At 51.6% G+C, this 69,246-nt stretch overlaps 3 protein-coding genes, 1 long non-coding RNA gene and 1 other non-coding gene across 7 annotated transcripts in view; 3 read left to right on the top strand and 2 right to left on the bottom strand.

Annotated features, from left to right (window-relative positions):
• Positions 1 to 11,828: 11,828 nt before the first annotated feature.
• On the top strand, positions 11,829 to 19,852 carry LOC136387862 (uncharacterized). The gene is made up of 4 exons (XR_010748175.1): positions 11,829 to 11,997; positions 14,197 to 14,256; positions 17,064 to 17,126; positions 19,765 to 19,852. It is a non-coding gene; the product is annotated as an uncharacterized lncRNA (long non-coding RNA).
• Positions 19,853 to 37,130: 17,278 nt separating this feature from the next.
• On the top strand, positions 37,131 to 51,726 carry TRIM40 (tripartite motif containing 40). 3 transcript variants are annotated; one of them, XM_066359958.1, is made up of 7 exons: positions 37,131 to 37,357; positions 37,570 to 38,134; positions 48,331 to 48,411; positions 49,771 to 49,980; positions 50,646 to 50,668; positions 50,836 to 50,996; positions 51,379 to 51,726. In XM_066359958.1, exons 2-6 carry the CDS (start codon positions 37,790 to 37,792, stop codon positions 50,993 to 50,995), a joined length of 819 nt encoding a protein of 272 aa, XP_066216055.1. In that variant the 5' UTR covers positions 37,131 to 37,357; positions 37,570 to 37,789; the 3' UTR covers position 50,996; positions 51,379 to 51,726. The 3 variants fall into 3 exon arrangements, with proteins under 3 accessions (XP_066216055.1, XP_066216054.1, XP_066216056.1); XM_066359957.1 differs by lacking the exon at positions 51,379 to 51,726 and having other exon boundaries at positions 50,836 to 51,019; XM_066359959.1 differs by lacking the exons at positions 48,331 to 48,411; positions 51,379 to 51,726 and having other exon boundaries at positions 50,836 to 51,019.
• Positions 46,506 to 46,581, bottom strand: TRNAN-AUU (transfer RNA asparagine (anticodon AUU)). Its single transcript has one exon. It is a non-coding gene; the product is annotated as a tRNA-Asn (tRNA).
• A 1,720-nt stretch (positions 51,727 to 53,446) lies between the features above and the next one.
• Positions 53,447 to 64,151, bottom strand: TRIM10 (tripartite motif containing 10). Its single transcript, XM_066359950.1, has 8 exons — positions 63,604 to 64,151; positions 61,384 to 61,479; positions 60,568 to 60,798; positions 59,457 to 59,479; positions 59,047 to 59,162; positions 56,462 to 56,494; positions 53,664 to 55,446; positions 53,447 to 53,585 (listed from the first exon to the last, which is right to left on the bottom strand). Exons 1-7 carry the CDS (start codon positions 64,030 to 64,032, stop codon positions 54,929 to 54,931), a joined length of 1,446 nt encoding a protein of 481 aa, XP_066216047.1. The 5' UTR covers positions 64,033 to 64,151; the 3' UTR covers positions 53,447 to 53,585; positions 53,664 to 54,928.
• Positions 64,152 to 66,862: 2,711 nt separating this feature from the next.
• Positions 66,863 to 69,246, top strand: part of TRIM15 (tripartite motif containing 15) — a 6,548-nt gene continuing 4,164 nt past the window's right edge. The window contains exons 1-2 of the mRNA XM_066360327.1: positions 66,863 to 67,539; positions 68,938 to 69,033. Coding sequence (XP_066216424.1) covers positions 67,171 to 67,539; positions 68,938 to 69,033 — 465 coding nt within the window. The 5' untranslated portion in view covers positions 66,863 to 67,170. The remainder of the gene's footprint in view (positions 67,540 to 68,937; positions 69,034 to 69,246) is intronic.

Below are 69,246 nucleotides of genomic sequence, written 5' to 3'. Positions count from 1 at the left end.
GGCTGGGGCCGTGGCTCTGGGCGAGCTGGACCCCCGTGGAGAGAGGAGAAGGGCGCGCTCCCGGGGGGTGTGGCCGGCAGGGCTGGGGCCAGGGCTCTGGGCGAGCTGGACCCCCGTGGAGAGAGGAGAAGGCCGCGCTCCCGGGGGGTGTGGCCCGCAGGGCTGGGGCCATGGCTCTGGGCGAGCTGGACCCCCGTGGAGAGAGGAGAAGGGCGCGCTCCCGGGGGGTGTGGCCGGCAGGGCTGGGGCCGTGGCTCTGGGCGAGCTGGACCCCCGTGGAGAGAGGAGAAGGGCGCAGGCGAGGGGTCGCGGGAGGGGCAGGGGGGAGAGCAGGGCCCACCACCTGAGAGGAAAGAGAAGAGGGGGCGGAACACCACGAATGACCAGGGACCCACGTGGGGAGGAGACAGACTTGGGAGGACATTTCTGTCAGAACTGAAGGAAAGCCCGAGATGAGTTTGGAGAAGGGGGTGAGCATGCTTTTCTGCATTTGAGAACATCTTCGTATTTTAATTTATTTCATTCTTTGAAGTAGAAATCCTGACCCCGTTTTACAGGTCCAGCGAGCAGCGTGTGTGTGTGTGTGTGTGTGTGTCCCAGGACAGAAGAGGGTGTGAAGGACGAATGGAGAGCAGTGTTACAATCGTGACCTGTTTAAAGCGCTGCCCAGCTGTGGCCGGTTGAGGCGGGATCTCATCACCACAGTGTTACAGGGCGACGAGGGTGTCGCTCCCTGACGGTGGCCGATAGGAACTTCGGTGAAGTGAAGAAACAGCCACCGCGCATTCCGGAGTGCCGAGAGCACGCAGTGTTTCCACACGCATGACGCAACGGAGGCAGCAGCTGAGAAGAACGAGGAAGACCCATGGGGACGGACGTAAGCTCTCTAAGACCAGTGGTTAAAAGAAAAAGTAAGCTCACAGTGTTTTGCGCGAGAAGCTGTAATCCATATGAAAGAAAGTGACAGCCTGAGCGCCCCTCCCCCCCAAGGCCCATGTGAGAAGCAATCAATGAACAACGAAGGTGCTGCAACTATGAGTGGATGCTTCTCATCCCTCTCCCTTCCTGTCTGTCTGTCTGTCTCTCTCTCTCTCTCTCTCTTAGCGAGAGTGAGAGAGAGAGACAGAGAGAGAGAGAGAGAGAAGAAGGAAGCAGGGAAGAGTTTGGCGGAGGGGACAGGGAGTCCAGAGCCCGCGAGCCAGAGACAGTGAGGCGTGTCTGAGCCCGGACGAGGGTTCTGTCCGCTGAGCGCCCTGCCGTGTGCCTGGGGCAGCTGCTGACAGGGACCGGGAGCCTGCCATGCCGAGGGCTTATCGTCAACTCTGTTCTCCTACGTGCGTCTCAGAACGTTTCAAGTGGGAAGGAACACGCTGGGAGGGCTGGGGAGCCGGGGTCCGCCCACGGGCCGCGGCGATGAGAGGAGGGGAGGGCTGTGTGGAAGGGGCTCAGGGGTTGGTGGGGAGCACGTCTCCACGTGGCTGCCGGGGGAGGGGAAGGGGACACAGATCGTGGATGGCTTCTCAGGATTGTGACGGAAGTTATACCCGCCTACGAAAAGTCACATCGTCAGATGAGCCGGTGAGGGATGTGAGTGGGCCCACCCCCGTCTCCACCACTTCTGACTCTTGTCGCTGACTTGCTTTTAGGTGTTTGTCTCCATTATCTGTGAACACCAGGGTGATATTAGTACCGCAGGCTCTTTCAATTTCGGGGCACTGTGTAATAGTTTGCTTTTATGTAAGCAACTTATCTTCAAATAGACAGCCTCATCCTCCTGACCATCCTCCCTTTATAGGTATTTCATGAATACACTCACACACACAAACACACATACCACATATATATTTCCCTATGTACATAAATATGTACTTAAATGCACAGGAAAAATGTTCCTGAAAACCACATCAAACTAAGACTCAGGGAGGCACCAGCGGAAGGAGAGTTTCATTCTACGTGTCAGGTTTAAATTCCTTACAAATGAATGTCTACACGAAGTACTTGTGTAATAAAAAACAAAGTAACAAAACTAATCCACACAAAATACCAAAAGGTAAGTATCATTCTCCACAGTTTACAGATGGGAAAATGGAAGCCCAGAGACTTGAGGAGTTTGTTCAAGGTTGTGTTTTTTTTGTTTTTGTTTTTTACAGCAGAGAAGCACAGCTGGTTACACACACACACACACACACACACACACACACAACCCTGATTGGAACCTAAAGGAGGAGAAGGGACAAGCAGAGGGACAGGACAAAAGGAAGTGAGAAGAATGCCAGGCATTGGGGGTGGGGTGGGGGCATGAGGAGCGTTGAACCGGGCAGGGGAGGGCTGCCACTTTTGGTAGAAAGGGGTAAAGAAGGCAGAAGGCAGTGCCACTGGAGCTGTTGATTTGAGGGAAGTTTAAGGGCGCCGTGGAAGAAGGGGACTCAGTCATAGTCCGAAGCACCGGAGTGGAGGAGGAAAGGTCATGGCCTCACGTCCTTAGAGAGCATCCCGGGAGCTCAGGCACCTGCACAGTCACTGCTTCCCAGATACCGATGGCCCGAGCCAGACTACCACCCTGAGAGGCGGGGAGCAGAGATAACAAGGCCCTTGAAGTCCAGGAGGCTTAACTCATCTGGTCTGAGGCCACTGTCACAAAAAACCAACACACAATTCATACCTAACAGGTTCTCCTCAGGGCCCAAATGAGTTAAGTGTGGGAGTCACTGAGAGGTTGCGATACCGGCAGGATGACTCACAAAAACAGTCGGGTCAAGAAAGCCGGCGGCAGTCTCTGCCCTGAGAGAACAGAGATGCCCGGAAGGAGCCGGCGTGGAGAGGTCACAGCCAAGGCCACCCAGGACAGCTGGCTCCTCCCTAATCACAGCTCAGCACCCGTGCTCGGGGCACCTGTCCCCTCCCGTGGCCACGAGGCTGCTGACTGCTAGGGCCGAAAGCGTCAGCCCTCTAACCTGGGATTACGCCCTGAGGTTGAGGACTCGACCCTGGAGATGAGCTCGAGACTTGCTCTGTTTGAAAAGTGATTTCTATACAGATGTATTGATACACATATTCCCCAACCCCCACTTAAACACTGAGAAATTAAAAAAAGAAGAAGAAGAAGAAGAAAGAAAGAGCAGCCTGGGACATTCAGAAGGCTGACCTGACACTCAACATCCAAACCACGTCATTCTCCTACTGGGCTCAGAGAGAACCTTACAGAACACCAGCCTCAGACAAGTGTATTCTGAGGCCATGATAAAAGGAGCCAAAGTGAGTCTAGTTCATAATTCTGTGTGAACACAGGCAAAAACAAGGACATTGGCCTTGGCAGGTTGGCTCAGTGGTGGAGCGTTGGCCTGGCGTGTGGATGTCCCAGGTTTGATTCCCGGTCAGGGCACACAGGAGAAGCAACCATCTGCTTCCCTTCTCCCCCTTTCCCCTCCCACAGCCATGGCTCGATTGGTTCCAGCATCAGTCGTGGGCACTGAAGATGGCTCCATGGAGTCTACGCCTCAGGTGCTGAAAATAGTTTGGTTGTGAACATGGCCCCAGATGGGCAGAGCATCGGCCCTGGATGGGGTCACTGGAGGAATCCTGGTCAGGGCACATGTGGGAGTCTGTCTATCTCCCCTCCTCTCACTTAAAATTTTTTTTACGAAAAGGTCGCTCTTCTGCCACTCACAGAATATCAAACATCTTTTCTCTTTGCCGAAAGGATGACTGCTAGTTTAAAACAAAAGAACAATCACAGCTTTATTCCCATTCTATTTCTCCCCTCCCTATAGATAGGATTAATGGAGATATCCCATCACAGAATTTTCTCTGCTTTCTGACATTATTCAATTTAGAGCAAATCCTTATTTTCTTAGCCCCTCCCCCAAACACCCAACCAAACCCCGATCTTATCATAGGTTATAGGTATTTTTCCCCAGCTTACTGAGAGGGCCACAGCTCCCTGCAGTGTACGCATCTACTCTCGTTGCAAAGAGTAATAGACCCGACTTGTTTGTTTGCCTTTCATTCTCACCCTCTGGGATTCACACTGAGAGTCCGGAAACGGGTTGAGTGGGAAAAGGTGTGACAAAGGCAGGAGGTGCTCTCAGAAGGGACGGAGCCAGGCACACATTCACTCAACAAATATTTATGGGGCACCCACATGTGCCGTAAACTGCTCTAGGTATCAAGGACAATAGACAAATAAAGTCGGGCCCGTGATTATCGGGAAGCTCCCAGTCAGCAGCAGAAGTGGGCGAGATACCTGGACAGACTGCTGTGACTCAGGGAGATAAGTGCAGTGACTGGGGCGTGCCCTGGGGACTGTCCCCTCTTACACCCGTGCCCTGTCCCCTGGGGACTGTCCCCTCTACACCCGTGCCCTGTCCCCTGGGGAACTGTCCCCTCTTACACCCGGGTCCTGTCCCCTGGGGACTGTCCCCTCTACACCCGGGTCCTGTCCCCTGGGGACAGTTCCCTCTTACACCCCGGTCCTGTCGTAAGGGAGGGAGGGATCCGGAAAGGCTTTCTGGGAAAGAGGGTTGCTTGAGGCCCTGCAGGGTTGAGGACGATCCCAGGAGAATGGATAAGAGCAGGTCAGGGAGATGATGAGTGGAGAATTTTACCTGCCATTTGATCCTATTAGCATAAAAGGTAGGAGGCAGGTTAGAGGGGAGGGGAGGCTGGAGACACTAACGAATCGTGATACACCAGGGGTCAGGAACCTTTTTGGCTGAGAGAGCCATGAACGCCATATATATATATATATATATATATATATATATATATTTTTTTTTTTTTTTTTTTTTTTTTGTATTTTTCTGAAGCTGGAAATGGGGAGAGACAGTCAGACAGACTCCCGCATGCACCCGACCGGGATCCACCCGGCATGCCCACCAGGGGGTGACGCTCTGCCCACCAGGGGGCAATGCTCTGCCCCTCCGAGGCATTGCTCTGCTGCAACCAGAGCCACTCTAGCGCCTGGGACAGAGGCCAAGGAGCCATCCCCAGCGCCCGGGCCATCTTTGCTCCAATGGAGCCTTGGCTGCAGGAGGGGAAGAGAGAGACAGAGAGGAAGGAGGGGGGGGTGGAGAAGCAAATGGGCGCTTCTCCTATGTGCCCTGGCTGGGAATCGAACCCGGGTCCCCCGCACACCAGGCCGACGCTCTACCGCTGAGCCAACCGGCCAGGGCAACGCCACATATTTTAAAATGTAATTACGTGAGAGCCATACAATGAACGACCCATGTACATTATGCATTATCCAATAAAAATTTGTTGTTGTCCCAGAGGACAGCTGTGATTGGCTCCAGCCACCCACAACCATGACCATGAGCAGTAGGAAGTGAATGGATCATAATACATGACAATGTTTTATATTTTTAACATTATTATTATTATTATTATTATTATTAAAGATTTGTCTGCGAGCCAGATGCAGCCATCAAAAGAGCCACATCTGACTTGCGAGCCATAGGTCTCCGACCCCTGGGATACACAGTCTGGGTTTTATCCTTTAGTGAAAGTAATCATCGTTATAAGCCTATTGAAAGTTCAATAAATCCTGCCTGACCAGGTGATGCCACAGTGGATAGAGCATCGCCTGGGAAGCTGAGGACCCAGGTTTGAAACCCAAGGTTGCCAGTTTGAGTGGGGGACCACCAGCTTGAGCGTGGGATCATAGACATGACCTTACGGTTCCTGGCTTGATGTCTCATCTCTCTCCCTTCCCATCTGTCTGTCTCTCTCTCATTAAAAAAAAAAAAAAAAAAGGAAGTTCACTAAATCCTGACTTGATTATATTGTGTTTTTAACTTTTTTATTTTTAAATTAGAGTTCACATTCAATATTTATATTAGCTTCAGGTGTACATCACATGGTTAGGCATTGATATAATTTTATTTATTTATTTATTTATTTTTTTTATTTTTATGAAGTTGGAAACCGGGAGGCAGTCAGACAAACTCCTTCATGCGCCCGACCGGGATCCACACGGCACGCCCACCAGGGGGCGATGCTCTGCCCATCTGGGGGTCGCTCTGTTGCAACCAGAGCCATTCTAGCACCTGAGGCAGAGGCCATGGAGCCATCCCCAGAGCCCAGGCCAACTTTGCTCCAATGGAGCCTGGACTGTGGGAGGGGAAGAGAGAGACAGAGAGGAAGGAGAGGGGGAGGGGTGGAGAAGCAGATGGGAGCTTCTCCTGTGTGCCCTGGCTGGGAATCGAACCAGGGACTTTTGCACGCCAGGCTGACACTCTACCACTGAGCCAACCGGCCAGGGCCAACATTGATATAATTTATGATGTGATTACCTCAATAAATCTAGTACCCACCTGGCACCATACATAGTTATTATGATAGGATTGATCACTGGGGAACAAAATTTTTGTTGCATCCACAAAAACACTTGTTCTTACCTAAATCAAATGTGCTGATCTCAAATTTGACATTAGTTTTTCTCTGTAAGCTACACTTTTTTTGCAATTCAAGATTTTAGGTTTTTATCTTATTGTAATATTTTCAACATTTAGGTTAACATAATGAAGTAGAATGTCTTCTTAGGCATCATCTTTGTGAAATATAATAATTTATATAATGCAGTAAATACACTAGTACACTAAAAGATATGATTGCATCAGAATTTGTCTACAATTTTGAAACAGAACATATTAAAACACTTATTTTAATCATAAAATTTGTGCAAAATTGCCTGACCAGGCAGTGGCGCAGTGGATAGAGCATCAGACTGGGATGCAGAGGACCCGGGTTCGAGACCCCGAGGTCACCAGCTTGAGCACAGGCTCATTTGGTTTGAGCAAAAAGCCCACCAGCTTGAACCCAAGATCGCTGGCTTTAGCAAGGGGTCACTCGGTCTGCTGAAGGCCCGTGGTCAAGACACATATGAGAAAGCAATCAATGAACAACTAAGGTGTTGCAACGCGCAATGAAAAACTAATGATTGATGCTTCTCATCTCTCTCTGTTCCTGTCTGTCTATCCCTCTCTCTGACTCACTCTCTGTCTCTGTAAAAAATAAATAAAATATAAAAAAATTTAAAAAAATTTGTGCAAAACTTAAATTCTATTCCAGCAAAAATGTGCGTTTGTAGCTCTTGCGTTTGTGTACTTGTTGAGGACAATCTCGTTTGATGCTCTAGCAGTAGTCTGCTCATCACTAATCATGAGCTCCAAGGTTTTGGGGAAACTTATCAAGGTGATTGTTCAGGAAGTGAATCTAAACGCTCATGTTACATCCAGTGTCGCGGAAAGCCAACAGCATCCTTTGAACCAGAAGTTCATAGTTTTCTGCTTTTTTGTTGCCAAGGAAGTGCTTTGTAACTGCCACAAAAGACTGCCATGCTGCTTTCTCCTCCTTATTCATCTTCCTGGAAAATTCTTTGTCATGTATGAGGGTTCGAATTTGAGGTCCATCAAATACACCTGCTTTTATCTTCTTGAAAGACAAGGCAGGAAAAGCAGAAATAATATGTTGAAAGCATTTGCTTTCTCTATTCAAAGCCTGAACAAACTGCTTCATTAAGCCAAGTTTGATGTGAAGTGGGGGGAAAATGATCCTGTTTGATTAACTACAGGTTCATTCACAATATTTTGCACCCCTACTTCCAGAGCTTCACGTTTTGGCCACTCTTCCTGTGTCCAGTGTTTCTCCTGAGCTCTGCTGTCCCACAAACACAGAAAACATGGATACTTCGTAAAACCTCTCTGTTGTCCTAGCAGGAAATTTACCATTTTAAGATCCACACAAATGATCCAGTTATGCTCCTCATACTTCAGAAAGTCAAGGACAATTTTTATGTCATTATAATCTTCTCGCAGATGAGTTGAATAACCAATTGGAACTGCTGCATAAACATTACCGTTGTGTAGGAGAACACATTTCAGGCTCTGTTTAGAGCTGTCAAGAAATAGCCGCCATTCTGTTGGACTGTAAGTGGTAACACCTAGCTGGCTGAGAAGACTACTGATATCATGACAGTAAACAAAGTGTTTGTCTTTGGAAAAAAAGTCCACAAAAATTTGTTCACACTTCCTGAAATAACATACTTTAGCTGACTGGTGAAATACATTCTTTTCTTGAAGCTGCTTTCTTTGAGAGGCCCAAATCTCTTACTAAGTCATTCAATTTGGGTTGGCTAAACTGCTGAGGGGTTAATGACTGCTTGGCATCAGAAGAAGACCCTTCAGACTCTACAACCATTTCCTCATGCATCTTATCAAAATACACTTGATCACCATGTTCACTTTCTTCATTCTTAGAAGAAATAAAACCATTGAAAACTGGAACAGGGAGTGTCTCTGAGTGTGGGATAGGTCGTATTCCTGAAGGAATATTAGGATATGCAATCATATGCGTTTTTTTCTTGCTGATACCCTTTGTATGGATCAGACAGAAATAACAGTCATTGCTGTGGTCCTTAGGTTCACGCCAAACCATGGGAATACCAAAAGGCATTCTTTTGCATTTTCCTTTTGTCCAGTCACGAAGCATTTCCTCACAATTATGACACACAATATGAGGAGCCCAATTCTTGTCTTGATCACCAAGGGGAACTTGAAAATAGGCAATATATGCACGTCTCACAAATGATGAAATACTGTGCCTTTGACGTAAAAGTGTGTAACAGCCACATATACAGTGTGTCCGTAAAGTCATGGTGCACTTTTGACCGGTGACAGGAAAGCAACAAAAGACGATAGAAATGTGAAATCTGCACCAAATAAAAGGAAAACCCTCCCAGTTTCTGTAGGATGATGTGGCAGCATGCGCAGATGATGACATAACACCGTGTATACAGTGGAGTAGCCCACGGCCATGCCAGTCGAGATGTGGACCGTACAGAGGAAAGTTCAGTGTGTTCTGTGGCTCACTAAATTCGAATCCGTGACCAAAGTTCAACGTGAATATCAGTGCGTTTATAACAAAGTGCCACCACATAGGAATAACATGACTCGGTGGGATAAGCAGTTGAAGGAAACAGGCAGTTTGGTGGAGAAACCCCGTTCTGGTAGGCCATCAGTCAGTGACGAGTCTGTAGAGGCTATACGGGATAACTACCTAAGGAGCCCTAAAAAAATCTGTGCGTGAGCCCACATTGAACTGCACCGAATAGGTATGAAACTGGGAGAGTTTTCCTTTTATTTGGTACAGATTTCACATTTCTGTCATCTGTTGTTGCTTTCCTGTGACCAGTCAAAAGTGCACCATGACTTTACAGACACACTGTATACAGAAGGTGTCAAGACTATTCTTACATTTACATCTACTCAAAGAAGCCATGATTCAATCTTAAAACAAAACAAGAGGGTGTTTTTTTATCAGATAATAAAATAATATTTTACATTTAAAAACATCTACAATTATGTAAAAGTGATATTTGAAAAACATTAATTGCCTTGTGGTTATGTTCAATCCAAGAGTCGTTGCCCTTTAACTCCAATTTAAAAACCAATGCATGCCATTAACTATAACAAAAAGAAATTAAAATTGCATAAAAACTAGAGCATGCACCAAAAAACGGATTCCAGATTTGGAATCAGCAGTGCAGAAGTATATAGAAACAGTTCTAAAACCTCATGCAACAGAAAATGAGAAAAAAACTTGTTCCCCAGTGTTATATTCCCTGTGCTGCACTTGACATCCCCATGACGACTCTATGTGTACATCGTAATCCCCTCACCTTTTCCACCCAACCTCCACCCCCTCCCAACAGTCTGTTCTCTGTATCTATGAGTCTGTTTGTGTTTTGTTTGTTTGTTTTGTTCATTAGACTCCACATAGTATAAGTGAAATCAGTTGGTGTTTGCCTTTCATTGACTGACTTGTTTCACATAGTGTACCTCCGGTCCAGATGGTAAGATTTCATCCTTTTTTTATGGTCAAGTACTACTCCATTGTATAATTGTACTGCTTCTGCTTTATCCAATTGTCTGTCGCTTCCTTTTTTTTTTTTTTTTTTTTTTTTACAGAGACAGAGAGTCAAAGAGAGGGATAGACAGGGACAGACAGACAGGAACAAAGAGATGAGAAGCATCAATCATTAGTTTTTCGTTGCGCATTGTGACACCTTAGTTGTTCATTGATTGCTTTCTCATATGTGCCTTGTCTGCAGGCCTTCAGCAGACCGAGTGACCCCTTGCTCGAGCCAGTGACCTTGGGTCCAAGCTGGTGAGCTTTTGCTCAAACCAGATGAGCCTGCACTCAAGCTGGTGACCTCGGGGTCTCGAACCTGGGTTCTTCCGCATCCCAGTCTGACACTCTATCCACTGCGCCACCGCCTGGTCAGGCTGCTTCCATTTCTTTCTTTCTTTCTTTCTTTCTTTCTTTCTTTCTTTCTTTCTTTCTTTCTTTCTTTCTTTCTTTCTTTCTTTCTTTCTTTCTCTCTCTCTCTCTCTCTCTCTCTCTCTCTCTCTTTCTTTCTTTCTTTCTTGCTTCCATTTCTTAACCACTGGTAATAATTCTGCAGTGAACGTAGCAGTGCATATCTATTTTTGAATTAGGTTTTTGTTTTTCTCCCACTATAGTCATAGAAGTGGAATAGCAGGGCCCTCAGGCAGTTCTAGTTTTGTTTGAAGACCCTCTGTTCTGTCTTCCAGACGGGCTGCATTCATTTGCATTCCCACCAATAGTGCACAGGGTCCCTTTTCTCTGCACCCTCTTCAACACTTGTTCTTGTTGAGTTATTGATGACAGCCGTTCTGACCGGTATGAGGTGATTGATATCTCCCTGTGGTTTTTTTTTTTTTTTTTTGCATTTTCTGAAGCTGGAAACAGGGAGAGACAGTCAGACAGACTCCCGCATGCGCCCGACCGGGATCCACCCGGCACGCCCACCAGGGGCGACGCTCTGCCCATCCTGGGCGTCACCATGTCGCGACCAGAGCCACTCTAGCGCCTGAGGCAGAGGCAAAGGAGCCATCCCCAGCGCCCGGGCCATCTTTGCTCCAATGGAGCCTTGGCTGCGGGAGGGGAAGAGAGAGACAGAGAGGAAGGCGCGGCGGAGGGGTGGAGAAGCAAATGGGCGCTTCTCCTGTGTGCCCTGGCCGGGAATCGAATCCAGGACTTCCAAGTGCCAGGCCGATGCTGTACCACTGAGCCAACCGGCCAGGGCGCCATTGGGTACCATTGGTTTTTTGATAGGAATTGCACTGTATCTATAGATTGCTTTGGGTGGTATGGCTATTTTAATGGTGTTAATTCTTCCTATTTGGGAAGCTTCCACTTATTTGTATCTTTTTAAATTTCTTTCTTCAGTGTCTATTGAATAATTATTAGAATATAGTTCTTCTATATTCTTGTTGAAATTTATTGCTAGATATTTTTTATGCAATTGTAAATGGGATTTTTTTTTAAGTTTTCATATCTGATAGCTCATTATTGATGTGTAAAAATGCAACTTATTTCTGGATATTTATTTTATATCCTGCTACATTTCTGAATTCAGTTATCAACTCTAAAAAATTTTTGTTGCAGTCCTTAGGGTTCTTATTTATTATAACCACACTGTGATATATTTTATGGGATTGTATATTTTCAGGATGGCTTCCTATGTTCTGTGCGTTAGAAACAAAACCAAACCCTGAGTTTGAGCATCCGTGTCCTATCTGGAACGTGGGGATGTAATGATACCCTAATGCAAGAAGAGGTGGCGAGGAGTAATTGAAATAATGCCCATAAAATTATTTCGTAAACAAGTTGTTATTAGTACTATTATAACCCTGTGGAGGAGCAGGAAGCCGGGACGGAGAGTGGAAATCTCCGCCTTGGGCAGTAGTAACGTGATTTCCCGGTCACATCACCCCGCGAATGGCCAACTCCTGTCTTCAGGCTCACCAGCTTCTCTGAAAAGTTCAGCAGTGCTCCCCCCAGGGACAGAAGCGGGAGCGTCACAGTTCAAAACGTTGAGGGCCGGGTGGGAAGACCTCCCCAGACACCATGCCACAAAGTAACCCTTCCTCCCTTCGCTGGGAACTGCGAAAAGGGTGGGAGAGTGAAACCGGGGTGAGTAAGAAGCTCTTTCAACCCTCAAGGAGCTCGCAGTCCTGCGGTCAGTGCTGCGCGGGGCTCAGGGACCCTGGGAGCGCGCACACTTCCGGCGGGAGGAACTGCAACCCCGGCTGGGGAAGGCGTCCTGGGGGAGGTGAGGTGCAGCTTGGTCTGCCAAAGAGGAGAGATAGAGAGAGAGAGAGAGAGAGAGAGAGAGAGGAAGGGACGGTTCCAACTTAGCACACATTTACTAATCCACTGCCCCCCATTCTCAGCTCCGTGCTCAGGGTCAGGGGCTAGGAGAGGGAGAAAGCAAACATGAATGAAATCGACCTGCGCCCTGGCTGGAGAGCTCGGTTGGTTAGAGCATCGTCCTGAAGCACAGAGGTTGCCAGTTCGATCCCCGGTCAGGGCACAGAGAGAAACAGATGGATGTTTCTGTTTCTCTCTCGCTCCTTTCCTTTCTCTAAAAAAAAATCGATTGAAAAAAAAAAAAAAAAGGAATAGACCTCATTCAGCGAGAGTGGGGGAGGACCCCTTTTTCTAGTAAGGGACCCCCTTTTCTAGTAAGGGTGGGTGGGTATGTTGCAGGTCCTGGCCCGCGTGTCCCCCGGTCCATGGCTGGCACCGGACAGACGGGTGAGGGCTGCTTGATGTAATCGGCGGCGTCTCGCGCGCGACCGGGGAAACTGGACGGGGGAGCCCGGCCCAGGGCTGACTGCCCGCTCCGGGAATCCGCGCTCCGGGCGTTGGCGCAGCCCCGCCCGGCACCTGCGCCCGCCCTCCCGCCGCGAAACACGCGCCGCAGCCGCCGCCGCCGTCGGGGGCGACTCCCCCACGCCCTCCTGCAATCCCGCCTTCTCGCCACTAGTGTTGCAAGTGAAGATGCGAGGGGGGAGGATGCATCTGGTCCTGAGACGGTTTTCTGAGGATGAGGAAATAGAAAAGGAAGATGGGTAAATTATTTTTTTCAGTGTCAATTTTTTTTATTATGGAAAATTTCAAACATACATAAAGTAGAGAAAGTAATATGACAAAATCTTGTGCACCCACTGATGACCAATTTTGTTTTGTCCACTCATCCCCCTCCATTTTCCAGTTATTTTTAAAGCAAATCCAAGACATCATATTTTGTTGGTAAAAACATCAGTATGTAAAAAAAAGTATTTTTTTTTTTTTTTGGAGAATTTTAAACAGTTTATTTGAGCCAAACTGACAAACACACAGTCAGGAAGCAAGACGCTCCAGAGAATAACTGTTGTTTTGCAATTTCTTTTATGCATTTGAAATTAAAGAGGGGATTAATAAATACTCTTTTTTGTTTGTTTGTTTTTGTTTTTTGTTTTTTTCTGAAGCTGGAAACGGGGAGAGACAGTCAGACTCCCGCATGCGCCCGACCGGGATCCACCCGGCACGCCCACCAGGGGGCCATGCTCTGCCCCTCCGGGGCCGGTAGCTCTGCTGCGACCAGAGCCACTCTAGCGCCTGGGGCAGAGGCCAGGGAGCCATCCCCAGCGCCCGGGCCATCTTTGCTCCAATGGAGCCTTGGCTGCGGGAGGGGAAGAGAGAGACAGAGAGGAAGGAGGGGGGTGGGGGTGGAGAAGCAAATGGGCGCTTCTCCTATGTGCCCTGGCCCGGAATCGAACCCGGGTCCCCCGCACGCCAGGCCGACGCTCTACCACTGAGCCAAATGGCCAGGGCCAATAAATACTCTTTTTTTTAAAGTACAATTATAATGCCTGACCAGGCGGTGGCACAGTGGATAGAGCATCGGAATGGGATGCGGGGGACCCAGGTTCGAGACCCCGAGGTCGCCAGCTTGAGCGCGGGCTCATGTGGTTTGTGCAAAGCTCACCAGCTTGGACCCAAGGTCCCTGGCTCAAGCAAGGGGTTACTCGGTCTGCTAAAGGCCCACTGTCAAGGCACATATGAGAGAGCAATCAATGAACAACTAAAGTGTCACAACGAAAAACTGATGATTAATGCTTCTCATCTCTCCGTTCCTGTCTGTCTGTTCCTATCTATCCCTCTCTCGGACTCTCTCTCTGTCTCTGTAAAAAAAAAAAACAAAAAAAAAGTACAATCATCACATCTTTGAAACAATTCTTTAATTTGTTGATTAGAGAGAGGAAGAAAAAGAGAGAGAGAAATGTCAATTTATTGTTCCACTTGTTTATTCATTCACTGGTTGATTCTTGTATGTGCTTTGACCAGACTGAACTCACAAGTTGCCTATGAAGACGACGCTCTAACCAACAGAGCTACCAGACCAGGGTAAAGTGCACAATTCTTTAATATAAATGTACAATGTTCAAACTTATGTTTCATATTTTAAAACAATAGATTACAGTTGATTTGTTCAGACCAGGTTGCAAACAAATTCATCAGTGCATTTGGTTGATAGGTCCTTTAAATCTTTTTGTTGTTGTTGTTGTTTTGTTTTTTGTTTTTGTTTTTTTGTTTTTACAGAGAGAGTCAGAGAGAGGGATAGACAGGGACAGACAGACAGGAACGGAGAGATGAGAAGCATCAATCATTAGTTTTTTGTTGTGCAGTGACACCTTAGTTGTTCATTGATTGCTTTCTCATATGTGCCTTGACTGCGGGCCTTCAGCAGACCGAGTAACCCCTTGCTCGAGCCAGCGACCTTGGGTCCAAGTTGGTGAGCTTTTGCTCAAACCAGATGAGCCTTCGCTCAAGCTGGCGCCCTCGAGGTCTCGAACCTGGGTCCTCCGCGTCCCAGTCCGACGCTCTATCCACTGCGCCACCGCATAGTCAGGCCTTTAAATACCTTTTAATCAATAGGTTCCCTTTCTCAAACACCACCAATTTTATTCTGGCAATTTATTCCGTGACCAAACTGGCCTCTTGTCCTGTGAATTTTCCCAGACTGGGGTTTGCTGACAGTGCGTCCGCAGTGGTGTTAAAATAATCCTGACAGATCAAGAGCCCTGATGGGTTTTAGGGTCACTATGTATATATTTGGCAAGTATTCATCAAGTCGCACTTCCTGTTGTATTGCACTGGGAGGCACATAATGTTGGATGTCTCTCTTGCTGTGATGCTAGGATTGGCCAGTGTTCTCAGGTGTAGTCAGTTTAATCCAACACTGCAAGATTCCCCATCAGCATGTCACATGTTTCTAGCAGTTTCTGATGATTACTGCTGAGGCCCATTATTTCATTAGGTATTACCAAAAATATATACATATATATTCTTTCAACCTTGCTTCACTTAATAGCTGGAGTTAGTAATAAAGAGCTAGGATAGTTAGTAATAAAGAGCCATTTGGTTATCCTAGATATGTTTGTACAAGGATGGTAGCATAAATACTAAGACTTTCTCTTTATTTATCAGTTTTCAGAAAGTTGAGTCGGTTCCTAGCATCCTTCAAAAAAGACCAATAAGTTTATTTTTTAGTTATTAAAATAAACTAGCAAATTTTTTTTTACTGATTTGATGTGTTTCAGTCAGTTGCAGTTATTGTCTTTATTGATGCTAACATTATTCCATCTTTGACATTTCAACTTACCTCCTGAGTCTTTTTTTTTTTTTTTTTACAGAGAGAGAGTCAGAGAGAGGGATAGATAGGGACAGACAGACAGGAACAGAGAGATGAGAAGCATCAATCATTAGTTTATCAATCATCAGTTTTTCATTGCGACACCTTAGTTGTTCATTGATTGCTGGTGAGCCTCGTTCAAACCAGATGAGCCTGCGCTCAAGCTGGCGACCTCGGGGTCTCGAACCTGGGTCCTCCACATCCCAGTCCGACACTCTATCCACCGTGCCACTGCCTGGTCAGGCTTCCGAGTCATTTTTTGACGAGACTCTAGTAGCTTTCTCACAATCTAGTGTGCCAAGATGTTCCAGGGTCATCTTATATAGTTCTTCTTCCAGACCTAGAACTAGCCAGTTGTGCAAGGGGCCATTTTTCTTTCACTGGGAAATAATATTTGGAGTCACCATCAAGGTGTGAGCAGTGCTCATTCTATGCATCTAGTTAAGGTCATTATTTTCTGGCCTTCTTTGTGAACAGTGTTAAGTAATACATTTTATTATTACTTTTTTAAGCGAGAGGAAGGGAGATAGTGAGACAGACTACTGCATGCGACCCAACTGGGATCCACCAGCAAGCCCCTTCTGGGGCCCATGCTAGAATCCACCAAGCTGTCTTCAGCGCCCAGGCCGGCACTTAGGGTCACTCGAACCAATCGAGCCACTGGCTGCAGGAGCGGAAGAGGGCCACAAGGTGATATCTGCATGCCGGGCCAACAGTCTGTCTACTGAAGCCCAGCCAGGGCCCTGTTTTATTATTTTAAAGAGAAAATACATCATGATTTTATACTGCTTTCCCAATTCAAATTTAGGACTACTATTTTTACCTCTGTTCTTTCATGTCATATTCTTACAAGAAAACTTAAAGGTAGCTTTTTCTTTGAGGTTGAAAATCTTTCTTTTTAATTTTTTAATTTATTTTTTGTATTTTTCTGAAGTGGGAAATGGGGAGGCAGAGAGACTCCCGCATGCGCCCGACCGGGATCCACCCGGCATGCCCACCAGGGGACGATGCTCTGCCCATCTGGGGCATTGCTCCGTTGCAACCAGGGCCATTCTATCACCTGAGGCGGAGACCATGGAGCCATCCTCAGTGCCCGGGCCAACTTTGCTCCAATGGAGCCTTGACTGCGGGAGGAGAGAGAAATAGAGAGAAAGGAGAGGGGGAATGGGAGCTTCTCCTGTGTGCCCGGCCGGGAATTGAACCCGGGACTTACACATACTGGTCTGATGCTCTACCACTGAGCCAACTGGCCAGGGATGAGATTGAAAATCTTGTAACATTACAATTACTTATTTGCTACTCCTACCATGTATGTGTATATATGTATAGGTACAAACATATAATAGATTCAGAATGCCCTGACTGGTTGGCTCAATGGTAGAGCATCAGACAGGCGTATGGATGTCCCAGGTTCGATTCCTGGTCAGGGCTCACAGGAGAAGCACCCATCTGCTTCTCCACCCCTCCCCCTCTCCCTTCTCTCTCTCTCTCTTTCTCTTTCTTTCTTCCTCTCCTGCAGCCATGGCTCCATTGGAGAGAGTTGGCCCCGGTGCTGAAGATGAGCTGGCCTCCACCTCAGGCAGTAAGAAGAGCTTGGTTGTGGACCAACGGAGCAACGCCCCGATGGGCAAAGCATCGCCCTTTAGGGGGCTTCCTGGGTGCATCCTGGTTGGGGCGCATGCTGGAGTCTGTCTCTCTGCCTCCCCTCCTCTCACTAAATAATAATAATAAAAAAGATTCAGAATAACAACAGTATTATTACCAAGATGACAACTGAGAAATTTGTTTTATTTGCAATTGTTTATGTCATTAGTATATACTCCACTACGGATATATGTAGTCAATTACTGTGTCTTAAAGCCACTTAAAATTACTCCTCTTCTCTCAAAGAAACTTTGTTTGGTAATGGTGTAAAACATTTACATGGTTCCCAATGTGCAAAACAAGGTGCATGCAGAAAAGACTAGTTTCTAATTCCTTCTACCCAGTTTTTCTTGCCCCCACTGGTGTTTTGTTAGGTTTTGGTTTATCCTTCCACTTAAAAAACAAATACTAGCAATCAAATATGTATATTTACATTCCCCGTTTCTTAGGTAAAATGTAGCATGCTATGTGCACAGTTCCCATTTCCCCCCACTTAACAATATATAGGTCATCCTATAATAATACATAAACAGTCTTCATTTGCAGTGAACTGATTGAGTTTTCTGAAGATACAATGTCTAGCATCATTTTCTTCAGATCTCCAGAGAGGAAGATGTCAGGCGGGATCAAGGCCACATTTAGGGTCATGGCGGCTTCTGGAAACGAAGTGGAGGAGGAGAAAGGGGCAGTTGTCCAGTTCCATCTGCATTTCCACCAGTATACAGCTTGATGCTTGCCTACCTTCTCAGCGCGTGTTTTGCAACCATCACCGGTTGACTTGCTTATTTCCAGTCTAGTCCTATTACAAACGGTGCTGCGATGGAGCCCGTGCGAGTCTTTTTCTGTATCTGAGGTTTTCTTCTAGAAAACCTAGGTGTATTGGGAGCTATGGGGTTGAGAGAAAGAAGGAACATTTAAAGCAGGGCCAGAGACGTCAGGCCTGGCTCAGGGACTTCGTAGCTTCAACCCTCGCAGGCACAGCGCCTGGGAGCAGACAGCGAGAGAGGCAAAGGAACAGCTCCGAGGACTCAGGGTGATCTGCGTGCTGGACAGCAGAAGCCACACAAAGGGGAGGATTTGCCCGGGGAAGGAGGTGTGGAAGGTGTCGATGGGGTTGCTCGTGGTGACGTTATAGAAGAAGACCTCCTACACCCGTGGTCCACGGGGATGCGTACTTCCCTTGGCCTAGCGCCTCGAAACCGCAGCCACGTGGCGCAGCACCCAGAAGCTGATCAAGGGCTCCATCCGCAGGGTGCCAATCAGGCGTGCCGGCTTGGAGGCCCCGCCCATCAAAGACCCCACCCACCTCGGACCCCGCCCACCACATGGCCACGCCCCTCATAGTTCGGCCCCCACTCCCGGTAGGCCAGCACTTGGGAGAAGGACGTCCAGCGTCAGTGCCTTTTTTTCTTTTCCTCTTTTAAAAAAAATTCTTTTTAGAAAGACAGAGGGAGGAAGGAAGAGAGAGAGTGTGGGTCAAATAAATTTGTAAATATGATATATGTTTGCTCGCTTATAGTTTACATTGGGTGTGGGAGACAGGCTGTAAGCAGGCAGGGTCCTCATAGCCTAAGGCTTAAGCCTTTCCCACCCTTTTAATACTAAGATCTTCTCAACACTAAGCTTTTCCCCACACCCTTGACTGTTGCATGATGTGGGGTGGTGCACTCTCCTGAGGAATCCCATTATGCCTCAGATAAGTGACTTTGTATCAGAGACTTCCTTATTTGTATATTGGCTTAAAGGCTTTAATTTCTACATTATAAAATAAGGAAGACCAGGGGCTTTCTCTCTCCTTTCTTGCTATTAGCATTGCAGAGGAGAAGCAGACAAGATGGTGGAGTCCTGAAGGAGAAGCCAGTCTGTGCAGAGTTTAGCAGAGAGAAGGAGATGGGGAACAGAGGTGAATAAGGCTGGTGAGCTAGAAACCTTTGATTCTAGGAAACTCAGATGAGTCAGTGGCTTTGGGAGCCCTGAATGGAAAGGGAAGTGTTTTCTCACTGTGTGTATTTCTTGCCCGCCAGGTGCAAGCTAGAATTAAAGCTAATGGCCCACCAGTTCTTGGCTCCGTTGTTTCATTACCATCTGTCTGAATCTAATACGAACCTGCACAGGCCAGGCGGCTGTGATGGCTTAACAGGGGGCTAGACGTTCTCAACTCGAGTAATATTCTGAAGGGAAGCCCCTCCGAGACAGGGATGAGTGGAGAGTGGCCCTGCAGAGGGCGTGGTCAGCACCAGCCGGGCCCCAGCGCCCACCTTGTACAGGAGTTTGGACGTGGTCATAGCTCACTGGGCTGGAAGGGCTTGATTAGTGGTAGCCGCATGCAGTCTTTGCTGCTGAAGACTCGACATGGGGTCCTCCCGGGCCTCCCTGCTCTCTAAGCCACGCCCTCTGGCTGCAATGTGAGTCAGTTTCCCCTTGCTGGCTGTGCGTGGTTGGGAGAGGTGGGAACGCAGGGGAGGGGGGAGAGGAGTGAAGACGGGCAAGTGGACTGTGTGACCCAGGCTGTCCTTACCTGTCTCTAGACCCCACGCCGGGCTGAACAGCTGCTTCTGTTTGTTTGTTTGTTTCAGTGGAATGGCGGTGTCAGCTACAGAGACTTCCTTTATCCACCGAGGGGAAGGAGCACTACAGCCACATCAAGAAGACGACAAAAGTGGGCGGAGCGCTGGGCGCCCGGCCGTCTTTCCCTCTCTGGGCTCAAGAACACGCGGCGAACCTTCTCCAGGTCTTCACCGCTAAGGAAACAGGAACCCGATGGAAACAGTTCTGTGTAGCAACCAATCGGCCTGCGATCAGGCTCAGTTTGGGCCTTTCCTGGCTGCAGCCTAAGCATCTGACCACCAAGGTGGACAGAGTGTACGGGAATTGGGAGGGAGGAAAGCTGGGTGTGTGTATGCTGAGCCCTGTAGGATGAATGAATGAACAGGCAACATGCACTTGGGATGCTCCATCCTACCTGCACAGACAACTGAGATGTCCCGGAAGAGAAGGAGAAACAGCCGGAACTCAGCATTTGGCCGATAGATGGGAACCAGTGAGGAAGAGCGCACCCTGCTGGCGGTGAATTTTGTTTCAGGGGACAGGAGAGGAACTGGAATGGATTTACAAGATCTTTCTTGAAAGAAGGAAATGGATTCCTGGGCTGGTGAGAATGGGAGATAGATTTGGAATGGATCTCAGTTGATTATACTCATCAGCTAGATCGGCATGGTCTAACGTGGTAGCTGCCAGCCACACGTGGCTGCTGAACTTTTACTTATTTTTAAAAATTTTATTTAGAAATGAAATTTAAAGGGGTGACATTGATCAATAAGAGTACACAGGCTTCATGTAAACATCTCTCTATAGCATTTAAACGGTTGATTGTGTTGTGTGCCCATCACCCAAAGTCAAATCATTCTCAGTCGCCATATATTTGTCCCTCTTTACTCCTCCCCCCCAAACCCCGTCCCTCAGGTGACCACTGCACTTAGTCTATGTCCACGAGTCTCAGTTTTATATCCCACTTATATGTGAAATCATATAGTTCTTAGCTTTTCTGACTTACTTATTTCACTCAGTATAATGTTCTTAAGGTCCATCCATGTTGTTGTAAATGGCAATGTGTCATCATTTCTTATGCTGAGTGGTGTTCCAATGTATATATGGACCATATCTTTTTTTTTTTTTTTTTTGTATTTTTCTGAAGCTGGAAACCGGGAGGCAGTCAGACAGACTCCCGCATGCGCCCGACCGGGATCCACCCGGCATGCCCACCAGGGGGCGATGCTCCACCCATCCGGGGCGTCGCTCTGTTGTGACCAGAGCCACTCTAGCGCCTGATGCAAAGGCCAAGGAGCCATCCCCAGCGCCCGGGCCATCTTTTTGCTCCAATGGAGCCTCGGCTGCGGGAGGGGAAGAGAGAGACAGAGAGGAAGGAGAGGGGGAGGGGTGGAGAAGCAGATGGGCACTTCTCCTATGTGCCCTGGCCGGGAATCAAACCTGGGACTCCTGCACACCAGGCCGACGCTCTACCACTGAGCCAACCGGCCAGGGCCATGGCCCACATCTTCTTTATCAAGTCATCTATCAAGGGACACTTTGGTTGTTTCCATGTCTTGGCCACTGTGAATAATGCTGTGATGAACATGGGGGTGCATGCGTATTTGTGTACCAATGTTGTCAAGTTTTTTGAGTAGAGGAATTGCTGGGTCATATGGTAGTTCTATTCGTAGCTTTTTGAGGAACCACCATACTTTCTTCCATAGGCTGTACCAGTCTATATTCCCACCAGCAGTGAATGAGGGTTCCTTTTTCTCCACAGCCTCTCCAACTCTCCAACATTTGTTATTAACTATCTTGTTGACAACAGCCAATCTAACAGGTGAGAGGTGGTGTCTCATTGTAGGGTGTTTTTTTTTTTTTTTTTTTGTTGTTGTGTTTGTATTTTTCCGAAGTTGGAAACGGGGAGGCAGTCAGACAGACTCCCACATGCGCCAGACCGGGATCCACCCGGCATGCCCACCAGGGGGCGATGCTCTGCCCATCTTGGGGCGTTGCTCTGCCGCAATCAGAGCCATTCTAGTGCCTGAGGCAGAGGCCACAGAGCCATCCTCAGCGCCCGGGCAAACTTTGCTCCAGTGGAGCCTTGGCTGCGGGAGGGGAAGAGAGAGACAGAGAGGAAGGAGAGGGGGAGGGGTGGAGAAGCAGATGGGCGCTTCTCCTGTGTGCCCTGGCCAGGAATCGAACTCAGGACTCCTGCACGCCAGGCCAACGCTCTACCACTGAGCCAACGGGCCAGGGCCTCATTGTAGTTTTGATTTGCATTTCTCTAATAGCTATTAAAGATGAGCATCTTTTCATATATCTGTTGGCCTTTTGTATGTCTTCTTGGGAGAAGTGTCTGTTCAGGTCCTCTCCCCATTTTTTAATTGAACTGTTTGCTTGTTTGTTGCTGAGCTTTGTGAGTTCTTTCTATATTTTGGATATTAATTCCTTGTTAGAGCTGTTGTTTGTGAATATGAACTCTCATTTTGTTGGCTGCCTTTTTGTTTTGTTTTCTTTTACTGAGCAGAAGCTTTTTAGTATGATTTAGTTCCATTCATTTATTTTTGCCTTTATTTCTCTTGCCTTTTGGATCAAATTCATAAAGTACCTATGTTTTCTTCTACGCAATTTATTGTTTCAGATTTTATATTTAGGTCTTTGATCCATTGTGAATTAATTTTTGTGCAAGGGGACAACTGTAGTTAAGTTTCATTCTTTTACATGTGGCTTTTTAATTTTCCCAGCACCATTTATTTTCCCTAGTTGCCTTGAGGAGTCTTTCTTTTCTTTCTCTCTTTTTTTTTAATTTAAGATACACATGTGAAAGAGAGACAGACAGACAGACAAAGGGAGAAAGAGAGATGAGAAGCATCAACTCATAGTTGCAGCATCTTAGTTGTTCATTGATTGCTTTCTCATAGGTTCCTTGACCTGGGGTCTCCAGCTGAGCCAGTGACCCCTTGCTCAAGCCAGCGACCTTGGACTTTGAGCTAGCAACCATGGGGTCATGTCTATGATCCCATGCTCAAGCCTGCGACCTCAGGCTCAAGCCGATGAGCCTGCACTCAAGCCAGTTACCTCTGGGTTTCAGACCTGGGTTCTCAGCATCCCAGATAGGTGCTCTATCCACTGTGCCACCACTGGTCAGGCTAGAATTCTTAATGAATAGAAGATTTGAACAATATAACCAACTTGATACTTTTTCATGAATTCTATGCCTAGTATTCATTTTGTGAACTGATCATTCACAAAAACTCAATATATACTAGAGTATTAAGTAGTTCTCATCAAATTTTAAAGTACTTTTATCATGCAGATCATGATAAATACATAATTTATCACTATAATTTAAATAAAAATTACCAACTACAGCAAAAAAAAAAAAGAGAGAGATAAAACTCAAACTTGTGTTTAGAAACTAAAATGTGCTTTAAAATAACATGTGGAAATTGTGGACTATTCAGAAGTGACTGACAAAAGTAATACTCTGTTTACTGAGATACAAGTTTATAGTTTACTATGCAGTTACTAAAAAACAAAAAAATACTGACTATAAATAAGCTAGGACTTCAAAATAAGAAGCTGCAAGAAAACAGAAAAAGGTAAACTCTTAGAAACTAAAAGAGAGGAAACAAAAATAGGAGTAGAAATTAGTCAAGTTTTAAAAAACACAGTATGGTCTGATCTGCGGTGGTGCAGTGTCGACCTGGAATGCTGAGGTCGCCGGTTCAAATCCCTGGGCTTGCCCAGTCAAGGCACATATGAGAAGTAACTACAAATTGATGTTCCTGATTCTTCCCCACCTTGTCTTTCTCACTCTCTCTCTCTATTCTTTCTAAAATGAATAAATAGCCTGACCTGTGATGGTGCAGTGGATAAAGCCTTGACCTGGAAATGCTGAGGTCGCCGGTTCGAAACCCTGGGCTTGCCTGGTCAAGGCACATATGGGAGTTGATGCTTCCTGCTCCTTCCCCTTCTCTTTCTCTCTCTAAAATGAATAAATAAAGTCTTAAAAATAAAGTGAATAAATAAAAACTTAAAAAAAACACGCATACAATAGAGATGACCAATAATGCCAAAATCTTGTTCTTGGAAATATTAGTAGTAACTACTCATACTAATATTTGGGCATAACTTTGATAAGACACCATGAAAAAGAGAAGACGGCCTGACCAGGTGGTGGCGCAGTGGATAGAGTGTGGACCTGGGACGCTGAGGACTTAGTTTCAAACCTCCTGAGGTTGTTGGCTTGAGTGTGGGCTCATCAGCTTGAGTGCCAGCTCATCAGCTTGAGTGCCGGATGGTGTGGGATCATAGACATGACCCCATGGTCACTGGCTTGAAGCCCAAAATTTCTGGCTTGAGCTCAAGGTCACTGCCTTGAGCAAGGGGCCACTGGCTCAGCTGGAGTCCCCGGGGGCAAAGCACGTATGAGAAGCAAGCCATGAACAACTAAAGTAACACAACTACAGGCTGATGTTTCTCCTCTCTCTCCCTTTCTGTCTGTCTCTGTTTCTCTCTAAAAAAGAAAAAAAAAGCAACCAATGGTGGTAATCTTGTGATATTGCCCCGCCTTCAGCTGACGTGGTATTTTCTGTTTTGCTGTGTGTGTTCTCATAGCACCTATTCTACCAGGAGCCACAGAAAGGCTGTGGAGAGGGGGTGGGAAACCCCGTGCTGGTGAGGGGTTTCCTGCCAAGCGCAGGTGCTCTGCACGTGGGGTACCACGGCCACGACAGGCGGGGAACGGCCGGAGCGCGGACTTCCGGCCGCACACGCTAGGCTGACCCCCAACTCCGCTCTCCACCTGTCAGTCCCTCGTGGGTCCTCCCAGCAGGGGCGCCCAAACCTGCTCTCCTCTCTGGGGCTTCCCGATGGAAAGCGGCCCCTGAGGCCCACCTGCCTCGCACCTGCCTCGCACCCGCATGGCACCCGCATCGCACCTGCCTCGCACCCGGTGGCACCCTCACCGCCCCGAGCTCTCCTGGGCGAGTCTGCGAGGATCCTGAGGATTGACACTCACCATGTTGGGCTCTCTTCAAGAAAAAGCTTACAGAATTAGAAATATAAACTTAGGAACCAGAGTGACTATTTACTCGCAATGACAACTGTCAACATAAGAAGCGTCTAAACTTGTAAGAATGTTTATGAGTTATTTGAGTCAAACTTTCAACACATGCTGGGAAGCAAAAACCTCCAGGGATTGAGAAAATCCTCCGGAAAATGGCCGTTTCACCATTTATTTCATGCATCAGAATTAAAGGGGAAGACGGAAGGGGAGTTACATGATATCCATTAATGATTGATTAAGGAGGGGGGAGAGAGCCAAGTGGGCGGGGCGCCGAATCTTTGGGATTGGATAAAAAGCAAAATGTAGACGGACGTTTTTTTTTACATAATCAGGTGTAGGGTAGTTAACAGTTAAATTAACATAATAATAACAATGAGGGGGTTTAGTGGTTTCTGCTCTGGTGGGGTGACTGCACCCTTGGGGACAGGAAAAGAAGGTTACAAAGGTGTGTTATCAGGTACATTATTGTAGATGCAAGAAGATGACAGACAGGCTCAGTTGAGGTAAGCATGGGTCTTTGTTACAGAAGAATACCGCCCAGGACAAGACTTTTCTTAGGTGAGAATGAATAATTTGGTATTTTCTCTAGCAGAGCTAACACAAAATTTTTTTTAATTAAAAGTTTAAAAACATTAATTTCAGTTTCACAATTATTATTGCATTTCAAGTTTTCTTGGGCAGTGACTAAACTTACATAACCCTTTGCACTGCTAAAAATCATTGATGTGTTTTGTTGGGCAGATAAAATATATTATGCTCACTTTGTTAAAGATGGCGCTGCCCACGTGGAAGCCTGTCACCCAGGTAATCATATTAGTTGCCCTTCTTGCTTGGGATGGGCGTGATTATATTAATGTGTGTTGGGGGCGGAGCTGTGGGCAGGCAGGATCCTTGTAGCCTGGGGCTTGGTTTTAGGACTAAGCCTTTCCCACCCTTTTTGATGTGGGGTAGTGCACTCTCATGAGGAATCCCATTATGCCTCAGATAAGTGACTTTGTATCAGAGATTTCCTTGTTTGTATATTGGATTAAAGGTTTGATTTTCTACACTATAAAATGGGGCAGACCGGTAGCTTGCTCTCTCTTGGTTCCTGAGATTAGCATTAGAGAGGAGAGCAGAGAAAGGCCACATGGAGGAGAGGAGAAGCAGCCAAGATGGCGGAGTGTTGAGGGAGAAGCCAGTTTGTGCAGTTTATGTAGAGAGAAGGAGATGGGGAACAGAGGTGAATAAGGCTGGTGAGGTAGAAACCTTTGATTCTAGGAAACTCGGATGAGTCAGTGGCTTTGGGAGCCCTGAATGGGAAGGGAAGTGTTTTCCCACTGTGTGTATTTCTTGCCCGCCGGGTGCAAGCTAGGATTAAAGATGATGGCCCACCAGTTCTTGGCTCCATTGTTTCATTATAGTCTGTCTGAATCTAATGCGAACCTGCATGGGCCAGGCGGCTGTGATGGTGGCCGTGCCTACTGGCTTTACATGTTTGTTAATTTCTTTCTTTCTTTTTTTTTTTTTTTTTTTTTTGTATTTTTCTGAAGCTGGAAACAGGGAGAGACAGTCAGACAGACTCCTGCATGCGCCTGACCGGGATCCACCTGGCACGCCCACCAGGGGGGACGATCTGCCCACCAGGGGGCGATGCTCTGCCCCTCTGGGGCGTTGCTCTGTTGCATCCAGAGCCACTCTAGCGCCTGGGGCAGAGGCCAAGGAGCCATCCCCAGCGCCCGGGCCATCTTTGCTCCAATGGAGCCTTGGCTGCGGGAGGGGAAGAGAGAGACAGAGAGGAAGGAGAGGGGGAGGGGTGGAGAAGCAGATGGGTGCTTCTCCTGTGTGCCCTGGCTGGGAATCGAACCCGGGACTTCTGCACGCCAGGCCGATGCTCTACCACTGAGCCAACCGGCCAGGGCCTACATGTTTGTTAATTTCTTGTTGTGAAAGTGTACTATGCGTTCTTTGTAGATGCCAGTATTTCCTGCCAAATCAACAAGAGATTTTAAAAAATTTCACTGTGTTTATAGTTTCAATTTTTTGTTCATCAATAGATTATCAAAAAATCCCTGAGTCTATTCTTGATTTCTACTTAACATTTAACATTTATCTCTTCCCTCCAGTTATTGATTTTGGATTGATCCTGTCAATGTAAGACACTTCCGAACCTGTAAGAATTTCTCAGACTGTGCACAGTTGCTGGGAAGCAAAGTCTCAATGGGTTGAGAAAGCGCTCGGGAAAATGGCGGCTTGACCGTTTAACTGTATCCATTAGAATCAAAGGGGGAGACAGAAGGGGTTTACCTGGAATCCACTGGTGACAGATTAGAGAGGCGGGAGGGAATAGGGGACATCTCTGGGATTGGATACAAAGTAAAAATGTGTTTGCTCAAACCTCTTACACAGGCAGAAATAAGATCGTTAACAGTCAGCCACCGACAGGATAATAACAATGAGGGGGGTTGTTGGTTCGGCTCTGCTGGGAAGCCGGCCCTGAGGCAGTGGGGAAGAGGATGACCCTTACATTTCAAAGGCATGTTATCAGGTACATGATTGTTGATGCAAAAGACAACAGGCAGGCTCAGATTAAAGGCAGCACTGGCTTTTGTTAGAGAAAAATACCTCCCTGGGGCATGACTACCTACCCCCAGGAACTGCTTTTAGCTACAAAGTTTCCATTTCCGACCATCCCTCTGGTTTCTTTAGGTCCCTGAGTCTCTAAGGTCACCAGGCAGGCTTTCTCTGAGCTTGTCAGGGTCAGCATGTGTCCTCTTTTTCGTCCACACTCTGAAATTTTTTTTCTCCAATTCACTTTTCAATTTTGTATAGAAATGTATAAATTACTTTATGGTGTACAGTAAATTTATATGTTATAATGTTCAATGTATTCCTGCAGGTGAGAACTTTCATTTTGACTAGAGATTGATGAGATGGAACCCCACACACATAATTATTTACTGCATTTATATAAATTATTATATTTTCATAAAGATGATGCCCAAGAAGAAATTCTACTTCATTATGTTAAACTAAACGTTGAAAATTTTACAATAAGATGAAAACCTAAAATCTTGAATTGCAAAAAAATGTAGCTTACAGAGAAAAACTAATGTCAGATTTGAGATCAGCACACTCCACTTAGGTAAGAACAAGTGTTTCTGTGGATGCAACAAAGATTTTGTTCCCCAGTGTAATTGTCTACATCTGAGGGTTGGGAGGATTTATTGACTCCACTGGCCTCAGACTTCTGGTGCTTCATGTCACATGGACGTGTCCTCTGACCCTGCATTTAATTTCTGATGTCAGGAGGGTTGTTTCAATGGGTGATAGAGTGGTGTTGAAAAACATTTCTATGCCCAGACACCTAGCAATAACTGTGAAGCCATATTCTAGTAAATTCAAACAGTGTAAGCCCAGCTTAATTTCTTCTGCTTGACCAGGCAGTGGTGCAGTGTCGAACTGGGACACACACACAAAAATAAAATAAATAAATAAATAAAAATCTTTTTTGTGACAGAGAGAGGGACAGATGGGGACAGACAGACAGGAAGGGAGAGAGATGAGAAGCATCAACTCTTCATGGTGGCACCTTAGTTGTTCATTGATTGCTTTCTCATATGTGCCCTGACCAGGGGGCTACAGCAGAGCAAGTGGCCCCTTGCTCAAGCCAGCGACTCTGTGCTCAAGCCAGTGACCTTGGGATTTTGAACCTGCGTCCTCCTTGTCCCAGTCTGACACTTTATCCACTGTGCCACCGCCTGGTCAAACGAAAGAAATTTCTTCTTAGCTAGATCTCTGCCCAATATGCCACCTGATGCAAGGGAAAGTGTGACAGAGAGGGACGTAGTCAGCCATCCGGGATGACCGGGAAGAGACAGTCATCTTTTGGAGGGCAGTTGAGATCTTGTTCTCGCACTATTCTTCATTCGTTTCAGATAGACTCATAAAGTTCAAAAGATATATATGTCACTTTTGTATATTTTACAGAAGAGCGTGACTATGTGAACACGCAGCCTGGGCCCATTCCAAAGCCTTGGGGGGGGTCAGTGCGAGTGAGGAGCTGCAAGGTCAGCCTCGCCTTGTATGCTCCACTGCAGCGAGGTGGCCTCCCTGTCCCCTCTCAACGAGGGCGCCCTGGCCTTGTACGCCCCACTGCAGCGAGGTGGCCTCCCTGTCCCCTCTCAACGAGGGCGCCCTCACCTTGTACGCCCAGCACTGCAGGGAGGTGGCCGCCCCTGTCCCCTCTCAACGAGGGCGCCCTGGCCTTGTACGCCCAGCACTGCAGGGAGGTGGCCGCCCCTGTCCCCTCTCAACGAGGGCGCCCTGGCCTTGTACGCTCCACTGCAGGGAGGTGGCCGCCCCTGTCCCCTCTCAACGAGGGCGCCCTCACCTTGTACGCCCAGCACTGCAGGGAGGTGGCCGCCCCTGTCCCCTCTCAACGAGGGCGCCCTGGCCTTGTACGCTCCACTGCAGCGAGGCGGCCGCCCCTGTCCCCTCTCAACGAGGGCGCCCTGGCCTTGTATGCCCCACTGCAGGGAGGTGGCCGCCCCTGTCCCCTCTCAACGAGGGCGCCCTGGCCTTGTACGCCCAGCACTGCAGCGAGGTGGCCGCCCCTGTCCCTTCTCAACGAGGGCGCCCTGGCCTTGTACGCCCAGCACTGCAGCGAGGTGGCCGCCCCTGTCCCTTCTCAACGAGGGCGCCCTGGCCTTGTGCGCCCAGCGCTGCAGTGAGGTGGCCGCCCCTGTGGTCTCTCAACGAGGGCGCCCTGGCCTTGTACGCCCAGCACTGCAGTGAGGTGGCCGCCCCTGTTCCCTCTCAACGAGGGCGCCCTCACCTTGTACGCCCAGCGCTGCAGCGAGGTGGCCTCCCTGTCCCTTCTCAACGAGGGCGCCCTCGCCTTGTACGCCCCACTGCAGGGAGGTGGCCGCCCCTGTCCCCTCTCAACGAGGGCGCCCTGGCCTTGTACACCCAGCGCTGCAGCGAGGTGGCCTCCCTGTCCCCTCTCAACGAGGGTGCCCTCACCTTGTACGCCCCAATGCAGAGAGGTGGCCGCCCCTGTCCCCTCTCAAAGAGGGTGCCCTCACTCTCTACCTCACCTGACATCCCTCTCTGCACTTGCTGAGTTTCTCTTTTCTTTAGTTTTCTCCACACCTCAGTGAGTGTGGAGTTTAATTAAGTTCATACATTCCCCTGTTACAAGGAAGTGGCTAATCGTGTGCAGCCCTAACCTTTTGTTCCAACAGGTGTGTCCAACCAAGTGACTGACAGAGAGTCAGCCACCCGTACACACGGCATTCAGGGAGGACTCGGCCCTCCCCACACCCGACGACCAGCGTGCCCGCACAGGTCCACCCGGCCGGGCTCCTCAGGGGCGGCTGCCCTGTCAGGGCTCAGAGCAAGGCTCTCCAGCCACCTGGTGAGCAGCCCACGGCCTCCGTGCACTTCACGCTGTCTCCTCCACGCCGTGGGTGGAATCCCGGAGCGTCCCACCCAGAGCTTGTTCGTGTCGCCCGCCCAGGGGCTCTGCTGAGTTCTCCGCGTCTCCCAAGCCTCAGACCTGGGGTCCCTGCTCTCCTGACTGTGTTTCTCTGAGAACCGCGTCACCAGACATAGAGCGGAGCATCACCATTCCTGTGATTTCTTGGAAACCTCTAACACGAGTGGTTGTACATAACACGCCTGCCGCCCAACTGCCTCCTGAAGGTGCAGGATAGACGGTGTTTGCTGGGTACAGCCGGAAAGAAGTCACCGGGGATCAAAACTGATCAAAAAGAATATTTATTTGAGGTGGATTTGAGCCGCGGGAGGTTGTATCTTTTTTTTTGTATTTTTTTTTTTTTTTTTTTTTTTTTGGTATTTTTCTGAAGCTGGAAACGAGGAGGCAGTCAGACAGACTCCCGCATGCGCCCGACCGGGATCCACCCGGCACGCCCACCAGGGGGCGATGCTCTGCCCCTCTGGGGCGTCGCTCTGTTGCGACCAGAGCCATTCTAGCGTCTGGGGCAGAGGCCAAGGAGCCATCCTCAGCGCCCAGGCCATCTTTTGCTCCAATGGAGCCTCGGCTGCGGGAGGGGAAGAGAGAGACAGAGAGGAAGGAGAGGGGGAGGGGTGGAGAAGCAGATGGGCGCTTCTCCTGTGTGCCCTGGCCGGGAATCGAACCTGGGACTTCCACATGCCGGGCCAATGCTCTACCACTGAGCCAACTGGCCAGGGCAATGCAGGAGGTTGTATCTTAATAAGGTGACCAACTCTTTTACACTGAAAGGGAGGACAAAAATAAAGTGAAGAAACCAATATCGTCAATAAAAGAAACATTTTATGCATTGCAACCATGATACACTAGAATATGATGCATGCATAAGGAAAACATTTGCAAAATTTTATATTTTAATTATGCTTACGTGCCTATTCTTGTTTAATAATAATTGTAAGAAAAAAAGTACTCATTCAGATACAAATACGTCACATCCCACGCCATGGATCAACTCTGAATTGATTGAATACGGACATGTACAGATTAGTCTTCCAATATCAGAAAGGAGGACATGGAGGAGGACACTTCTGGAGGGAGGACGGAACTTACAAGATCAGGACTGTCCTTCCTAGAGGAGGACGATTGGCGCCTTAGTCTGAAGGACGACAACCTCCCGGAGCAGAGGTCGGGGAGAGGTCACCCCCCCCCCCGGGGGGGACTGTCCACGCAGGCGGCTGGCATCTGGTCCGGCCTGTCCGTCGGGCGGTCACCGTGCCCTCGGGGGTGGAAGATTCCTCTCCGCCGGCGGCCGGGACTTACAGACACCACCGGGACTCCTGTGCGCTTGGCTGTGTGTCCAACCGGACTGAACGGGCCTGGGCTCAGTGAGGCTCCCGTGACTTCGTCAGGATCGGTTATTCGTGATCTGAACCCACACGGGCAGCTACGGGGACCGCTTTCGGCTCAGGCCCGGCAGCGCCGGGTGTCGGAGCAGAGGACGGTCTCCTCGCGCCCAGTCCCAGCAGGGAGCTGAGGTCCATACTGGACAGTCGGCCCTCAGAAGTGTCGCGGGACAGTTTACCCGCAAACTCTCTTCCCCGCACCCACCGCCCCGCTGCGTCCTGCTGCTCCCAGGCCCGTCCAGCGGGGGCACTCAGCCGGCTCGCACCGGTTCTGCAGAACCGGTACCTAACTTTTTGTTGATTTCGGTGAACCGGTTGCGGAAATGGCACCGTCATCAGGGTTCTCTCTAAGGCGGGCGCCTGGGCAGCCGCCCCACGTGGACATCACACATTGACATTCCTGACTCTTTTTCTTTTCTTTCTTTCTTTTTTTTTTCTTCTGTATTTTTCTGAAGCTGGAAATGGGGAGAGACAGTCAGACAGACTCCCGCATGCGCCCGACCGGGATCCACCCGGCACGCCCACCAGGGGGCGATGCTCTGCCCCTCCGGGGCATCGCTCTGCTGCGACCAGAGCCACTCTAGCGCCTGGGGCAGAGGCCACAGAGCCATCCCCAGCGCCCGGGCCATCTTTGCTCCAATGGAGCCTTGGCTGCGGGAGGGGAAGAGAGAGACAGAGAGGAAGGAGGGGGGGGTGGAGAAGCAGATGGGCGCTTCTCCTGTGTGCCCTGGCTGGGAATCGAACCCGGGACTTCTGCACACCAGGCCGACGCTCTACCACTGAGCCAACCAGCCAGGGCCTCCTGACTCTTTCTTAACGTTCATCTGCACAACAGCGTGTTCTAAGCACCTGTAGGAATGTTCATTCCGTCCACAGGTGGAAAAAATTGCAAGTAAGGATGCCAATCAAGAAGTAATATGGAAACATCTAAAATAACAGTTTTATTGTTGTTGTTTTTGTCAGGTATTATTTAATACTTTTATTAATATTTTACAGCTCTTTCTTATAATCTAGTTTTGTGTACCCCCTTTATTGTTCTTACTTAAATATTAAATGTATGAAATAATAAACGACCTCTGGTATATTGTTTTTTTTTAATACTTAAAACGGTCATTAGGGCCTGACTGGGTGGTGGCGCAGTGAATAGAGCATCGAACTGGGATGCGGAGGACCCAGGTTCGAGATCCCAAGGTTGCCAGCTTGAGCGCCAGCTCATCTGGTTTGAGCAAAGCTCACCAGCTTGAGCCCAAGGTCACTGGCTTGAGCAAGGGGTTACTCGGTCTGCTGTAGCCCCCCGGTCAAGGCACATATGGGAAAGCAATCAATGAACAACTAAGGAGCCGCAATAAAGAATTGATGTTTATCATCTCTCTCCCTTCCTGTCTGTCTATCTCTCTGTCTCTGTCACAAAAAACAAATAAACACAAATGATCATTAGGGCAGAGAACCGGTTGTTAAGTTATTTGAATCTCACTAGGCCCTGTCTCTCCTGGGATATACTCTCTTCATCCTAACTAAGGTGACCAATCGTCCTCCTTTAGGGAGGACTGTCCTTCTTTTGTAAGTTCCATCCTCCCTCGAAAAGTGTCCTCCTCCATGTCCTCCTTTTTGATATTGGAAGACTAATCTGTAAACGTCGGTATTCAATCAATGCAGAGTCAATCCATTCTGTATGATGTGACGCATTTGTATCTAAATGAGTACTTTTTATTATTAAAAATTAATAGCATAATTACAATATAAAATATTGCAAATGTTTTTATTATGCATTTATCATATTAGTGTATTATTGTTGCTATGAGTAAAATGTTTCTCTTATTTACGATATTGTTTTCTTCAATTTATTCTTATCCTCCTTTTCATTGTATAAAAGTTGGTCACCTTATTTATTTATTTTTTACAGAGACAGAGAGAGAGTCAGAGAGAGGGATAGACAGGGACAGAGAGAGATGAGAAGCATCAATTATTAGTTTTTCGTTGGGACACATTAGCTGTTCATTGATTGCTTTCTCATATGTGCCTTGACCGCGGGCCTTCAGCAGATCGAGTGACCCCTTGCTCGAGCCAGCGACCTTGGGTCCAAGCTGGTGAGCCTTGCTCAAACCAGATGAGCCCACGCTCAAGCTGGCGACCTCTGGGTCTGGAACCTGGGTCTTCCGCATCCCAGTCTGACGCTCTATCCATTGTGCCACCACCTGGTCAAGCTGGTCACCTTATCTTAACACAGTTTTATCCTTTCCTTCCCCCTGCCCGCGCTCCCAAATCTAAACATTTCTTTACTAACTTTCCACAGCCAGATACGTCTTGCTCTGAGGAATTACAAGTCTGTTTTTTGCATATGTGCTGGGCAACGGAGCCCTACACGGCTATTTTTAAAGATAGCATTTTTCCGTGCAATGTCCCAATGCCCTGGGGTCAGGGCTGCATTCCTCCTTCCAGAAAGGCGAAGAGAACAGCACCACCTACTGCCCGTGGAGAGACAGCTGCCAAACGCAGCCCTGAAGGGCCCTCTCCACAGCCTGTTCTGGGGCGCGGTGGCAGGTTAACTCAGGTAAGAATAACTGTAGAAGATACATTGAATCTGAGGAGGTGACATCTAAGGTGACAGAGGACTTTAACCTTGGTGAGGAGATCAAGACCAGGGGTAAGAATCTGGGCGGCACTGTGGCTCAGGGTGGCCAGGGACCTGCATAAGGTTGACCACCAAGCGGCAGAGTGGAGGTCAGGGTCTGTCCTGTCTGCCTTGGAAGTCCACGTACGTCCACGTCTTTGCATGGGGAGGGAGTGAATTATCTTTCATGGGTGGTCAGAGAGGAGAAAGAACCCAGGAGCTATTGGAGAAGAGAGTTTCAGAGAAGGGATGGCTGAAGGTAGGACATTCTGGAGTCACCAGTGTGGATGTCGGCTGAGAAACCATGGGTAGGCTTTGAGCTGAGGATGTAGTGGGAGACTTTTGAAAGAGTGGCTTAGGCCCAGGTCAGTTGGCTCAGTGGTAGACCGTCACACTGGCATGTGGAAGGCCTGGGTTCAATTCCTGGCCAGGGCACACAGGAGAAGTGACCATCTGCTTCTCCACCCCTCCCCTTCCCCCTTCTCTGTCCCCTTCTCTCTCTCTTCTCCTCCCACAGCCATGGCTCGATTGGTTCTAGAGCATTGGCCCTGGGCGCTGAGGATGGCTCCGTGGAGCCTCTGCCTCAGGCACTAAAAATAGCTCTGTTGTGAGCATGGCCCCAGATAGGCAGAGCTTGGTCCCCAGACTGGGGTAGCTGGGTGAATGCTGGTTGGGGCTCATGAGGGAGTCTTTCTTTCTATCTCCTCTCCTATCACTTGGAAAAGAAAAGGAAAAAAAAGATAGTGTTAAATTAAATACTGTGGATCCCTGGCTTCAAGTTGCTTGAATAAGCCATTTAAAAAAATCAAGAAAAATGCCTAAAATAACTGTAGTGTGTACCATGTGGTCGGCACTTTCAGGTGATACAAAGTGTGGTTTCTTCATCTGTCTGTCCAGAATCCAATAACTGACGCGTACACCCATCCATTTATCAAAGCTTTACTGACCTCTTTCTAAAGAGACAGACGGCATTCTGTGGTGGTGGTGGGGGGGGGGGCAGGACAGCAGACAGCCTGACCTGAGTTCCCGCTCTCTGTTCACCCTGTGACCTTGAGCAGGTCGTTTCATCTCTCTACATTTTTTAAAATTTATTTTTATTTTTTTTGTCTGACAGAGACAGAGAGAGGGACAGATAGGGCATTGCAGCTCCTTAGTTGTTCATTGATTGCTTTCTCATATGTGCCCTGACCAAGGGGCTACAGCAGACCGAGTGACCCCTTGCTCAAGCCAGTAACCTTGGGCTTCATTCTGGTGAGCCTTGCTCAAACCAGATGAGCCTGTGCTCAAGCCGGAGACCTCGGGGTCTTGAATCCGGGTCCTCTGCATCCCAGTCTGACGCTCTATCCACTGTGCCACCTCCTGGTCAGGCTGTACATTTTTGTTTCTTGTATTCTCTCATGACCAATGTGGAAGGGTCAAGGACTAGAGGTTGAAGAGCAGAGGTGCGGGTTCGATTCCCGGCCAGGGCACACAGGAGAAGCGCCCATCTGCTTCTCCACCCCTCCCCCTCTCCTTCCTCTCTGTCTCTCTCTTCCCCTCCCGCAGCCGAGGCTCCATTGGAGCAAAGATGGCCCGGGCGCTGGGGATGGCTCCTTGGCCTCTGCCCCAGGTGCTAGAGTGGCTCTGGTAACTACAGTGACGCCCTGGATGGGCAGAGCATCGCCCCCTGGTGGATCCCGGTCGGGCGCATGCAGGAGTCTGTCTGACTGCCTCCCCATTTCCAGCTTCAGAAAAATAAAAATAAATAAATAAAAAAAAAGAGCTAGAGGTGGCAGTGTGTCGCTAAGGGAGGGAGCTTAAGACAGTTCCAGGACTTGGATTTGTGGCTTCAGGTGGTGAGACCTGACTTCACCAGGGTGGTGGCAATCATAAAGGTCAATGGCTTGAGCCAGTCAAGAAGCCAAGGGGCTTCTGTGTTGGGTGGTCACCTACATAGTCCTTGGAATCACCCAGGATGACGGCAGGATGTGGGGTAAGGACAAGTGCATGGGCCTTGCACACTACTCCTCGATGATCAGGGCGTGCTCCGTGGAGGGTGTGGACAGCAAGGAGGGGTGTGGACAGCCATGGCTCTACAGGCGGGTTATTGGTGGCCCTGGAGGTGGCTCTGGAGGTGGGGGTATGGGGTGAGAAAGATGCCCACCCACCCATGACCCTGGGATTTTTTTTTTTTTTTTGTGACAGAGACAGAGATAGGGACAGACAGACAGGAAGAGAGAGAGATGAGAAGCATCAACTCCTAGTTGCAGCACCTTAGTCATTCATCGATTGCCTTCTCATCTGTGCCTTGACTGGGGGCTCTTCCCAAGCCACTGGCCCCTTGCTCAAGCCAGCAACCTTGAACTTCAAGCTAGCGGAGTTTGGGCTCAAGCCAGCGATCATGGGGTCACGTCTATGATTCCTCGCTCAAGCCGGCAACCCCACACTCAAGCTGGACGAGCCCGCGCTCGAGCCAGAGACTTCGGGGTTTTGAACCTGGGTCCTCAGCATCTCGGTCCAATGCTCTATCCACTGTGCCACCACCCGGCCCGGGCAAGAGTCTCTGACCTTTAAAAGCCTCAACTGGCAGCCGTGATCAATGGAACTCCTGCAGACTCCCCCAGTGTCAGGGTTGAGAACGAGGGATGGAACCAGAGGACTGGGAGGTGACCAGTCTCGGGAGGAAGTGCTGTGGTTGTGTGACGCCGTGTTCCCCAGACGCCGTCTGCTGGGGTTCTGGGAACGGGCCATCCTCCCGTGTGCGTGACTACAGTTTGCGTCACGACGTTGAAAACCCCAAGACTCTCCTCTTCCCTGCGAGCAAACAAGCCACACCTTGCACCAGCCAAAGTCCATCTTACCTCTCAGCTGCCCTGGGCCAGTCACCCGGCCTTGTGGAGTTTCACTTTCCTGGTAATTTCGGTGTTTCCGGGAGAGAACAGTCCCCTTCACTTCTCCTTCAGTTTTACTGACTCATGAGCATATATATAAACTCAGCATCTGCGTTGCCCAAGCGAGCGCTGAGCGTCTATGATTGACGTGGATCGCAGAGCCATTCACCTGCTACAGATATGGAGCTCCGGGGAAATGACCTGAAGCTGTAGCCGGAGAAACTGAGGTGGGATAACTAAGAGGACCTCCCAGGGAGGAGAGCTGGGGGTGAGGGGACGAGAGAGCCTGCCCCGTGTTTAAGGGAAGTAAGTGGTGATGGGGGGAGTTCCTCCTTCTTGGGGTCCCCTTTGGAGACGGTTTGAAAGGGAGGACAGGGTGCCTTCAAGCAGTGTGCAGGTGTGTCTGGCTTGCTCTGAGTCCTGTTCTCCTTCTTTGTAGAATCCACAGGACCCTGGAAAGGATGCCGGTCGGAGGAATGACCAGCAGCAGACAGAGGTGCTGATTCAAACGGTCGGTAGTTGTGACGGACAGCAGTGGTCAGGTGCTCTGAGTGTGACCACAAGTTCTCTACTATCCCCGCCTGGGAGGGGACAGACACTCAGAACTCCTGGCAGGTCCTGCCTGACGTACTGAGGCTGGCAGTGCGGGGGGGGAGGCCATGGTCTCTCTGCAGGGGAACAGCCGGGAAGAGGGCGTCTGCCCCATCTGCCTGACGAGCCCCAGGGAGGCAGTGAGCACTGACTGTGGACACCTCTTCTGTCGGCCGTGTCTGGCCCAGCACGTGGAGAAGGCTGCGGCCTCCGGAGTCTTCTGCTGTCCCCTCTGCCGGAAGCCCTGCTCGGAGGGGGTCCTGGGGACGGGCCACGTCTGCCGCAGCCACCAGAAGAAGCTGGGCTGGTTCTGCGAGGAGAACAGACTTCTTTTGTGTACGGACTGCCTGGCGTCCCCCGAACACAAGTCTCACCGTGAACTGACCGTCGAAGATGCCATCAGTCACTACAAGGTGAGGCTGGGCCACCCCCTCCTGGAGTCCCTGCTCTTCCCTCAGGCCGTGACGCCTGCCACGTAGAGGCTCCATAACCCACGCTCTTCTTGGTTTCCTCTGCTCCGTCCTATTTGGGACCCTGGTCTTTGCTTTTCTGTGTATATTTCGCCACTGATATTAAAATGTCATGTATGTGCCTGACTGGTGGTGGCACAGTGGATAAAGCGTCAGTCCAGAATATGCTGAGACCACTGGTTCAAAACCCTGAGGTCGCTGGCTCTGAGCGCGGGGTCGATGGCCTGAGTGTGTGTGTGGGGAGATCATTCACACAACCCCCAAAGCTCACCAGCTTGAGCCCCAAGGTCGCTGGTGTGAAAAGCCCAAGGTCGCTGGCACAACCAGAAACTCAAATTACAACTAAAGTGAAAACAAGACAAGTTGATGCTTCTCACCCTCTCTCCCTTCCTGTCTCTCTCTTTCTGTCCAGTGAAAATAAATAAATAAAAAGGACACTGTCGCTGTGGCGACCGATTCCAGGAGGCACCCCTGCTCTCTCCCTGAGCTGGTCTGTAGAGGGGAGCTGGGTCTGATCACGCAAAACTCTCCCAGGACTCAGACCCGGCAGCGCCCCTGCTGGACAGCACTAGAAATTTGGGTAGAAACGTCACCATCCCCTAATCATTAACGCCGATAATTATCCTGCAAATACATCGCAGCCTGGGAATTAGGGCCGGGTTCCCTCTCTGTCGCTCCGCTCACTTTGTCTTTTTATCTTTCCTTCCTTCCCATAGTGATTATTTATATTCTATTTCATTTAAACTTTTTATCATAAAGATTACAGGCTCTCGGTAATACACTGAGACAAGGCAGTAAGGTGTAAAAGTCAAAACTGAACATCTTTCCTTTTGCTGTTCCTCCGTTCTCATCCCCTGAGGTAGCCGCTGTTTAGATTTTTGTATCTCATCCTTCCAGAAAATATTTTGAAGACCTGAGAATGTCCGAGATGTAACTTTCAAGTCATAATCCACTTCGTTATTGTTTATTGAATAATCCATGGTCTCCCCAGTGATTTGAATGCCAACTTCATAGTCTCCCACATGGGCATAGAGACTTGCCTATTTCTGACTTGTTATTTGTCCTGTTCTTGTCTATTTTTGCCTGTTTGTCAAACCATGCAATGTGTCTTAATGTCGGCTGTGTCTTAGAAACCTCACAATATATTTTTTCAGAATTTTTGTGGGTACTCAGACGTTTATTTTGCCAACAAACCTTAGCGTTATTTCTACCAACCTCCCCCCAATATCCTCAATCCGGTTAGAATCTGACTGAATGGAAGTGACAGATTTTCACTATGATGTCTTCCTATCCAATAATGAAGGATGAATTTCTAAAGTCTTCCTTTTCAGATACTTGACTTTTTTGAGAACGTGTTATGATACAGGATGAGAACATGTAGAGTCCAGGGTTGGGGGTAGAGAAATAATTCAGAATCTAAAGAGGTCGAGTTCTCCAGTTCCAACCTCGCGTCCTCTAGGTCTGGTGCCCAGGGGGGCGGGGCCCCTATGAGCTGATGAGCCAGGTTTGAGGCAAAAACTCCATGAGTATTCAGGTCTACGCTTTCTTTTTTTTTTTTCTTTCTTTCTTTCTTTTTTTTTTGTGTGTGTGTGTGTGTGTGTTTGTGTGGCAGAGACAGAGAGAGACAGAGAGAGGGACAGACAGGAAGGGAGAGAGATGAGAAACATCAGTTCTTTGTTTTGGCTCCTTAGTTGTTCATTGATTGATTTCTCATATGTGCCTTGATGGGGGTGGGGGTGGGGCTACAGCAGAGCCAGCGACCTTGGGTCTAAGCTGGTGAGCTTTGCTCAAAGCTGATGAGCCTGCACTCAAGCTGGTGACCTCGGGGTCTCGAACCTGGGTCCTCCACATCCCAGTCCGACGCTCTATCCACTGCGCCACTGCCCGGTCAGGCTGTCTATGCTTTCTGTAGAATGCTGTGCTAGGTGTGAGAAGTAGAAAGATGATTCATAATACTTGTCTTCTGGTAACCTTTAAATTATGACAGGAAGCCTAAAAGAAAGAAATAACAATATTGGTCCATTTAAGAAAAACTTACACAAGTTCCCGCTGTGTGTTAGGACAATATCATGCATCCTAGGAATACAATGATGAACAAGCTCATGCCACCCCTGTTGGTAGGAAGTTTACAGGTTAGTAAGCGAGACAGACAAGAAAGCAAATAAACTATAAGCAAATAAACTTATGAGTTAGGAAAAAACAAGCAGGCTTCTGAGATGGAGTCTATGGGGGACCATGTTAGTGTGGTCAGGGGGGGCCTCCTGGAAGAGGTGACAGCAAAGCTGAGACCTAGAAAAGAGAAGGAGAAGTCCCCCGATGTAAAGACCAGGAAGAAGGGGAGAACACGCAGAGACCCACGTCCGGTAAGGTCCTGTTCTATCCGAAGAGTATCGTTAGAGTTTGAAAGGTCAGATCCTGAGAGCTTAGACATGGGGCCAGGGGAAAGGAGGAGATGGAAGATGAGTATGTGAATTTCTGGCTGAGAAAGGGACGGGCGATGGAAAGATAAGGGTGAGGAAAACAGGTCGAAAGAGAACACCAGGTTTCACCGAGAGCAAGCGGAGTCCAAGTTGAGACACATCCGAGCGGAGTCATAGATGTGCAGCCGGATAGGGAAGCTGCATCTCGGAGGAGAGTGTGGGGTAGTTACTTCCAGAGCCTGAAACGGGACAAGGGGTCCCGCAGGATAAAGATGGGGTTTACATCCCAGGGGGGCGATGACGCGATATCCTCAGGGGAGAGTCTGGAGAGAAACGGGGTCCTGGAAAGGCCACCGTGCAGATGTGGGGGAGAGGAGGCGGACCCAGACAACAAGACTGGCCAGGCAGGAGGGACAGCACGGGAGAGGGGCTCCCGACGACGCTAAGAGGGACGAGCCTGTTAGGAGACGATGGCGGAGCGCGTGGAGCAGTTTGCGGGTTAGACGGGGGTGGGGTGTGGGTGGGGTGGGGATGGGGGTGGGGCGGGGGTGGGGTGTGGGTGGGGGTGTGGGTGGGGTGTGGGCGGGGCGGGGTGAGGGTGGGGTGGGGGTGGAGTGGGGGTGGGGGTGGGGTGGGCGGATGCTGGGTTGGGAGGACTGCCTTCTTCCAAGGTGACCACAGGGAGCCAAGGCCCGCGTCTGCAAGTGGAAGCAGTCCCGCAGTGTGGGAGATGGCTCGAGTGCGGGGAGAGCAGGAACGCGTGGGCAGGTCTGGGGGTGTGGGAGGCTTGCGGGAGTGAAACTGCGGGGGAAGCCGAGTGAGACTGGCAGGCAGGGTGGAGCACCAACGCTGAGTTTAGAAACTAGGGATTGAATGCGTTTCGTGAGACTGCTTGAGGACAGCATAGGAAAAGATTGTTATTATTATTATTACTATTGTTATTAGTGATAGAGAGAGGGAGAGACTGGCAGACAGGAAGGGAGAGAGATGAGAAGCAGCAATCCTTCGTTGCGGAACTTTAGTTGTTCATTGATTGCTTTCTCATATGTGCCTTGATGGGGGGGGGACGGAACGGGGGTTGGGGGGGTCCTCCAGCCGAGCCAGTGACCCCTTGCTCAAACCAGCAGCCTTGGGCTCGAGCCAGTGACCTTTAGGCTCAAGCCAGTAACTGCGCGCTCACGCTGGATGAGCTCACGCTGGATGAGCCCGCGCTCAAGCCGGCAACCTCAGGGATTTGAACCTGGGTGCTCTGCGTCCCAGTCCGACGCTCTATCCACGGCGCCACCGCCTGGTCAGATGTGCTTGTACATTTTGATGACATCATTTTAAAATAAAGATTTCTTGGCCTGACCTGTGGTGGTGCAGTGGATAAAAGCATCGACCTGGAGTGCTGAGGTTGCTGGTTCGAAGCCCTGGACTTGCTTGGTCAAGGCACATATGAGAAGCAACTACTACGAGTTGATGCTTCTCTCTCCTTCCCACTGCCCTCCCTCTCCCCCCCCCTCTAAAATCAATAAATAAATTAAAATAAAATAAAAAAGATTTCTTATGATTTCTCATCAGACCTCTATTTCTTTGAGTTAAACTTTGTAAATTAAGTATTGGGAACAGTGTCCTTTTATTTTTTTATTTTCATTTATTTATTTATTTTTATTTTTTTTGTATTTCTCTGAAGCTGGAAATGGGAAGAGACAGTCAGACAGACTCCCGCATGCGCCCGACCGGGATCCACCCGGCACCCACCCGGCACGCCCACCAGGGGCGACGCTCTGCCCACCAGGGGGCGATGCTCTGCTCCTCCGGGGCGTCGCTCTGTTGCAACCAGAGCCACTCTAGCGCCTGGGGCAGAGGCCAAGGAGCCATCCCCAGCGCCCGGGCCATCTTTGCTCCAATGGAGCCTTGGCTGCGGGAGGGGAAGAGAGAGACAGAGAGGAAGGGGGGGTGGAGAAGCAAATGGGCGCTTCTCCTATGTGCCCTGGCCGGGAATCAAACCCGGGTCCCCCGCACGCCAGGCTGACGCTCTACCGCTGAGCCAACTGGCCAGGGCCGGGAACAGTGTCCTTTTAAAAGGAATGGCTTAATCCCTGACTACACTCCGGAAGGGCTGAAAAGTTGGCAATGCCCCCCCAAGTACACCTGTTTCTCCACCACCCAGCCCACGCTGGTGCCATCACTTCAATTTCTGGTCCCTCAGCGTGTGACTGGCTGCAGCAGCTCTGCTCTGCTTGACTCTGGGTGCTGGTGAGCAGGCTTCTATCCCCAGGAAGGCTCACTGTGGACATGCCCCCCAGAATCGGAGCATACATTCTACATGATGGCATCAAATCACTTATCTTTTGGATAATCAAGTATATTAGTTATATGTAACCTCCATTTTCCTTATTTTGTTATTTTTTTTCTCTTTTATGGCATTGTTGGTGGAAATTTTTAGAGATTTGTATTTAGATCACTTCTATTTTTTAATCAGAAATTCATCTAAATGATTATGGTGTTCTGTTTCATTTTAAAAATAAATTAGGCCCTGGCTGGTTGGCTCATTACTAGATTGTCATCCTGGTGTGTGGATGTCCTGGATTTGATTCCTGGCCAGGGTACAAACACAGAAGATGCACTCATCTGCTTCTCCACCCCCCCTCACTCCTCTCTCTCTCTCCCCTTCTCTCTCTTCCCCTCCTGCAGCCATGGCTTGACTGGAGCGAGTTGGCCGCCTCAGGTGCTGAGGATGGCTCATGGCCTCCACCTCAGGTGCTAAAATAGCTCAGTTGCTGAGCAACGGAGCAATGCCACCAGATGGGCAGAGCATCGCCCCATAGTGGGCTTGCTGGGTGGATCCCAGTGGTGGCACATGCCGGAGTCTGTTTCTGCCTCCCCTCAGTTTACTAAATTTAAAAAAATTAATTAATTCCTAGTTTATTTGGAATTTAATATACTGTGTTGTATGAAGGATGACTCCTTGTTAATCTTTCTTTATTTTTGTATCCAGTTGTCCCTCAAAATTTCTGTGAGTCCTTTCCACATCATTGCATCATTTCTGGTTTGACATTTAACTAAATTTGTATAATGATTTTTTTACTCTAGCCATTGGTTATTTTTTTATTCTAAAGTTATTAGTTTGTATACTGTTGCTTTATGTTTTTAAACTATCTACCAGATTCTTTGCCATATAATTTTTTTGTTTGTTTGTTTGTTTGTTTGTTTTGTATTTTTCTGAAGCTGGAAACGGGGAGAGACAGTCAGACAGACTCCCGCATGCACCCAACCTGGATCTACCCGGCACGCCCACCAGGGGTGATGCTCTGCCCACCAGGGGGCGATGCTCTGCCCCTCTGGGGCGTCGCTCTGCTGCGACCAGAGCCACTCTTGGCAGAGGCCAAGGAGCCATCCCCAGCGCCCGGGCCATCTTTGCCCCAATGGAGCCTTGGCTGCGGGAGGGGAAGAGAGAGACAGAGAGGAAGGAGAGGGGGAGGGGTGGAGAAGCAGATGGGCGCCTCTCCTGTGTGCCCTGGCCGGGAATTGAACCCGGGACTTCTGCACGCCAGGCCGACGCTCTACCACTGAGCCAACTGGCCAGGGCCTATAATATATTTTTTAAACTTGTTTTTCTTGCTGATTATCTGCCAGAGAAATTTTCTTATGCAATGCTTCCAAGTTTTATAGAAAATTTCCTTAAATGTTGATTGGCATCACATTAAACATACTGATTACATTAAAAGTTGTGATTTTAGGGGCTTACTTAGTCTTCTTGACCAACAGAGAATGTCGCTGTTTTTCCTTTATGTTTCTGAATCAGATGTTGAATTGTCTTTATTTAAACCTCATACCGAGGGTAGCTATGGTTCATGAGGTTCGTTGTTTGGCAGTTGGTGCTCGTAGATTAAAATGAGCGTTTCAGCTGAGTTCATATCTCCTGTAAGTTGGTCTCCTGACATTTTCTAGATGCAGGATCACATAGTCACTGTCAGGGTTAATCACCACCGCATCATTTTTCTTCATAGCATGTAAGAAAATAGCATTTTTATCTATATTTGGGGACACTTTGGTTCTGTGAGGAGCATCCTTTTGGAAGTTGGTAAATCCTTTTTGGTGACTGTATCAGCGAAAGGTACTTGTTTGCCTTTTGTTCACTGGTGCATGCAAGTGAGAGGAGGGGAGATACAGAGATGGATTCCTGCATGCGCCCCGACAGGGATCCACTCAGCAACCCCGTCTGGGACCGTTGCTCTGCCCATCGGGGGCCATGCTCACAACTGAGCTATTTTTGGTGCCTGAGACAGAGGCTCCACAGAGTCATCCTCAGCACCCAGGGCCAATGCGTTAGAATCAATAGAGCTATGGCTGCAGGAGGGAAAGAGAGAGAGAGAGAGAGAGAGAGAGAAGGGAGAGGGGGAGGGTGCAGAAGCAGATGTCACGTCTCCTGTGTGCCATGACTGGGAACTGAACTCGGGACATCCACACACTTGGCTGATGCTCTACTGCTGAGCCAACTGGCCAGGGTCAGTTTTTCTTTTATGCATTTTATTAGTAAGCCATCTGAGAAAAAATTTCAATGTCATTAGGTTCTCAGGTGTTATTACTTTTGAATGCCCTCTCAAGCCAAGATATTTTCACTGTGAAATCACATTTTATCTGATCGTTGATAGAAACAGAAACTTTAAAAAATATTTATTAAGACAAAACAGATTTTGCACTACCGAATTCCATTTCTTTTTGTCTCCCCCACCCCGAGGGATATTTTAAGAAAATAAGTTTGTAAAATTTTGTATTTCAATTCTAATAAGTGCCTTAGTCATATGACACGTACCCACTAAATATTATTTTATTGCAAAAATGCATGCATTAATATTTTAAAAGAGAACTTTACCTTATTCTTTGATTATTTCATGCATGTATCTTTATCAAATTTGCCTTTTTAAAAATTTACGCAATGTTTGTAGTTGATTTTAAACTCTTTATTAAGTTTCAAACTACACCAGCAATTTTCAACCGGTGTGCCACAGAGAGTTTTTAGATCATGCACTCCCTGACTATTCAGTCAGGGGCACTGACCTCTTTTCCCTTAGACTGTCAAATAAAAATACAACAGCCAACACAACAATAGCCAGTGTGAATGAATCAGAATTATACCTATTTTTTTTTTTTTGTCAGATCAGCAAAAACTATAATCTATTTCTTTGGTGCTCCACAGAATTTTAGTGATTAGTCTCGGAGTGCCGTGAGTGGGAAAAGGTTGAAAGTCGCTGAACTCCACCAGACGACAGGACGGTGGCTTTGGGGACTGGCTGTCAGGACCAGGTCTGATTTTGACAGACAGAGAGGATAGTGTGTCTGGCCAAGGGGAGTAAAGGATAAACCCCGAGGAGGGGGGGCACTCGGGGTGTGTTCAGGAAATCCCCAGCCATTCTGTGTGGCTAGTGTGACAGCATGCGGGGCGTAGGGAGAGGTACCAGAGGACAGGGACATCGGGGTTAGGTCACAGACAGCCTGGACTACAAGGTTAACGAGTTTGGGCTGACCGTGTCTTTGGTGATGAGAAGCCATCATGAAGAGAGAGCTAACGCAGGTGAAAGGTGAAATAATGATGGAGATTTACTTATTTATTTTGTATTGTTCTGAAGTGAGAGGTGGGGAGGCAGAGAGACAGTCAGACAGACTCCCGCATGTGCCCAACCGGGATCCACCCGGCACGCCCACCAGGGGGCGGCGCTCTGCCCATCTAGGGCGTCGCTCTGCTGCAATCAGAGCCATTCTAGCGCCTGAGGCAGAGGCCATGGAGCCATCCTCAGCGCCCGGGCCAACTTTTGCTCCAATGGAGCCTTGGCTGTGGGAGGGGAAGAGAGAGACAGAGAGGAAGGAGAGGGGGAGGGGTGGAGAAGCAGATGGGCGCTTCTCCTGTGTGCCCTGGCCGGGAATCGAACCCGGGACTCCCACACAATGGGTTGACGCTCTACCACTGAGCCAACCGGCCAGGGCCATGATGGAGATTTTAAGCCGAGGGCAGACAATGCAGGGGTCCAAGGATAGAAATATGGCGGTCAAGCACAGTGGACTTCAGAGAAGGGTGGTGAAGGGCATGGTGAGTTTGATTCCGTCAGATTGAGTCTGAGATGCCAATAGCACTTTGCGAGGAGGCTCTCCGCTCTGAGCTGGAAACAAGAGGCTGACCGTTAGGATAAAGATGTGGTTTTGGAAGGAGGGTAAGATCTGAAGCTTCCCGAATGGACAGGTCACGGCAGGGTTCAAAGATTAGAGAAGGACAAAGGAAACAACCTCAGGAGGGTCAAGGAAGGACAGGGGGTTGAGGGGAGGGGGGAGGGACACAGGGGAGAACTACATCGAGGAAGGGGAAGCCTGAGAGGAAGGCACCTCTGGGGTTTATCACTAGAGATCACCTGTGACGCTGGAGAGAGAGGTTTCAGAAGACTGCTGAGAGTCAGCCTGGCCAGGCGGTGGCGCAGTGGATAGAGCGTCGGACTGGGATGCGGAGGACCCAGGTTCAAAATCCCGGCTTGAGGGCAGGGTTGCAGGCTTGAGCGTGGGATCATAGACATGACCCCGTGGTCGCTGGCTTGAAGCCCAAGGTCGCTGGCTTGAGCAAGGGGTCACTTGCTCTGCTGTAGCCCACCCGGTCAAGGCACATATGAGAAAGCAATCAATGAACAACTAAGGTGCAGCAACAAAGAATTGATACTTCTCATCTCTCTCCCTAGCTGTCTGTCCCTCTCTCTGACTCTCTCTGTCTCTGTCAAAAAAAAAAAAAAAAAAAGACTGCCAAGAATCAAAACAGACAGCTGGGAAGCAAGGGGACTTGAGGACATGATGACAGGTGACAACAGCTGAGGACAGTGAGCAGGGACCACTAATCACCAAGTTCTGTCGTGAGGGTGGGAGGGAGCGGAGATGGATGAGGTGGCACAGTGACGATTTGTGTGAGCTTTGTGAGACTTCAACTCTGTGCTCGCACAGCGATTCCCGCCCATCCAGCCTCCACCAGCCCCTGGAGACCTGTGAGCGAGGGGCACGCCCACCGACTGCCTCCACCCTTCCCGAAGTACTTTGTTCCTCTGCTGGGAAATGCCTGCAGGTTACACCCTGTGATGCGACAGCCTGACTGTTCTTGCCGTCATCCACAGCCTCCACCTGTGCATTTCCAGTGATGGGGGCTCTGCTCTGCCTGAGGCGGTACCTTTTTAACAGTTTATGAGCACCTGACCAGGCAGTGGCGCAGTGGATAGAGCATCGGACTGGGATGCGGAGGATCCAGGTTCGAATCTCCGAGGTCGCCAGCTTGAGCGCGGGCTCATCTGGTTTGAGCAAAAAAGCTCACCAGCTTGGACCCAAGGTCACTGGCTTGAGCAAGGGGTCACTGACTCAGCTGGAGCCCCTCAGTCAAGGCACATGGGAGAAAGCAATCAATGAACAACTAAGGTGCTGCAATGAAGAATTGATGCTTCTCATCTCCCTCCCTTCCTGTCTCTCTGTCCCTATCTGTCCCTCTCTCTGTCTCTGTCACACACACACAAAATAAATTACCCATTGCTTTTTCTTCTCATTGTCCGTTAAAAGGAATCATGCTCCTACCCCAAGCAGGACTCCTCCAGGGCTGCCCCTTTGAGGCAGAATTTTACTTGACCCTCATCCTGGGGTCAGGATGTCAGTCGTGCTCCGGGGAGCACGGCCCTCACCCCCCGGCCTGACGAGCGGGGTGTCTGTCTCCTCTAGGAACGACTCTACCGCAGAAGCAGGAAGCTCAGGAAGGACATCGGGGACCTTCAGCGGCTCACCGCTCAGGAGGCTGTGCAGGTGGGGGCCACGGAGACCCGGGAAGGGCCACCTCCTGAGTGTCACCAGGGTACCGTAATCCGTGTCCTGGCCACCGGTCTGATGTGGGGGGAAGGATGGGGGCTGGAAAGCTGAGTGTGGACCTTAGGGTTTGCAGGTGGAGCAGGGTGGGGCAGATAAATTATATTATGCTCACTTTGTTAAAGATGGCACTGCCCACATGGAAGCCCATCGCCCAGGTGACATTAATGTGTGTCTCTGTGGGCTGTGGGCAGGCAGGATCCTTGTAGCCTGGGGCTTGGTTTTAGGACTAAGCCTTTCCCACCCGTTTTGATGTGGGGTGGTGCAATCCCATCATGTCTCAGATAAGTGACTTTGTATCAGAGACTTCCTTGTTTGTATATTTGATTAAAGGTTTGGATTTCTACACTATAAAGTGGGGGCAAACCGGGAGCTTGCTCTCTCTTGGTTCCTGAGATTAGTATTAGACAGCAGAGAGGAGAGCAGAGAGAGGCCACGTGGAGGAGGCCAGGAAAAGCAGCCAAGATGGTGGAGTGTTGAGTGAGAAGCCAGTTTGTGCAGAGTTTGTGCAGGGAGAAGGAAGGAGATGGGAAACAGAGGTGAATAAGTCTGGTGAGCTAGAAACCTTTGATTCTAGGAAACTCGGATAAGTCAGTAGCTTTGTGAGCACTGAATGTGAGTGGGTTTTGGAGCCCAGTGTGTGTTTTTACTTGCCCACCAGGTGCAAGCTAGGATTAAAGATGATGGCCCATCAGTTCTTGGCTCCGTTGTTTCATTACCTTCTGTCCGAATCCAATGCGAACCTGCATGGGCCAGGCGTCTGTGATGGTGGCCGTGGCTACTGGCCTTACAAGCAGCCTGGGGCACGTCCAGCCCTCTGATCTTCACCATGGGGTTCGTGACAGTAGATGAAAGTCACACCCGCTCAGCCTGGCTCGAGGCGAGGACCCACAGAGACCAACAGCACCTCCACCGGAAATCATGACACAAGACTGTTGGAATCCATGGGAGTCCCAAAGAGACCAGAGTAACAGACTTTATTGAAAGGAAGAAAGGAACCCTGCCGGGCACTTCTCCTGGGGAGAAGAGCACGGGTTACAGACTAGGGGCAAGTTATATAGTGTTTGGGAGAGCCTGAGGGGATACTGAGGCAAAAGTCCTGGTATGTCCGGAGCTCCTCCTTGAGGGGCTTGCCAGCTTCTTGGAATTCCTCTGTCTCAGGGCAACAGTCCAGTAAAGGAGAGGTCTGACAGATAAGCGGAACATCAAGGGGGAGGTTTGGAATTCACGTATCTATCAAAGATGTCGGTCTTGGGCTCTGTGTCTGACGGTGCATCTGAGGGAGTCTCTCCTCCATAGTTTCAGGTGGACGGTGGGTCCCGCAGGCTGGAGGCACAGCAGGGGGGCCAGCACCAAACGGAGAAACAGCTGTCCACCCTGGGTCAGCAGCGGCGGCCAGGCCACCCGGAGGACATGCTCGCAGAGGCGCTCAGCGTGTTAACGCAGCTCAGCAGCCTGGTCACTGATCTGGAGAGGACCGCCAAGACGCTGGGCGCCAGCACGCTGAAGGTGCGGTCTCCTGAGGCGCCACCCGGAGACGGGGATCGTCCACCAGGGAGAGGCTTCTCTCTGGGACATGGGGTGGCCGTGCAACGTTGTGACAGCAGAATGGGTACAGGGGGGAGATGCCATTCCCTCTGGTTCTCTCTCTCTCTCTCTCTCTCTCTCTCTCTCTCTCTCTTTATTTAAGTGAGAACTGGGGAGGCAGAGAGACAGACTCTCGTATGTGCCCCGACCGGGATCCACCCGGTGGCATGCCCACTAGGGGGCGATGTTCTGCCCATCTGGGGGCATTGCTCTGTTGCTCAGCAACCAAGCTCTTCTTAGCACCTGAGGCAGAGGCCATGGAGCCATTCTCAGCACTTGGGGCCAACTTGCTCCAGTGGCGCCATGGCTGTTGGGAAAAGAAGAGAGAGACATAGAGAGAGAGAGAATGGAGAAGGGGAGGGGTGAAGAAGCAGATAGGTGCTTCTCCTGTGTGCCCTGACCGGAAATCCAACCAGGATATCTATACACGGGCTGACACTCTACCACTGAGCCAACCGGCCAGGCTCCCTCCAGTTCCCAAGGTGGCACCCCAGGGTGGAATCCAACAGTGGGCTGGGGAGGGAGCTGGGAGATGACAGGAACTTGAGAACCAGTTGTGACTCTCACTCTCTTTGTGTCTCCTCTAGAACGCCAGGGACTTACTGGCCAGGTAGGAGCTGTCCCCTTACCCCCCCCCCACGGGCACAAGCACACATTTACACGTGGCTTTACCCAAGTCAGATACCCACCAGGCCGTAGTGTGTGTCTTCACGCTGCGTGAGCAGTGGAACAGTGGACGGTCCCTCAGCACGGACTGAAGGGTGTCCTTGTCTCCAGGAGTGACCCACAGACATCAGAAGCTATTCATCCCACGCTACAGAGAAGAATCAACGACCTGCTTCCTCAGCCACCCGCAGCAACCCCGACCCACTCAGCCCTGGGCCGCCTCGCCTCAGACCCACCTCAGCCCTCTCGCTCTCCTTCTCCGGACCCGTGAGGTCTGCCCGGGGCACCCTCAGGCCTCTCGCTCTCCTTCTCCGGACCCGTGAGGTCTGCCCGGGGCACCCTCAGGCCTCTCGCTCTCCTTCTCCGGACCCGTGAGGTCTGCCCGGAGCACCCTCAGCCCTCTCGCTCTCCTTCTCCGGACCCGTGAGGTCTGCCCGGGGCACCCTCAGGCCTCTCGCTCTCCTTCTCCGGACCCGTGAGGTCTGCCCGGGGCACCCTCAGGCCTCTCGCTCTCCTTCTCCGGACCCGTGAGGTCTGCCCCGGGGCACCCTCAGGCCTCTTGCTCTCCTTCTCCGGACCCGTGAGGTCTGCCCCGGGGCACCCTCACCTCAGACCCACCTCAGCCCTCTCGCTCTCCTTCTCCGGACCCGTGAGGTCTGCCCGGGGCACCCTCAGGCCTGTCGTCCCCTCAGTGCGGCTCCCCCTTTCCTCCATCCCCACAGCCATGACCCGATGCCTGACCCCCTGACGCTTGGACGGTTGTCACAGAGGTTCCTCGTGCTTGTGGCTCCCACCACAGAGGTCAGGACGAAGCGTTTCCACGTTGCCTGCGGGCTGACAGTGCTGCCCACCATCACGCTCTCATATTAAGATAGGAGTATCCTTGGTAGAGCATTGGCCTGGCGTGCGGGAGTCCCGGGTTCGATTCCCGGCCAGGGCACACAGGAGAAGCGCCCATCTGCTTCTCCACCCCTCCCCCTCTCCTTCCTCTCTGTCTCTCTCTTCCCCTCCCTCAGCCAAGGCTTCATTGGAGCAAAGATGGCCCGGGTGCTGGGGATGGCTCTGTGGCCTCTGCCCCAGGCGCTAGAGTGGCTCTGGTTGCAACAGAGCGACGCGCCAGATGGGCAGAGCATCGCCCCCTGGTGGGCGTGCCGGGTGGATCCCGGTTGGGCGCATGTGGGAGTCTGTCTGACTGCCTCCCCGTTTCCAGCTTCAGAAAAATACAAAAAAAAAAAAAAAAAAAAAAGGAGTATCCTGACACCTGGGGGGGCACATGCTCACACATGGTGAGGCTGGTGTCCTGACACCTGGGGGGCACATGCTCATGCGTGGTGAGGCCCCCTCTGCACAGGCAGCTGGCCGGTCTGTTGGGAGAAACATTCCTTCTGAGTCCCTGCAGCACCTGTTCCCTGTCCACCCACCTGGCACGGACTGTTTCTCTGTGGTGGACAGACTCCAGGTGGCCTCCACGATCCTCTCCTCGGTGTTCACACCCCTGGTGTGACCTCGTCTCCCTGGGTGACAGCAGGACCTGGGTGCTGCTTCTGCTCAGTGGCATATGGAAACAGCAGGACGTCACTCTCCTGGTGGGACTGACCCAGTGGGTGGCCCTGTGGCCAGCGGGCAGTCTCTAGGAGCTGAGAGTCTTTCGCTAACAGGAGGCAGGGGCCTTCATCTCGCAGCTGCAAGAAAATGAATCCTGCTAACGACCTAAGTGAACTTGGAAGTGAATCTTCCCCCAGAGGAGCCTCCAAGATAAGAATCTTGTCAGTTTCCAGCTGACACCTTGACTGCAACCTGGTGGGACCCTCAACGGAGGATCCAAATTTATGACCTGCAGAAACTGTGAAATAATAAACGCCACATAAACTGTGGCAGAATAAATATGTTGTTTTGAAACACTCGAATTGTGGTAATTTCTTACAAAGCAATAGATAACGAATGCATTGGTGCATTAATTATGTGTGCATCATTTCCTTGGGTGTGTAAGGACAGAATTCTGTCTGTGTGTCCCCAGTGCCAAAGACTGTGCCTGGCTCAAAGTAGGTTCCCAGTGAGATTTATTAAAGTGGATGCATGAGTGAATTAATAGAAAATATAGGCCCTGGCTGGCTGGCTCAGTGGTAGAGAGCATCAACCCAGCATGTGGATATCCCGGGTTCAAGTCCCTGTCAGGGCACACAGGAGAAGTGACTTTCTGCTTCTCCCTTGCTTCTCTCTCTCCATCTCTCTCTCTTCCCTTTCTGCAGCCATGGCTCGATTGGTTTGAGCACATCGGCCCAGGACGCTGAGGATGGCTCCATGAAGCTTTTGTCTCAGGTGCTAAAAGTAGCTCGGTTGTGAGCATGGCCCCAGATGGGCAAAGCATCCACCCCAGACAGGGGTTGCTGGATGGATCCTGGCCAGGGTGCATAAGGGAGTCTGTCTCTATGTCTCCCCTCCTTTCACTTGAAAAAGAAGAAAAGAAATAAAGAACTTTCCGGATGACTCCTAAGCCTGGGCCACAGGACACTGTGCCCTCTTCCTCTGAGGTTGTTCCCTGGGTGGCTCACTCCTCCCAGGGGCTGCAGTGGGGAGATAATAGAACACTTTAGTTTATGTCTGATCAGAAAAAGAAAAAACAAACAGATAACATTGCAGAGACGGTCAGTGAAGATGTTTCAGTGGAATAAAAGATAACACCAACAATAATTATTATAGAAAATAAAACAGGTTAGGGCAATATTTTTATTGTGCAAAAGACGTAACATTGCACCTTGGAACAGCTGAAATCATTTCCCAGATTCGAGGCAGCCATGTGTTAGGGCTGGTGCCAGACGGAGCTCCCTGGAGTCACCAGCGCTCTGTCAGCCTCTTCACACCTCACCCGGCTGCAGCCTCTCCACACCTCACCCGGCTGCAGCCTCTCCCACCACCACCCGGCTGCAGCCTCTTCACACCTCACCCGGCTGCAGCCTCTCCTAGAGTTCTCCACCCACACGCACACATCTCCAAACCCTCAATTCTCTTCTCTCTTCCACTTGTCCCTCCGATGTCACTTCCTGTCCCACCCTACAGCACCCTCCATTCTTTGGGTTGAATGTCACAGGTAGCATTCACCCCTCTGCCTCCATCTGGGTTTCTTTCCCCAGCACAAGGGTCAATGAAGGTGGTCCCATTTCCTCTCCCCCCAGCTGGGCTACCTGAGACTCACTCCTTCATCTCGTTTCTCTATCTGCGGTGGTGATCCACAGATCAGGAGAAGGATTTTCCCCCAGGGGGTTGAGTGTGGTCCCTGGGTCATGGTCCATGGCCATGTCTCCCTTGTCCCCCTCCCACGGAGGTCCTGCGTCTTCATCTCAGCCAGAGGTGGCACCCCCAGCAGGAGGGAGGCGTTGAGTGATGTCAGGGGCATGACAGCAGCTCGCGAGGACAATGGGAAGGACCCAACCTCCCGTGGGCTACAGATCTTCTGCCAGTTCTACCGTCCCTTCTTCTGAAGACGCTTCCCCCTTTCCTCATTCTCCACACTCATCGCCGAGACTCAGCCTCTCCAGAAAGCCATCCCCGACCCATCCCGTCCTCCAGGATGGGTTATGCCCCCTCCTCCGAGCTTCTCTCACCCAGGGCACCCCCCACCCCAGCACCCCATTGCCTGATGCGTCATTTCCTGTTCCTGCCTGTCTCTTCCCACGAGCTCCTTCAGACCAGGGACAAGTCTTTATTTACTTAAAATTTTCATATCACCAACGGCGACCAGACTGCTTGATTCATCACGGGCGCACAATACGTGTTTCTTGAGGATAGGAGTAGCTGAACCTCACTATTTTGAGAAAAAAACAAGATGGCGAGGAATGGGAAGTCCTGCTTCCCATCACACCATCGGTTGGTCACAAGGCTGGGACTGGAATCCAGGTCTTCCGGCTACACATTCGCATTCCTCCCTCTGCGCAGCTGCTTCTGCCCTGGTGGGGATGGTGGTGAGGACAGATGGCCGTGGCCCGTCTCCAGACACCTTGGCCGCCTTATCACCGCGCATGGAGCAAAGGGCCTGACAGCAGATGGAAGGTCTCCCCACCTTGTCCTCGCCCAAGTCCTGCCTCCGGGACGTCTTCCGAAGCCGCGGTTTCTGTTTCAAGTCTTCCAGGCGACCCAGCCGGGGCGCAAGTCCCTACACTCCTCCCTTTGAGCCTTGTCCCCAGAGGAACATACAACTGTCACCCTCTCAGGAGCTCAGGGAGAAACTGGACCCCCGGCCCCAGAGCCCAAAGAAGGGGAACACCTTCTGGGCGAAGGAGGCAGTGAAGGTGTAGATGGGCTCCTGGGTGACCGCGTTGGCAAAGGTCACCCAGCCCACCTCGTAGTCCAGCGACACGCGCACCTGCCGGGGCTGCTCCTTCAGGATGACCCGCGTGGGGAAGGAGCCCAGCGCCGAGACGAAGCCCCAGGCCAGCCGCAGGGCCCACACCCCCTCCTCCGGCCGCAGCCGGAGCTCCCCCTTCCGCCTCACGTCCTCGCTGACCACGCCCACGGTGCAGCTGCCGCCCTGGGCCAGGTCCACGCTCACCACCCAGCTGTGCCTCCCCGCCGCGAAGCCCCCGTGGGCCAGGACACAGGTGGCCCGGTCGAAACGCTGGGGATTGTCCGGCGAGTTCTGCCATTTGTAGGAGAACCGAGCCCGCTGCTGGTCCTCAGACAAGAGGAGCTTGGGGTGGGAGGTCTGCGGGTCCAGCGAGACGCGGGCTGTGGGGGGACCGAAGGGACACGCCGGTCAGCAGGGGTGTTATGTCCTTCCAGTCGCCCTGGCCCCCCCCGCCTGTTAGAGCTCTCATTGCCAACAGCACGTGCGGCGCCTGCGCGGACCGGCGCCTGGGAACTGGTTAGAAATAGGCTCTCAGGCCCCGCCCCGGAACCGGAACTGGTTAGAAATAGGCTCTCAGGCCCCGCCCCGGAACTGGTTAGAAATAGGCTCTCAGGCCCCGCCCCCAGGGCACCGGAACCGGAACCGGAACCGAGCTGTATTTTCTAACAGGGCCCCCAGGCGGTCGCAGGCACGTGAAAGCTGAGGAAGTCTGTCCCAGAGGACATGTCCTGTCCTTCTGTCTGTCAGTCCTCTGGCGGCTGGTTGACTGCCGCCCACAGCGGGGGCTGCCTGCTCTGACCTCCTGCTGTGGACACGTCTGTCCCCTGTCGTCCTGTACCTGGGACTCTGGAGGACACAGATGCCCCCCTCCCGGTCCCCACCTGTGGCCACCCGGGCTCTGCCCCTCTCTGCCTCCGGAAATCTAAAGCAGCCGGGGTCCGAGAGCCGCTTTCTAACGACACAAGATTCTGCAGACTTGCTATGACTCTCGGATCTCGTACGCTGAGACACAGCGATCCATTCAGACGTGGGCGCGGGTGGGGGAGTCCCTCCCCACAGCTCTGCGGCTTCTCAGGGCCACAGATGCTGATAGAGAACAACAGCTTGTCCACCTGGGCCAAAGCACCCCTCATCCAGGAAGCCTTCCCTGATAGACCGTGTCCCATTTTGCTTGAGGCTTTTTCTGCCCCACCGTCATGTGTAGCTCGGAACGGGAGCTGATGCCAGGTAGTGGTGTGCGTGGACACCTGTCCTCTGTCCCCTGGCAGCCCTGCACAGGTGACGAGTGTGTGTATTTATGTGGGTGTGTTTGTGTGTGTGTGCATACATAGCTACTGTATTTCCTTTCCAGTTTTAGATTCCTCTCTCCCTCCCATCCAGACGCGGGCTGCTCACCTGGTTCATAGTCCAACTCAAAGCACAGTTTTTCTGTAAAGAGGGAATAAAGCAGGATGAGATTTCATTCATCTCAGAAAACCATAGGACAGTTAATGACGGAGAAACTGAGGCCCAGGGAAGGGAAGGGGCCCAGAAGAATGGGAGCTCGAGCCCTCCAGACCAGTGTCCTGAACTTGAGCTTCGTCGGTGTCCCCTAGGGGCACTCGCGGGGGGAACACCGGTTTCTGACTCAGTTGACCCAGGTCAAACTGAGAGTTTGCACATCTAACGGGTTCACAGGACTGCTGCTGCTGGTAGGAGCCCACCTGGAGACCCTCTCCCGTAGCCCTGAGCAGGCAAGGGCGCTGTCTGTCCTGCTCACTCCAGTTCTTTGCACAGAGCCAAGGACATAGTAAATGCTCAAAAAAGATCTACTCGCCTGACCAGGCGGTGGCGCAATGGATAGAGTGTCAGCTGGGATGCTGAAGACCCAGGTTCTGAACCTCAAGGTCACTGGCTTGAGATATGACCCATGGTCACTGGCTTGAGCCCAGAGGTTGCTGGCTTGAAGCCCAAGGTTGTTGGCTTGAGCAAGGGGCCACTGGCTCAGCTGGAGCACCCCCCCCCCCAGTAAAGGCACATATGAGAAAGCAAATCATAAACAACTAAAGTGCTGCAAGGAAGAATGGATGCTTCTCATCTCTCTCCCTTCCTGTCTGTCTGTCTCTCTCTCACTATTAAAAAAAAATCGATTTAATGAATGGATAAGTGTTTTTCTTGGAAATTTGGGGGATAGTCACACATCAGTCTTTTTATCAGAGTAAAATTTCTTTCACTGCCAGGGGCCCTGGACATAGTTACAGTAAGTGAACTCATGGGGAAAGTTCTTCTAGGGTGGCACCTTTGTGGGTGGGTCATTTAAAAACGGGTGACATCATTCATGATGTCATATGTGTGTGTGAGGGGGTAGGGGTTGGCACAGGGCCACATTCCTGACTTTCCTGTCAAATCCTCCACACCCTCTTCTGGGAAATGGGGCACATTCCCAGAGGGGCAGTGTGAGTCTGAGAACAGCCTAAACGAGGAAGGGAGAGAAGGAGGAGGGAGGGGAGTCCACCACCACGGGGCAAACAGAGATAGTGCTGCTGGTGAGTAATGAACAGTCTTCATTATCAAAAGCTTATCATGGCCCTGGCCAGTTGGCTCAGCAGTAGTGTCAGCCAGGCATGTGGAAGTCCCGGGTTCGATTCCTGGCCAGGGCACACAGGAGAAGCGCCCATCTGCTTCTCCACCCTTCCCCCTCTCCTTTCTCTCTGTCTCTCTCTTGCCCTCCCACAGCCGAGGCTCCATTGGAGCAAAGTTGGCCCGGGCACTGAGGATGGCTCCTTGGCCTCTGCCTCAGGTGCTAGAATGGCTCCAGTTGCAGCAGAGCAACGGCCCAGATGGGCAGAGCATCGCCCCCTGGTGGGCATGCCAGGTGGATCCTGGTCAGGCACTTGCAGGAGTCTGTCTGACTGCCTCCCCGCTTCTCCTTCAGAAAAAAAAAAAAAACCCAAAAAACTTATCACGTACTACAAATGCTTCTGTGGGTTGTTTAAATTATCGAGAATGATAGATTTTATTGTTATCTTTCTTACTGCTAATGCCAATTTAAGAAAATTTGTGTGTCCTTAACTGATTTGAGAGAGAGAGAGAGAGAGAGAGAGAGAGAAGCATCAACTGGTAGTTGCTTCACTTTAGTTGTGCACTGACTGCTTCTTGCATTGACTTGACCGGGCAGGGGAGGGGGATGGTCAAGTCAAGCCAGCAACCGTGGGATCATGCCGATGACCCTGCGCTCAAGCCGGTGACCTTGCAGTTTCTAACCAGGGACGCCCTCAGCTTTCTGGGTTGATGCTTTATCCACTGTGCCAGCACTGGCCAAGCATGAGTGTTTTTTTCAAGTCAGTTAAATTTTCCCAGAAACCTGCACTTTTATTATTCCCTTTTTTTTTTTATTATTTTTATTATTTTTGGGGGTATTTTTCTGAAGTTGGAAACTGGGAGGCAGACAGACAGACTCCCGCATGCGCCCGACCGGGATCCACCCGGCACGCCCACCAGGGGGCGATGCTCTGCCCATCTGGGGTGTTGCTCTGTTGCAACCAGAGCCACTCTAGCGCCTGAGGCAGAGGCCACAGAGCCATCCCCAGCACCCAGGCCAACTTTGCTCCAATGGAGCCTTGGTTGCGAGAGGGGAAGAGAGAGACAGAGAGGAAGGAGAGGGGGAGGGGTGGAGAAGCAGATGGGCGCTTCTCCTGTGTGCCCTGGCCAGGAATCGAACCTGGGATTCCTACATGCTGGGCAGTGCTCTACCACTGAGCCATCTGGCCAGGGCTTATTATTCCGTTTTTTTATCATCACATCACCCCAATCAGCAGATTTTATGAGATCTGCAATAAGGCAGAGAAGGCACTGGATGGGGGTGGGGGGGACACAAACCTTCCCGGTGTGAGGCAGCGTGGAGGTACAGCCATGGGGGGGGGGGTTGAGCCCAGAGCTGGGTTCCCGCCCCCTGCAGGGCTCCCGCCCCCTGCGTCCCGTGGGGTCCCGGAAGCACTCACCCAGAAACGTCTTCACCTCCCTCCGCAGCAGGAGCGCCTGCTGGGGGAAGTCCCGGATCCTCTGGCCCAGCTCAGGGGACACAGCCTCTGGTTTTCGGCACTTTCTGGTTTCACACCTGGAGACAGAATCGCGGAGCTGGGGGTTCTCCTTTGCGGGACCTCGGGACCTAGCCGAGCCACCTTCTTCTCACTGGGCGCGCAGGTGCCCACAAGACACCCCCGCTGCCCAGGCTTGGGCCGCGCTCTGCAGGCGGGCGAATCTGCCGCCGTGTGGGGAAGTGCGTCTGAGCGTGTGAACGTGTGAATCTTTGCCCTTCGTGGGAGAATGTTGTGAGTTCGTGCGGCACTAATTGGACTGTGGTGCATGGGCATGTTTTGTATATTGGGGAAAGGAGAACTGTATCACTTACCTTATCAGAGTGCTTCTGATATTCTGGGAGGGGGGGAGAGAGAGAGAGAGGGAGAGAGAGAGAGAGGGAGAGAGAGAGAGCAAGGATTCAGTTTCCACCTGCCTAAAAAAGACAAAATACCGTGTTCTCACATCCTTAGAGTCACCGCGGTTTCGGTCTTTGCAGGGCGTCCGGTGTCACGGAGCCCCCCCCCCCCTTGACCTCGCAGACCCAGTGGTCTGCCCCCTGCTGTTGGAGGCAGAGGCAAGTCCCACCCACCCAAGGTCTCCTGCTCCTCGGAGTGTGTCCCCCTACATCACGCTGCCTTCCTGATGCCTTGTTGGGACCCCGATGTCCACTTTCCCCTCCAGCGTGAGGAAGTGAACTAGACCAGGAAGAGCGTCCTGGCTGGCGGGCAGGGGCGCGGAGATGGGTCTGCCCTGGTGGCAGCAGCTGACACTTGTTTGCATAGGACCTGATGCTTTTCCACCTGCTACTTTCTTTTATTATTATTATTATTATTATCAGCATTATTATGTATTTTTCTGTAGTGAGAAGCGGGGAGGCAGAGAGACAGACTCTGCATGTGCCTGACCAGGATCCACCTGGCATGCCCACCAGGGGGCGATGCTCTGTCCATCTGGGGCCTTTTCTCCGTTACTCAGCAACAGAGCTCTTTTTAGCACCTAAGGTGGAGGCCATGGAGTCGTCCTCAGCACCCGGGCCAACTTTGCTCCTATGGAGCCTTGGCTGTGGGAGGGGAAGAAAGAGACAGAGAGAAAGGAGAGGGGGAAGGGTGGAGAAGCAGATGGGCACTTCTCCTGTGTGCCCTGGCCAGGAATTGAACCCAGGACTTCCACACACCAGGCCGACGCTCTACCACTGAGCCAACCGGCCAGGACTCCCTCTGCTACTTTCACTTGTACTTTCTGTGGGGTGTTCGCACAACAAACCCCTGAGAGGTGGGTAAGGAAAGTGTCTTCCCTGTTTGGTGGACGGGCAGCAGGGCTGAGGACTCCTGGTCCTGCGACCCGCCTTCCCCGGGGATGCAGACGTGTAGGAGTGAAGGAGACGTGGTTCAGGCAGAGGGAAGACGCCGGAGACGCCAGGACGCCCAGCGGGCAGGTCTCACCGTCAGGAGCTCCCGGGCGGGCTTGTCCTTCTTCTCCTCCAGCTCTGCGATCAGGGCGCTGAACCGGCCCAGCTCCCCGCGGACCAGGACCTCGAACTCGTCCCTCTGCTGCAGGATGTCCCCGTCCAGCCTCTGCAGCTGGGCCAGGAGGACGCTGCACTGCTCCTCCAGGAACTGGCCCAGGTAGGCAAACTCGGAGATGACCCGCTGCCTCTTGGTGGCCACCTGGGTCTGCAGGGACCAGAGGGAAGGCGGCGGGAAGCTCCTCCTCCTCCTCCTCCTCCTCCTCCTCCTGTTCCTCTTCCTCTCCTTCGTTCTCTCCTTCTTTTTCTTTACTCCACTCCCATCTCCCTCCGGGCCACATCCACACCCTCCAAGGCCCGGTGGTGAAACCAGAGCCCCCGCATCCCCCACTCAAGCCAGGTCCCCGGAGGGGCTTGGAAAGGCAGCAGCTCCCTGTCCACCTGCCCTCAGCGGCGACCTCGGGCAGCTGACCGTCCAGTGCCTCAGAGGAGGCAGAGGCGAGGCTCTGGGGACCCCCGACCCCCTCCCTGCCTTTTGCAAAGGTGTGCAGAGCACGTGCGCGGCACTGAGTTGCGTTACAAGCGCCATCTCATTTCAGTCCTTACAGAAACGCCACGAGGCAGTGAAAAAGATTTAAATCTCTACTTTGCAGAAAAAAGTAAACGGGAAGAGAGAGTTGCTAGTTAGTGATGGGGTCGGGTTCAAACTAAGAATAAGGTTGAAGACTAGTGTCTCAGGGAGGTGGTGGCCTCTGAGGACGGGGGGGGGGGGCGGGCAGGGGTGATGTCCTACCAGGAGGACTTGTATCCTTTGATCTTCTCTTGACTGGACCTCTAGAATCTCCTCTCTCTCTTTTCTTAGACACTCAAGACACTTCTGAATCTGTTCCTAGAGAGAAGGAGCATGAAATATTCAAGACGGAAACAATGGTTTGCAAAGGGCTGTCACCTCATCCGACTCTCTGCCTCCCGGAAGGGATGGACCCAGGGGCAGGAGTCAGTCCCTGGGGTGACAGAGCCTGGGACGTCCTTGTCCTTCACAGGTCACGCTCTTTGGGTGCTTTTTCTCTGGCTTTGACCTCCAAGAGCTCTGATTGGGGCTGTGTCTCCCCCTCCCCCGTTTTTTTGGTGGGTTTTTTTTTTTTGACAGAGACAGGGCAAGAGTCAGAGAGAGGGACAGACAGGAAGGAAGAGAGATGAGAAGCATCAATTCTTCATTGTAGCACCTTAGTTGTTTATTGATTGCTTCCTCACGTGTGCCTTGACTGGGGGGGAGGGGGTACAGCAGAGCAAGTGACCCCTTGCTCAAGCCAGTGACCTTTGGGCTCAAGCCGGTGACCTCGGGGTTTCGAACCTGGGTCCTCCACGTGCCAGTCCGATGCCCTACCCACTGCGCCACCGCCTGGTCTGGCGGGGCTCTGCCCCTTGACCCTGTGGCTGCACAGGCTGTGGCTGGCTTCTCCTTCAGGTGGGACGCCCTGGCTCCCTTCGCCTCTGGGAAGTGGAACCTGGCACCTGTCCTCAGCCGGATACGCCCATCTTTGAAATGATGTCCCCCGAGGGGAACACACCCAGAGAACCCTCTCTTGTTAAAAAGTGGTAGGATTTTCTGTGCACAATTCGAAGAGGAGAAGAAACTTGAATCATGCAAAAATCATCAGTCCGCTGTTTTAAAACTGTTTGCTCAAGAATAGCGTTAGGAGCAGCTATACACACGTTAAGTGTTCATACAGGTCAATTCAGAAGCATCTAGAACTCTCATCACCAAACACGAATTAACTGACACATGCACCCACTTCTCCTAAAAACACAATACCCAAACGATGAAAACCAGCCCACGCTCCCTTAAGGACAGATAAAATCACGCACCCCTTGTATTGACTTAACCCACACGTGTGTTTCTATAGAAACACCAGTTCATTCACAACCACACGAGCACCCAGTTACGTTTACACACTCAAACAGTGACCTCGCCAAAGCGCCGTGCACACACTGGTAAACACGCCGACATGGGTGCCCCTCACACCGTCTGGGCCGATTCCCTCGAACACCAACACACTTCACACACACACACACACACTCACACACACACACAGTGAGACCTCGCCCAAGCGCCACGCACACACTGGTAAACACGCCGACATGGGTGCCCCTCACACCGTCTGGGCCGATTCCCTCGAACACCAACACACTTCACACACACACACACACACACACACACACAGTGAGACCTCGCCCAAGCACCGTGCACACGCTGGTAAACACGCCGTCATGGGTCCCCCTCACACCGTCTGGGCCGATTCCCTCGAACACCAACACACTTCACACACACACACACACACACTCACACACACACACAGTGAGACCTCGCCCAAGCGCCGTGCACACGCTGGTAAACACGCCGTCATGGGTCCCCCTCACACCGTCTGGGCCGATTCCCTCGAACACCAACACACTTCACACACACACACACACACTCACACACACACTCACTCACACACACACACACACACAGTGAGACCTCGCCCAAGCGCCGTGCACACGCTGGTAAACACGCCGACATGGGTCCCCCTCAAACCATCTGGGCCGATTCCCTCGAACACCAACGCACTTCACACACACACACACACACACACACTCACACACAGTGAGACCTCACCCAAGTGCCGTGCACACGCTGGTAAACACGCCGTCATGGGTCCCCCTCACACCATCTGGGCCAATTCCCTCGAACACCAACACACTTCACACACACACACAATCACGGACTCACATTTTGGTCACATATTCATTCAACAGGTGTGGACCGAGCGCCCCTCCTGCGCCGGCGGCCAGTGAACCACGCAGACACAAACGCATCATCTTCTAGGCCTGGCCCTGTGGCCCTGGTGACGGCAGAAGTCAGAAGATAGAATTTGGTTCCATGGTGGCCCAAATGATGCACAGCGTTTGGACCCGATGCTCTCGGTCGCGACGCCCCCCGCCCCGCCCGCCCCGCCGCGCGGCCTCCTACCCTGTAGGGCCCCGCCGCGTCCTGCAGGAAGCGCACCGTGTGGGCGCGGTGCTCCGCGGCCTCCTCCCGGCACACCACGCACAGCTGCCTCTCGTCGTCCTCGCAGAAGAAGTAGAGCTTCTCCCCGTGCTCCGGACAGGCGTCCTCCTCCGAGCCCGGCCCCGCGGCCAGCTTCAGCCGCTCGATGCTCTCCACCACGCTGGCCAGCTGCCAGTTGGGCCGGGAGCTCCCGGGGCGGAAAGGCTCCTTGCAGAGCGGGCAGGTGAGCGGCTCCTCGGGGTCCGGGCTCGGGATCTCGCAGTAACGAGCCAGGCAGCCGCGGCAGAAGTTGTGGCCGCAGTCGATGGTGACCGGCTCCCGCAGGGCGCCCTGGCAGATGGGGCAGTTCACCTCGTCCTGCAGGCTGGACACCGAAGGGGCCGAGGCCATGGTGCGGCCGCCCCGGGGGGCCTCTGGAGGTCACCCTTTGCTGCTTGGCTGGGAGGGCAGTGAGGACCCACACTCACGCGCAAACCTGTGCACGCAGCCGGCACGTGTTAAACACCCACCGGCACACAAGGGCAAGGTGCCCACCCACGTGCGTCTGGGATGGCCAGGGCGCTGACGTTCTCCACACACAGGAACATACACACAGCTTCCACCCGCGGACTGGGGGAAACAGCAGCGGTGGGGGAGGGAGAGAGGGGGTCACGGCCTTCTAGAGACGACCTCTGTTCTCTATGGAGGGGCGCCCATGACCCGGACGCGCGGCGCCTTCCGTCCACGCGGAGGCTTTCCCAGCAGAGAGCAAGCGGTGGGACCTCACCCGTCCACGGTGGAAAGGGATCGTTCTTCTCGTGGGGGCAGGAGGGAGAGCCCGTGCAGCCGCCCAGCCCCCCTGCCTGCGGCCAGCTGTCTCCACGGAGATGGGCGGTATCAGCCTGCCCAGGGGGGTGTGGGGACGGAGATAAGGGGGCTGCGCCTGAGAACGCGCACAGGCTCCTTGGCCAGGGACGCCCGGCGGGCCTGCCCCGGCTTCCAGACAGCCGTCCGCGTGGGGGAGGAGAAACAAGACAGGAACAGGCAGCCTTTATCAGGACGACTGCCCCCGCCCCTCGCCCTGAAACAGAGCGTCTCACTTTCAGCTCCTGTCTGCTCTGCCGCGTCCCTGCTATTAGGGTATTAGCTGGGCTCAACCAGTTTATTTATTGTTTTGCCCAAGATACACAAATAGAAAAGTGGGTGGCCAGGCCCTGGCTGGGTAGTTCAGTGGTTAAAGCCACCCAAGGTTGAGGGTTCAATCCCCGGTCAGGGCACGTACAAGGATCGACCAATGAATGCATAAATAAGTGGAACAATAAATTGATGTTTCTCTCTCTCTCTTTCCCTTCTCCTTCCTCTCTAAAATTAATCAATTAAAAAACTTTTTTAAAAAGTGGGTAGCCATACTTTGGATTCAGGCCTGTGTGTCATAGAGTCGTGCTGTCCAATTAAAATACAATGTGAGCCACGTATGCAATCTAAACCTTTCTCAGAGCCATAATATAAAACATAAAAAGTGAAAACAATTTTTAATGTTTTACTTATCCTCCAGTGTTATCATTTTTTTTTTTTGTATTTTTCTGAAGTTGGAAACGGGGAGGCAGTCAGACAGACTCCCGCATGTGCCCGACCGGGATCCACCCGGCACGCCCACCAGGGGGCGATGCTCCACCCATCTGGGGTGTCACTCTGTCACAACCAGAACCTGAGGCCACAGAGCCATCCTCAGCGCCCAGGCCATCTTTGCTCCAATGGAGCCTTGGCTGTGGGAGGAGAAGAGAGAGACAGAGAGGAAGGAGAGGGGGAGGGGTGGAGAAGCAGATGGGCGCTTCTCCTGTGTGCCCTGGCCGGGAATCGAACCCGGGACTCCTGCATGCCAGGCCGACGCTCTATCACTGAGCCAACCGGCCAGGGCCATCACTTTAGTAATCAGTATAAAAATTAGTAATCAGCCTGACAGGGTGGTGGCACAGTGGATAGAGTGTCCGCCTGGGATGCTGAGGACCCAGGTTTGAAACTCTGAGGTCTCCAAATTGACCATGGGATTGTAGACATGATCCTGTTGTCGCTGGCTTGAGCAAGGGGTCACTGGCTCAGCTGGAGCTCCCCCCCCCCCCCGTCAAGGCACATATGAGAAAGCAATCAATGAACAACTAAGGTGCTGCAGCTATGAGTTGATGCTTCTCACCACTCTCCCTTCCTGTCTGTCCCTGTCTCTCTCTCTCTTAATAAAAATATACTAGTAATGAACTATTTCATCCGTTGGTGCTGTCTTTGAAATCTGGGGCGTATGTTCACGGACAGCACCACTCACTCGGAATGGCCACGTGTCACTGTCAGCAGCCAGCTGTGCCGGGGACAGGACAGGGTGGGACAGACAGCACAGCCCCCGGGCTGTGCTCCAGGAAGGCAGGCAGGCAGGCTGGGAGGAGGGCGAGGCACAGGGCAGCCGACCCGCGAGGGAGTGGCGCAGGGTGGGGCCGGTCCGTGGGAGAACAGAGAAGCTGTCCCTGGGTTTGCTGACAGCTGCAGGGGCGCGGATGAAGATCGATCCGCGGAGGTGCGGGGAGTGGGAGTCGCGGAGGAGCGCTCGCGCGCTCGGGTTCCCACTTCCACGGCAGGGGGCGGGGTGGGGGCCGGGAGTGGAGGGGGGAGAAGGCGCCTCTCCCCCCCCCACACCTCCTTCTCTGCAAAATGGAGGCAACCTCACCTTCCCCCCAGGGGCTGTCATCAGAGGGGATAAAGTAATATGAAACTGCGTGTTGCTTACAGATAAACGTGGTCACTCCGGTTTATCTCATGAACGACCTAAGTGAGTTTTCTAGATCTGACCCACCCGAGTCGTCTGTGTTACACGGTCTCTTTCTTATCCTCTCCCACCTGTGGTCAAAAACTGAAACTGCAGGACCACGTTCCCGGGACTCCCGGGGTGGGGGGGGGCGCTGGTGCTGGGGGCGGGGCGGGCGAGGACTTTCGGGGAGACCAGTCCGGCCAGGGAAAGGGGGGGGCAGGGGCGAGAACCGGGTGCCTGAGCAGGGCGAGGCCTGCAGCCCGTCACCTCCAGCTGGACTTTGCACGCTGTGGGCAAGCCCGAGTTTATGGCTCCCAGCTGGGCCACCAGGCAGGACGCAGCGTCTCCTCCCCAAGTCTCCACACCCCACCGTGGCCAAGGGAGGGGTTCCGGGAAACCCACCCATCTCCCGGTGACCTCACGACGCACCGCGCTCCCCACTTCCAGGGACCGGAAAGGCCGGGGGGCGTGGAGAACAGGCCGGCCAGGCCACACCGCGGGGCAATGCTGCGTGATCCAAGTGTCTCCTTGGAGTTTGAACCCCAACTTGGCTGAGGGGTGGTGGCCCGGCTCTGGGAAGCCCAGGAGGCGGGGCCTGGTGGCTTCCCTGCCCAGACGACATCCTGCCTTCCTGTCCCCTGGCCTCCTGTTCCTCTCTGTCTGTGACTCATGGAAAAGAGACCCTGTGTCAGGGAAAGGGCGTGCATGCGGCCCGAGGCAGAGCCCTGAGTGGATGGTCCCCGGAAGGCACAGTGATGTTCTCCACCTCCTCCCAGGAGGAGGCCACCTGTCCCCTCTGCCGGGAGCCCCTGGAGGATGCAGTGACCGGCTCCTGTGGACACACCTTCTGCCCGTGGTGCTGCCCCCCGGCCTCCCACATGGGGGCCCAGCCCTCCAGCAGGGTCCTGCTCTGTCCCTTCTGTAAGGAGGCAGAGCAGACAGAGACCCTCACGGTCCCGGTGCCCCTGGGGCCCCTGGGGGAGACGTGCTGCGGCGAGCACGGTGAGAAGATCTATTTCTTCTGCGAGAACGACGCCGAGTTCCTCTGCGTGTTGTGCCGAGAAGGCCCCTCCCACCAGGACCACACGGTGGGCTTCCTGGAAGAGGCCATCCGGCCCTACCGGGTGAGGAGTGTGGCTGCACGCGGACCCGTGGGGACAGGGCACGGACCCGTGGGGACAGGGCGGTGTAGTGTCCTGGAGGAGGGGATGGGGATCTGGATGAAGGGTCGTGGCCACCTGTCAGGGGACCCAAGGCTGGTGGGACGCTGGAGCACTCCCAGCCTGGGGCACGTGGTTCCGCTGGGTGTGTGGTCATTCACAGTGGCGGGGGCTTCAGCGCCAGCCCTCAGGGGACCCCACAGCATGGAAGGAAGGAGAGTCTCCGTGCACGGCGGCGGGATCTCCCGCGGGCTACCGCCCAGGATCCAGACTAACTATGGCTCTGACCACGGGGTGCTCGGAGCAAAGAGAGGGGCAGGGAGGACACCCTGCAGACACCGCCCCTCTTATTGAGAAAGGTGGTGTGGCAGTAGCCATCTGGTCTTAGGGGCATGACCCGTTCCGGTCATCTGTCACAGGAATGGAAGTGTTTCTCGGGCTCTTCAATTGTTCATTGATTGCTTTCTCATACGTGCCTTGACGGGGGGGAGGGGGTGATAGGGGAACTCCAATCAAGCCAGTTACCCCTTGCTCAAGATGGCAACCTCAGCCTGACCAGGCGGTGGCGCAGTGGATAAAGTGTCGGACTGGGATGCAGAGGACCCAGGTTCGAGACCCCGAGGTCGCCAGCTTGAGCGCAGGCTCATCTGGTTTGAGCAGAAGCTCACCAGCTTGAACCCAAGGTCACTGGCTCAAGCAGGGGGTCACTCAGTCTGCTGAAGGCCCACGGTCAAGGCACATACGAGAGAGCAATCAATGAACAACTAAGGTGTTGCAACAGGCAATGAAAAACTAATGATTGATGCGTCTCATCTCTCTCTGTTTCTGTCTGTGTGTCCCTGTCTATCCCTCTCTCTGACTCACTCTCTGTCTCTGTAAAAAAAAAAAAAAAAAGATGGCGACCTCAGGGTCTTGAACCTGGTCCTCAGCATCCCAGGCCGACGCTCTATCCACTGCACCACCGCCTGGTCAGGCAGCCAGTCTACCAATTTTAAGTTCAGAGGCATTAAGTCCTCTCCTCCCCTTCTCTTATCCAACCGGAAGCGTATCTTTCGAGGCCCCCGGTGAGTGAGTTTCGCTCTCTGAACACCTTCTCTCCTCCCCAGAGGCAGAACTGTCCCTTCCTCTGTGTTCCCATCTACTGTGTGTGTGCCCCCTCGATCACTGCCCTCGTCTGTATCTATTGTGACCAGTGGTGACCAGCCTCTGCCCTGGACGGCCATCTCTTTAGGGACCAGGACGGCGTCTTTCCCACCTTTGGATTCTTCGCACTCACCGGTGTGCCAGGAACAGGGTGGACATGATATCTGTGAGTTCCATGAGGAATGAGGCCCCCTCTTTCTTCCCAACACCCCCCCCCAGGACCGTCTCCGGAGGCAGCTGGCGGCTCTGAATGCGGAGAGAGCTGGGACAGAGGACGTCAAGGGTCAGGAAGACCGGAAGCTCCAGGCGCTGCTGGTAAAGGCCACGTGATCGGCGTTCTCTCTCTGGGCGTTTTCTTAGCAGACTCTCTGGGGAAGCTTGCTCTCTGTCTCCTGGCTGAAAAGAACGGAAAACTCTTCCCGTTCACCTCCCGTCCTGTCTCCGCACAAGGGCATCTGGGGTCCGTCTGGGGGTCAAGAGTGTGGGATCCCAGAGAACAGCAGAGGCAGGAGTGGCTTGGCTTTTTTG

The sequence above is a fragment of the Saccopteryx leptura genome, chromosome 1, assembly GCF_036850995.1.
Source record: "Saccopteryx leptura isolate mSacLep1 chromosome 1, mSacLep1_pri_phased_curated, whole genome shotgun sequence".
Classification (NCBI taxonomy): Eukaryota; Metazoa; Chordata; class Mammalia; order Chiroptera; family Emballonuridae; genus Saccopteryx; species Saccopteryx leptura.
The sequence above is the reverse complement of the archived record's forward strand: the minus strand, read 5'-3'. Positions and strand labels throughout refer to the sequence as shown.

What these genes read in the sequence shown, in the direction of transcription:
- TRIM10 (XM_066359950.1), bottom strand. Translation starts at nt 64,032, where the DNA reads ATGGCCTCGGCCCCTTCGGTGTCCAGCCTGCAGGACGAGGTGAACTGC. An exon ending in CCGCCCGGGAGCTCCTGACG is followed by an intron (nt 59,480 to 60,567) that starts GTGAGACCTGCC and finishes CCCCCCTCCCAG; the next exon opens with AATATCAGAAGCACTCTGAT. An exon ending in GGAGGTGAAGACGTTTCTGG is followed by an intron (nt 56,495 to 59,046) that starts GTGAGTGCTTCC and finishes CCCTCTTTACAG; the next exon opens with AAAAACTGTGCTTTGAGTTG.
- TRIM40 (XM_066359958.1), top strand. Translation starts at nt 37,790, where the DNA reads ATGGTCTCTCTGCAGGGGAACAGCCGGGAAGAGGGCGTCTGCCCCATC. An exon ending in ATGCCATCAGTCACTACAAG is followed by an intron (nt 38,135 to 48,330) that starts GTGAGGCTGGGC and finishes TGTCTCCTCTAG; the next exon opens with GAACGACTCTACCGCAGAAG. An exon ending in GCCAGGGACTTACTGGCCAG is followed by an intron (nt 50,669 to 50,835) that starts GTAGGAGCTGTC and finishes CCTTGTCTCCAG; the next exon opens with GAGTGACCCACAGACATCAG.